We start from the raw sequence: 72,089 nt of genomic DNA, 5'->3' as shown, positions 1-72,089 counted from the left end.
TTAAGATCACAACAAAGTTGGCGGGGAACGCGTCTTTAACTTTTGTCGAGGAACGGTGGGGGAAGTTGGAGGGAACATTACTGCGGCTGCGACTCGTACGTGCTTAACATCTCTGCGCTTAGCCACGCACAGGCGTTGTAAACACATCGATATTCGGGGCGGCCAGCAGCTGTCGTGTCGGAGAAAACGACTGCAGCGTGGGAGACAGTTTTAAATACTCGCCCTCTGCGAGTTATCAGGACGGCGCGCCGTAGCGCTAGCAGGTGGTGGGAAGCAGCGGAAGAGAGTGACGGCGCGGTTGAGGTGCGGCCTCTGGTCACGCAGGCGGCAAGAGCGTCCAGATGGAAGAGTAGCACGCCGGCTCACGCCACACAGGGCAACAGTCTCGCTTCTGGCGCACTGACCCCACTTGATCGTAAAATTATCCCACTTAACCCAAGGAATGCAAGAATTTTCATAAGATGTACCCAGGATGATTCAACCCGCCAGGGTAGCTGAGAGACTTTCCATATACTCAGAGAACTTCCACAAATGTATAACCGCCAAGTTCTTTGAGGCTGTGACACCACATAACCTGCAAGCACCGATTGATGTGCGAAGGATTAATGCCCGTCTGCGGTATGTGAGGAACTGTTTCCTCGAAGCAAGGTATCTTAGTGACGAAATCAGAAGCAACACATGTATCTCAGCGCGCGACATCATACTTGAAAGGAAGGTAAATGAGGGCAGAAACAAATTTGAAACGAAATTCCCTAATTGTGACTGGAAAGCTGTATGGCGGAACAACAACTATGCCGGGCTATCTACTGACGATATTTCCGCATGGTACAAAACAGTTTACAATGTCATCAGCACCAACGAGAGACTATATAGGATCGATTTAAACCAGACACACCTTTGTGTAAAGTGGAATCTGGTGGATACACTCATCCACAGATTCACCTGTGGCGGCAATGTGAAGAACTGGAATTGGATCAGGCAACAAATCGCCTTTCTCACCAGATCATCGACGGCATATATAACCCCATCGCTCCACCTGACATACTTTCCGAAATTTAAAACCAACGCCATTAGCTGGTTACTGGGAAAATACGTTAGTTATGTCATCAACAAACTTGGGTCGGTCAACGAGATAGAATTCCGCGTTTAGATTAAGTGTGAATATGCAAAAATCAGCACGTATCGCAACCACAAGAAGCACTACGGCAACATGCTGAAGATCATTTTTGAAAGAATGGGTGTCGATTAAATATGTGGAACCACTACAACACATTGAGCGAGAACTAACAGAAGAAAATTAAAAGTCACTTGTGTTCCTATTATTATTAACTATTACCTTGCTTCCGGAACTTCTGTGTAACACTAAGAGTTTTTTCAAAACATCTTGTTCAGTATTACTCGTGTTCGACTTCAAAAGTATTTGTGTGATTCAAGAAGAATTGTTAAGTTTTATCAGTGTTCAGTTTCTCCTCAGAGAAGAGGTTTCTTTGTCTTTCTTACATCGGAGAATAGGAGTTTTGTGTTAAGATTTCTGCACACTTAGTGCTATGACCCAACAGGGAACAAGAAGAAAGTGGTGGGAGGGGTTTGGGCCTCAACGCACTGGCAGTGCCGTGAAGAGACCCCACTGCCAGTGCGGCGTGTACCACGCCCTGACCATCCCCCCCCCCCCCCAAAAAAAGGTTGGAAGAGTACTTGCCTGTAAAATAAAAAAACGCGCTGGTTCCTGTACTCGGGTAGGTGCGCGGGCCCTGGATCGAATATCGAATCCGCCTGGCGGATTAACGACATCGGTCGGTGTGCTGGCCAACCTGGCTGTGATTTTTAGGCGGTTTTCCACATCCAGTTTTGTGAATACTGGGCTGGTCCCCACGTCCCGCCTCAGTTACACGACTCGCAGACATTTGCAACACATTCACACTATTTCACGATTTACACTAGACGCAAGCAGCTGGGGTACACTACTTCTATCCCAGGGGGTATGGGGTGGGAGCAGGAAGGGCATCCGGCCACCCCTTTAAATTGACCATGCCATTTCTATACTTAACCCTGCCGACCCTGCGCACAACGTGGGATAAAAGCAGTAGCAAAAGAAAGTACCCAGGACGATTCAAATGCCCCTCTGACTATGCAACCCGCAATGCCTCCAAAAACCAGGGGCGATATTTTTGTATTCTATCATTTGGTACGCAAAAACTGTTAGTCCTAGATAAAAAATGTTCAGGACATCTCTATAGGAAATTAGTGTAGTTAAATTTTGTACTGGGTTATATGTTCGCTGGAGGCCAGAAAAAACGAATTTAAACGCCACTATTTTACGTTTTTCTTGAATAATTTGAAAACTATGGCCTCTAGCTAAATGGTATCTCACTACAAAAGTTATCTAGATTAAATTTCCTGCAAAAATGTCCTGTTCATTTTTTCTGTAGGACTAATAGTTTGTGCATAGCCTCAGAGAATACGATAATCTTGCACGTGGTATTTGAAGCGTTGCATGTTGCATAGCATCCAGTCGTAGAATTAGCTCAGTCATCCTGTATAGATTGTTAGGTTGTGGGAGTCCTCTTATTTCAGACACCACACACTTGCCATTTTACACTTTGTATGTGAACACTACGTGGAAGATGAGTAAGTCGCTATTGTGAGAGTTAATAGAGAGCACTGTTGCGAAGCACTGGGAAGCAACGCCCACAATCGGTGGACAGATTGCGAGCATGGTCACACCGTGTACTGCAGTAGATACGCTGGTGGTGTGCGGAAGCGAATGAGGTGTGAGAGCATATCTGCCATAGCAGGTGTAGACACGAGGACCAACCGACATTTTGGCGTGAAACAACTACCTTTTCTGTACCAACTATTAATTACTAGAATCAACTTGTAACATAATAAGTACTAGGGACAGTGTAAGAGTCATTAAAGCTTATGAACTGTTATAACACTATGAAGTAAATTAACTGTAATAAGAAACAAATGATGGTGAAAACGCTATGAACAAATTGCATTTTTTCCAATGCCGTACTAAGTTTTCTAGTGATTCTTGTTGGGCGCTGATAAGTCAGCAGACGTTAGGTTGTACTCCTGGCCTAAACTCTCACTCATGCTCTTCTATAAATTTTTAAAATATTTTACGAAATGAAGTGCATAAAACAGAGTGGCTGCTTATTATTCAACAGTGTCTATCAATAGAAGCACCGTGCTGCTATCCTTAAATATAATTTATAATACATTTGCTGCCTGCACTTTCAGTCATAGCCACACAGTCATAACTTCTGTAGCTGAAAACGTTTCTAGTGCGCTACTATATCTGCCGCATGTATGAGAGGACTGCACAAAACAAGTAGGAATAAATCCATGAGCCTATTCTCATAGATAAAACAATGAACGTTAATCTTTATTTGCAGTCCCCGGTAAAAACGCAAGCTCAGTTGATGTGCAGAGCTCCCATGTCATCTTGTATGGGCTAGTGATATTTCTGAAAAAGACTTATGGAGGTTAAGTGCATGGGGGAATCTTGAAGGACCTTAATACCCTTCTGGTTAAAATATCGAAAATCATATTAATGAAGTAGTCTAAGAAGTCTCTAGCATTGTGTAAAGTTATTGAACTTCCTTTGCACAAGAACAGCAGATCTGCATGTGACATATTCGCATGCATTTACACACTCCAAAAACGAAACACCAATGTGCCTCGTAAGAAAGCTCTGTGTCTGTCTGTCTGTCTGTCTGTCTCTCTCTCTCTCACTCTCTCTCACTCCTAAACCTGCCCATAACCACTTCATTCTCTACGGGTCTGCCTTCTTTATACAAGCAATGCACTATTGGTTCTCAGGCTCCATATAGTTAACTGTCTGGACGTACATGTACGCGAGTTGATCTGTAGTTTTCAGGTAATCTGTTTTATTGCCAGTGGGCCTCCTACAGCTACTGTAAGAACCTATTGGATCTCAGGTGGCCATGGTTTGCATTTTTGCTTTATTTATTAATATAATTTCTGAAACCAAGCCTCCTGGTGTGTCTAACGCGGATCATACAACTCAATCAACAAATTTTCTAAATAATGGTATATCTTTTGCTTTATTAGCTCCAGTAACTTAAGTATGGTGCTACAGAAGAGTGATGAAGATTTTATGACTGTATCAATACCGAATGAAGAATTACGTGGCGAGTCATTAAGTAAAAGTACTTACGGTGGTATTTGAACAAAAGACTGAGTTGATTAACATAACATAACTTGAGAAACCCAGATATAATTTAGTTTATAATGAGAGCAAGTGCTTTTGTGAGGTGTCACGGCTTGACTACAGGAAAGAGGCTAAATGGATGTGGGCGACTATGGTTCTACAGAGATAATGAGACTAGGATGGAATAAATTAGCGTAGAATTCTGCATAAAGCCAGTCGTTGGGCAAAAGTTTACAACAGTGCATCTACAACTTCTCAATGAGGAAGAATTTCCTAAAATTCCACTCCTAAAAAGCTGATATGGGATGAAAGTAGTTTCGGTGGATGAGAAGTGGTACACTCTAAGCTTCAACGTGCAGCAGAAATCACTGCTTCCAGAAACATGCAATCTCATGGGAGCACTCGTAGTAATTAGAATAGGTAAGGTATCTTGTCTCTCGTCACGTCCGTAGGAACAACTGGCACAAAATGGGAATGCACTGCCTGTTACTGTTTCCATACCAGCCAGGAAGTTACTGTCACCTGGTAATCTTCTACTCCCGGCAGTGGGGACATCGATGTTATTCGCTAGCTGCAAGTGTTTCTTTGCCTAATTCTATGATGTGATTAGGGAAAAGTAGGCAGTAAGAGATCTACAGATCTGTAATATCGAGTAACTGAAATGAACTTTAAATATCTTACAAATGACACAAATGTGAGGTAGTCTTATCACAATGTTTTGCAAGTCCATTCGCAGTTTTAAGTAAGTTGGAAAGGTGATACTTTGGTGTAGTACAAGTAATGAAAATGACCATACATCAAGACACAATGGAAACTAAACAAAAATGCAGCTTTCATCCAGTAACTAGAGTGAGAGAGAGAAAGAGAGAGAGAGAGAGAGAGAGAGAGAGAGAGAGAGAGAGAGAGCGCTAGCACTCGAGAATCACTTAACCGAGATGAATCAAAGGAAATGAAAAATGTTAGACATGACTTCCTGTAGATGACCACAATGACAGGTGCAGTATATCGAAGCTTACTGTATTGGAATGGGTGAATCATAATGCGGGATGCTTACGGTGACAATGTCTTTACTTCCTTCCTTGCGTACTTTCTAAGATACTCCCAAAAGTAATGGAAGGCAATGCGTTTGTATCAAAATTATGGCAACTTCTGCACAAGTACTATTCGTGATGGGAAGGGATCCAGGATCTGCAACTGACTGGGCCAGAAAGCATCGTATCTGTACTTTTGTTAACCTGGGCACCACGCAACAGAATGCACCCGTGGATGTAAAAAGATTCCATACCCGACACGAAAGGGAGGTGGAGGTCAAACTGCTGCTACTGGTTCAAACCTGTGTGGCAACACGGCCTCTTGGCAGACACGTTGTGTGACCCATCTTGAGCCTAATTCTCTGAGATCAGGAGGAATTAGTGCCCATCCACGTTGGCCGGACTCCAACATCTGTCTGAATGTATTGGCTCCGAACATTATGGATTTTCGCCACCTTACAGAGTTTCTAAATTAACTACACGGTGCGTGTGAAAATTACTTCGCCCCTGCCAGTCGATGGGGCCCCATGCAGCAAGGCATAAGTGGTGCCTCTTGGCCAGAGAAATTTAATCTTATTAAGAAAATGATTGGTTTTGTATGATGAAGTTTTAATTAAGTGGCAGTCAGATCTTATTAATAAAATGATTGGTTTAGTATGATGAAGTTTTAATCAAGTGGCAGTCATCTCAGTGCTTAGGATCACTGAACTCTGAATTTTGCAAGCAACTAGAATCTAAGACTGAAATTATAGAATTAATTGTATTCCTCTGTCTTTCTTTGTGATTGGGACAGGACTGTACATCGATTGTGTTTTAGAAATGTCCACTGTGCGCGTTCTAAAAGTCTCTGTGTTATGCACTCTGCAGGCGAAGCAGTCACCTGCTGAGAAAGGATTTCTTAACATTTAACCACTAAGGGGATGAATTCGGATTTAATTTGTGTGGTTGTTCAACATGACGCCCAGGAGAAACAATTCATCTCATAAATTTTGAACATTAAGGAAACATTTGGTACTTAACGTATGTGCTCAGTAATAAAGGATGTTGGGAAGTTCGTACTTGCTGCATGAAATTGTCATTAAGTTTTTTTGTGTGGTAGCCATGGTTCATATCCCACTTTACAAGTCGACGCCAAGCAAGGACTACATGCTCGAAAAAATATTGCGGAAACATATGTCGTGTAACGTAGTTACACACAAAGAAAGTATTTTTCGAAAATCAACCATAACAAGCAAACAGGTTATGAAATGCTCATTGAGAATTCCGTTTCAGAGCTAACGCTGCGAACAATTGACAAAACAGGTACTGTTATGTTTCCTTATCGAAAACTCACATTTTGAGGCCGTGTCTGTGCACAAAATACCAGCTGATTCTCCCACAAAAGGAAAGAGATAGCAGTCACTATTGATAATGCTAATTATCTACAAAAACATTTATCACGTTCTATTAGCCCCTGATACGAACATATTCTACATAATAACGCAGTAAATACACTCTTTTCTTCACTCTGTATTAACGATACACTGCAATCATTCCCATAGCCTAATCCAACCAGCAGCTTTTGAGGCACTGTTTTCAATGGAACTCTGATCTACAATGTGCAGGATCCCGAACAGCACTATCATTTTGGGCACAGAAAAAATATATATAAAGAACAATAAAATGTTATGCTATACGCTGACCCTTCCGAATGAAATCTCCGTTGAGAAGCACGGAAACTGCACACACGTGGTTTTTTTTTTTTTTTTTTTTTTTTGCGCTCGTTTATAACGTGATCAGTATAATCTTCTGAAGAAGGGCATTAGGTGCATGAAACCTGTAAAGACATGGAATTTCTTTTGTGCAACAGGTTTGTGAATTTTTCATAAAATAGACGTACAGTTGCTGATGATGGATAAAATACTAAACGGTTAGTTTGTTATATTTGTACATTAGATGCAATACTGAAAAAGTTGAAACATTCTCTTTACAATGAATCAAGCATTTAAAAATGTAGGTAGTTAGGTCCCACCTTTTAAAAAGTTAAATTGCACTGTGATTTCAGTTCATTATGCTTTGCAAACGCGATGTATCTCGTTATTTTCACTTAGATTTTGTTAAGTTGTACTAAACTGACAAAATCATGTGTTACACATTGCTCCTTCATTTGCTATACATGTGGAAAAAATTCTTATTGTCACTCCTCTTAGCTCCGAAAAACAGGTTGCAGTTGCATATTATACGGGTTCTTTCCTACTCCACTTGCGTACCGACAACTCCCCATACAGCTCTGTATGTGACCTACTCTCTCTTTTCTTATTCAAGAAAGCCATGTGTTAGAAACGTCTTTCATATCACGCATTCTCATACAGGTTGTAAATAATTTACGTGGCTCAATGTCTCTCTATTCGATGACACGCCTGTTGGCGATGTCACATCTTATATGGCATAGTATAGCTTATCTGCAAGTTGTACTTCGAGAGCGGAGTCCTGCCGATCAATCATGTTGCTACGTAGATTCAGTTCGAAAAGGGCCATGTTGCAAACTCTTACTGGCTGCAGCAGCTAACATCATTCTACGCTCAGATGTTACTGTTTTGTATGTTGCTGATACGGTCATTTCTAAGCTGAATATTCAATATTAATGGTAAGAACGGTGCTTTCTAGCGCTGCATTGGCCTAATTCAAAATTACATAATTTTTTCAGCTTTTCAAGCGTGTTTTCAGTCTAAGTGAGGTTAAGCCCTTCTTCGGCATGCATCTATATTCGACACAGTGAACATTAGTAGCTGCTTTTGTTCAAGCACTAGAAAATAACTAACTCTTTCCAGTTTACTTTCTCACCCACTAAATAGTGTTACAGAAACTTGAAGCCATGTGGGGTAAGTCTAATTTCCTTAACATATGGCATCATATTTCCATGTGGTCCCTTGGAGGATATATGTATCTGCTGTTTGTGAACTGTCATGGTTACACACTGCGTAATAATGGGAATTTATCTCAAGTTCCTCCTTAATTATTTTGCCCCTGAAGTCCTTTCTAAAACACACAACATTTATGTTCAATCTGTATGTGCTTGTTTACGCTTCATCCACATCAGCAGCTGATATGAGCTCTGCTTACTAGAAACAAGCTGCCTTCAACAGAATTAATCTGTTATATATATAAGCCAGAGTGAGTGTGAGTATGTGTGATGTCCGAGATGTCCTCCCACATCTATGGGTCGATTTAAGCCAGATTTGGCACAGAAACAGCAGGTCTCGTAAATATCAGCACTGTGGGGTTTATAACCTCCTAGCTCCAATAAGAGCAGAGGTATAAGAAAACCCATTTTTCCCCTTGCCCCTGATGTATAGTTTGCCACACATGAGAGGCATATCATATGTGAACAATATCGGCCTGCCTTACTGACCTACTTTGCAATGCATCCTGCATGTCAGGGGCAAGAAAAGGTTTTCATACCTCAACATGTAGCATGTTGTGCATCACAGATGGCGTGTGTTTAAGTAATATCAGCTTCGTTTATCGATCTGCTTTGGACGACAGCCTGTACATCAAGGACAAATAAATGATTTTCAGGCCCCTGATGTGTAACCTGTTCTGTATGAAGGTGTGCGATAGGAGTTGTGTCAGACTGCCTTACTGAACTTTATTACAGGAGCACCTCATGGCGATGAGCAGCATGGCTGGTGACAGGTTGAGATGGATAGGTGAGAGGATGAACAGAGAGCTGATAGAGGCAGACTAGCGAGAGGAGATGCATGAGGCAGGTGAAAGATGTAGAGGAGTAGTAGGCAGGAAAAAAAGGAGAGGGGTGGCAGAGATTGAAAGAGAAAGGGAGGGGAGGATATATTCCGAGGGAGAGGGGAAGAAGATACGTTCAGAGAGAGGGAGTGGAGGAAATGGACGAAGCGGAGAGAGGAGGAGTGTGTTGAGTATATGTGTCGAACGCATATGGGAGCGACGCCACAGAGAAAGGCAAATATTATTATAAAATGCTTTCAGCAGATTGAATATTTTCTTCATTGCACACAATTTTCATCTAAAATTAGATAGATTTGAGCCACAGAGAACTATGAGACACGTGTTGCAGTCCTGAATACATCGATAGCTGACTCTTTTGAGGTCCATGCTTCTTGCTGTTAGGTGTTAAGTAACACAGGGGGCAGTTTGCACCTGCGCTGCACACCGTTTCTCTAAAAAGGAAGACATAGGTGCACTTCGTGTTAGAATGACTGAACGCCTTGGTTGTAATCTTGCATTATTTCAAGTTAATTATGTTAAAGAAACCTTCAATATTTCATTGGGCTATGGAAATGTGTTTACCACTTTATATCTCGTTAACAGTAGCCAAATCCCGCTGTTTCTCATTCATGGATAATAATTTTTTTAGCGGAAGTAGAATAGTTTCAGGCCATTAAAACCGGAGTCATAACTGCTATGCACTCGGGTTGATTTCTAACAGGCAGTAAAGCATTTTATTATAACAATACAACTGTGAGGAATATTCTAGCAGCAGCATAATTACTGCAAATTTCTTTTTGAATAAAGGTTCTCTAAATTTACCCAACTGACATTCGTGAGATTTCTTCGAATCATTGTGAAGAACAAAGGATTATGTTAAAAGATTACTTCCACTGTTATTTCTGCGAAGGGACAGAAGAAATCTCGAGCTGTAAAAGGTTTTGAGTAACAACGCGCCGTAGGAGCGGGAAGTGGAGGATACGGTAAAGGGAAAGAAAGAGGAGCCCGAAGAGCGCTACAGACGTCGGCGCTGCATGTAACGTATACAACATAATGAAAAAATGCACATGTGGGGATTCAAGGAATGAGATACAGTTTCGAGAGCCTGAGGTCCAGACAGCGGCTGAGGGGGAAAGAAAGAAGAGAGAGGGTCGCAAGTCTAGGATGGTGGGAGGGGGATGGAGGAGGTTGGGGTTGTGGGGGAGGGGGCGGAGGTGGATGAAAAATGAAATACCGTGCGGTCCCGCAGCCAGGGATATGAGATCAAGCTGCACCTCGACCCGGCTTGGATCTGCAAGGGCGTAGGCTGCCACTAGGGCGAAAACACGCTTACATTCTCTCCGCGACGGCGCCGAAAGGTTTCAAACAATTCCCTCGCGTGCACAGACTTACTATGAAAGGATAGTTTGAAGTACTTCATTCAAGATAATGCAGCTACTATATTAAACTGAATCAGTAGTTCAGTTTGTTAGGGACGCTGTAAGCATCCTGTGTCAATGTAAATGGCGTAATGTATGTAAGATTAATATTCTCAGTCGGCAATGCACACGTAGTGTGTCTAAATGGTTGACGATCTTCGACTAAGTCACCCACTTTTAGCCATTAGGTGATCTATTTCTTCGCCTTTCTCGTTCCTACGCTGCATGCTATGCTAGAAATGCTGAAATGTTCAAGATCAAGGCAGCATTTCGAGGTATAAGTGCATATATCACTGCTAATCAAAGTAATACAGGTATCGTAGATCTTGATTTCCATATGACTATAGTATCAATCAGTCACAGTGGGTGTCCGTCAACTCACACAAATGACTGAGAGTAACACTTTGTACGGATATGAAGTGGAAAGATTACTCCCAGTCATAAGTAAAGCAGGTGGCAAACTTTTTTTTTAATTGGTAGAATACTAGGGAAATGCTATCACGCTACAAAGGAGACTGCTTACAAAGCGCTGATGTCACCTGACTTAGAATATTACTCAAGTGTGTGGGACCATTGCGAAATACAATTTAACAACAGAGAAAGGCAGGTCACAGGTTTATTTGATTCGTGGAAGAGTGTCACAGAAATGCTGAAGAAGCTGTCTCAGGAAAGTCTGTTTACAAAGTTTCAACAACCAGCTTTCAATGTTAGCTATAGAAGTACACTACAATCCCTACCTGTCGCTGCTGTTAGGCTCGTGAGGAAAAGCTTGGATTAATTACAGCATGGACAGAGTTGTTTAAACAGTCATTTTTCCATAAGAGAATGGAACGGGAAGATGCCCTAAGAACTACTACAAAGGGAATGACCGTCTGTTATGCACTTCATGTTGATGTAGATGAAACGTTAGTTGGCTGTACTGCTCAAATACCAATACTATATAAACTTTAGAATGTCTCTCAAAGACAAATCACATAAATATAGAGATTGTGAGTGTAAAAATACTTTCAGTTTACAGTACGGTGCTTATGGTGTAGTCACAGTGGCGCGATATATATATATATATATATATATATATATATATATATATATATATATAAGGAGATAAGGGAGTTTTTATTGTCTATAATATAACATACAGTCACCATTGATCTTTAATTTACAATTATTATTGCCAACTTAAGCCCATACAAAAAGGTACTCATCAGAATTCAACTTCTTCTTTTTTCTGGTAGACAAAACAAAAGGTATACTAGGAAAAAGAGTACGATATGGGACTTTTGCAAGTATTCCAGCTGTCTCAGCTATACTCCACGTTTGCCAGGCCAATGTTAGCATCTGGAAATGCTTCAAGGCCACCATAGTCTGCATGATTGCCCAAACAACAGCCAACGTAGGCCCTGTCGAGCATCCAAACACAGCTTGTACATCACACGTGAAGTTCAGACGCAGTCTACGAAAAACACTTGGTCCTCCAATCAATTGCTGCTTGGAAAATTGCCCAGCCAGGTCAATTTTAATGGCCTTTAACGACCTGTACACAGGTACACTGCGCCGCCAGCGACGACGGTAACCTAGTGGCGCTACGATAAACCGCAATCGCGATAGGCTACAATCGGACCTTCATCAAAGTCGAAAACGTGATGGTACGTATTTCTTCTCCTTACATGAGGCATCACAACAACGTTTCACCAGGCAACGCTTGTCAACTACTGTTGTATATGAGATCTGCTGTGATATGCAAATGATTAGGTATCAGAGCAGTCACACAAGGTTGGCGCTGGTGGCGACACCTACAACGTGCTGACATGAGGAAAGTTTCCAACCGATTTCTCATACACAAACAGCAGTTGACCGTTGGTGAAACGTTGTTGTGATGCCTCCTGTAAGGATGAGAAATGCGTACCATCACGTTTTCGAATTTGATGAAGGTCCGATTGTAGCCTATCGCGATTGCGGTTTATCGTATCGCGACATTGCTGCTCGCGTTTGTCGACATCCAATGACTGTTAGCAGATAGCAGAATATGGAATCGTTGGGTTCAGGAGGGTAATATGGGACGTCGTGCTAGATCCCAACGGCCTCGTATCATTAGCAGTCGAGACGACAGGCATCTTATCCGCATGGCTGTAACGGTCCGAGCAGCCACATCTCAATCCCTGAGTCAACAGATGGGAACGTTTGCAAGACAACAACCACCTGCACGAACAGTTCGACGACGCTTGCAGCAGCATGGAATATCTGCTCGGAGACCACGGCTTCGGTTAGTCTTGACGCTGTATCAGTGACAGGAGCGCCTGCGATGGTGTACTCAACGACGAACCTGGGTGTACGAATGGCAAAACGTCATTTTTCGGATGAATCCAGGTTCTGTTTACAGCATCATGATGGTCGCATCCGCGTTTGGCGACATCGCGGTGAACGCCCATTGCAAGCGTGTATTCGTCATCGCCATACCGGCGTATCACCCGACGTGATGGTATAGGGTGCCATTGATTACACGTCTCGGTCACCTCTTGTTCGCATTGACGGCACTTTGAACAGTGGACGCTACATGTCAGATGTGTTACGACCCGTGGCTCTACCCTTCATTCGATCGCTGCGAAACCCCACATTTCAGCAGGATAATACACGACCGCATGTTGCAGGTCCTGTACGGGCCTTTCTGGATACAGAAAATGTTCGACTGCTGCCCTGACCAGCACATTCTCCAGATCTCTCACCAATTGACAACGTCTGGTCAATGGTGGCCGAGCAACTGGCTCGTCACAATACACCAGTCACTACTCTTGATGAACTGTGGTATCGTGTTGAAGTTGCATGGGCAGCTGTACCTGTACACGCCATCCAAGCTCTGTTTGACTCAATGCCCAGGCGTATCAAGGCCGTTATTTCGGCCAGATGTGGTTTTTCTGGGTACTGATTTCTGAGGATCTATGCACTCAAATTAGGTGAAAATGCAATCATATATCAGTTCTAGTGTAATATATTTGTCCAACGAATACCCGTTTATCATCTGAATTTCTTCTTGGTGTAGCAGTTTTAATGGCCAGTAGTGTATATATACACTCCTGGAAATGGAAAAAAGAACACATTGACACCGGTGAGTCAGACCCACCATACTTGCTCCGGACACTGCGAGAGGGCTGTACAAGCAATGATCACACGCACGGCACAGCGGACACACCAGGAACCGCGGTGTTGGCCGTCGAATGGCGCTAGCTGCGCAGCATTTGTGCACCGCCGCCGTCAGTGTCAGCCAGTTTGCCGTGGCATACGGAGCTCCATCGCAGTCTTTAACACTGGTAGCATGCCGCGACAGCGTGGACGTGAACCGTATGTGCAGTTGACGGACTTTGAGCGAGGGCGTATAGTGGGCATGCGGGAGGCCGGGTGGTCGTACCGCCGAATTGCTCAACACGTGGGGCGTGAGGTCTCCACAGTACATCGATGTTGTCGCCAGTGGTCGGCGGAAGGTGCACGTGCCCGTCGACCTGGGACCGGACCGCAGCGACGCACGGATGCACGCCAAGACCGTAGGATCCTACGCAGTGCCGTAGGGGACCGCACCGCCACTTCCCAGCAAATTAGGGACACTGTTGCTCCTGGGGTATCGGCGAGGACCATTCGCAACCGTCTCCATGAAGCTGGGCTACGGTCCCGCACACCGTTAGGCCGTCTTCCGCTCACGCCCCAACATCGTGCAGCCCGCCTCCAGTGGTGTCGCGACAGGCGTGAATGGAGGGACGAATGGAGACGTGTCGTCTTCAGCGATGAGAGTCGCTTCTGCCTTGGTGCCAATGATGGTCGTATGCATGTTTGGCGCCGTGCAGGTGAGCGCCACAATCAGGACTGCATACGACCGAGGCACACACGGCCAACACCCGGCATCATGGTGTGGGGAGCGATCTCCTACACTGGCCGTACACCACTGGTGATCGTCGAGGGGACACTGAATAGTGCACGGTACATCCAAACCGTCATCGAACCCATCGTTCTACCATTCCTAGACCGGCAAGGGAACTTGCTGTTCCAACAGGACAATGCACGTCCGCATGTATCCCGTGCCACCCAACGTGCTCTAGAAGGTGTAAGTGAACTACCCTGGCCAGCAAGATCTCCGGATCTGTCCCCCATTGAGCATGTTTGGGACTGGATGAAGCGTCGTCTCACGCGGTTTGCACGTCCAGCACGAACGCTGGTCCAACTGAGGCGCCTGGTGGAAATGGCATGGCAAGCCGTTCCACAGGACTACATCCAGCATCTCTACGATCGTCTCCATGGGAGAATAGCAGCCTGCATTGCTGCGAAAGGTGGATATACACTGTACTAGTGCCGACATTGTGCACGCTCTGTTGCCTGTGTCTATGTGCCTGTGGTTCTGTCAGTGTGATCATGTGATGTATCTGACCCCAGGAATGTGTCAATAAAGTTTCCCCTTCCTGGGACAATGAATTCACGGTTTTCTTATTTCAATTTCCAGGAGTGTATCTGTGTGTGTGTAAAGACACACAAGTATGTCGTCTGTCCGTTTGGACAATTACTTATTAACAGTATAACGGCACTTTTATCACCACACTACTCCTCATGCTCCGACTTGCGAAGCTACTCCTGCGAGACTTCCCCATCTAGTTTCGCGCCGTAACATTCCGTAAAAGTGCGCGCAGATGAACAAAGCCTTCGCTACCGGTGTACTGGCGATAGCCACGTACCACTAAAAACAGCTAACATGGCAGGGATGTAAACAAGACGTCCACACTGCTGCACTGCCTAAGGCAGACAAACACTTCTAACGAGTGGTTGCCTTGACCGTTTCGCCCATTCAGGCACATTGTCTGTCTCGCTCAAATTTCCAACTTGCCAGAAGCTGCAATACAACGTCGCTCTGCCATTAAACCTTCTATTCGCAAATCCTGATTGTTGTATGCATTCGGACTATATTTTTGCATACACACTGAAAAAAAAATCGAGGAGCCGTTATTCTCTTTTTCAGGTATGTCTGACTGAACAGACTCCACTTATATACTTTTCCAAAGTGTCACCAGTGAGAAAGGGAATAGTAACCCTGATGCTATTGCAAGAAAACGAGATTCAAATGGCTAAAAAGTCTGTAAAAGAACAGTGTCAGGTCGCACCTGTACGCACCAGCGTTGTCAGGTTGCACACACGTGTGAACCGTAGTCCACTTTCATTCACACGAAAAGCGCTGACGCAACAACTACGTCAGCGCTTCGCTAGAGTTATTTGAAAGCGCGAAGTCAGCTGCTACCTGGCCCGCCATTGGCTAGGCATCAGAGCGGCATTGCCGGGGCGTGGAGGTTCTTCCCATCCTCCCGCATGGCATAACCGTCGCACATATTGCAGAATTTGTTGATATCAGCGAAGTATAACCAACACAACTGTCTAAGTTCTGCAGATGCTGGGCCTCACCTTCACAACCTGGACATCTGTCGACACTAACACACACAACTGTGTCACCTGAAATGTACCCCTGTGACAGCACAGATACGAAGTTCTGATGCTGGTTTCGGCACATTTTCCGGCCGTGCGCCCAGTGAACCATTACCTACTAAGACGCGATATGAAGGGCAACGATCATATCAAATCAGTATTGAAAAATTCGAATTAAATACTTTAGGAAACGGTCCAGGAAAAATAACTGCGTCTGTTACAGAAACTGCATACAAAACACTAGTGAGAACGGTTTTAGAACAGTTTTCCAATATTTGGAGTCGTACAAATGAGGCATGAGAAATTCAGTGACATGCAGCTAAGATCGTAACAGGTTAGTACAATCGATATGAAATTGTAACAGAAATATTCTTAGAAGTTAAGTCGCAATTCATGGAAGAATGACTACATAGCTTTGGTGAAACTCTGTTGGGTGAATTTCGAGCAACCTGTGCACAAAAATATGGAAACAGTGAGAGAAATTCTTAATTGAACATAAATGCAGATACCAGCCGAGCTTGCAGCTTGTGCTGTTTTATTCCACCACCAACGGCACCTGTGCAACGTCAGTCGCTGTGAGAACAGCGCTCTATGTAATTGTGAGTGCGTTATGTGGGAGCCGAATAAATTAGGAAGTTGGCAAAGTGTTGGTTCTCGAATAGTGGGTGCTTCCGTAACCAATGGAGCCGGAGTGTTTCGTGTTTCAAGAGACCATCAAGAAGATTCATACCGCGTGCAGGGTATGTGGGAAAAAAAGCCAACCGCTGGATCCCAACATGGAAGGAAGTGTGTGTCGAGTGATTGTGACCGGCGGTCATTGAAGAGGATTGCGAAGAGGACAACAACTAGAAAAGTCACTGCTGAAGTAAATGTCACATTCGTGAACCCTGCCAGGACTACAACAACACAAAGGGAACTCCGTAGGCAGGGAACGGCAGGGCGAGGTGGAATTACAGTCCCATTCATCAGTAATGCAAATGCACGTTATCAGGAAAACATGTTGCAGAAGCCATAAAATCTGTACTATCGAACAATGGAAGAAAGCCATTTGGTTGGGTGAGTCTTCTTTCACACTTTCACGCTGTCCTGATCCAGTAAAAAAGTTCATATGTGACTAATAAGTAGTACAGCTGACGCCAAATTGATTTCGAAATTTAACAATAAATTTCGTAATATTTAATATAACTGCGGATCGTCAGCAGTGTCTGTCCCTTCAGACACATATGCATGTTTGAAGATGTACCTTCATACATTCATGCATGTCTCGAGGAAACTGTACAATATATTACAAACATCGTAAAACACAGATATAGAAAACATACATTTATTTTATGTTACCATCCCAATTTGGTCAAAATTCTTCGTTTTGACCTCGACTTGGCAACAACATTTTGTTTCAACCAGATAAATGTTAGAAATCGGTTGTCGAAATAATTTCTCTGTTCTTTATGTCAGCTGATGTTGTTTTCACGACCCATCCTGCAAATTTTCTCCAAATACAGTGGGGACGGACTAAATACGGACTAAACGACCCACCACGAAGGAATAATCCGAATGGGGCGTATATCTGTAGATGTGACGTACATATACAAACAAATGATTACAATTTCAGAAAAGTTGGATGATTCACTCAACAAATAGAGCTTCACAAATTGAAATTGAAATAAATAAACCCTCGGTCACTATTATTTTTAGTCTTATTGACCAGGTTTCAACACTTCTAAGAGTGCCTTCATCAGAATTAAAACAATTAAAATGGCCTATAACGTGGTTACAAATTTATATAAAAAGACATTTTTTGTATAAAAAAAGTGTAAGTACTGACTAACAATAACAGACAGAGGCAGTACTTACATGTCGCATATACAATAGTTGCAACCTGTAGCTGTACAGGTACGAGCAGCCCATAGTGGCTCGCCTTCACGGATTCATTTTTATATATTATGTGACTAAAGCCCATCTGCCCTGTTAATTAAGTTCTTTAAATCTAGAGCCAAGGAATTCAGCTCTTTCTTTCGCTAAGCCCCGATCGCAAACAAAGACCGTTTAGTGCGGTCTGAGTAAACCATTTGGGCTCTAGACAATCTGTATTAAAATGGAATTCATCATCATGTCGTTCATGTAAATCAGATTATACATCAGAAAATACATCTGTTGGAATAGAATTTAAATCATCTGGGGGTTCAGGAACTGGCAAATCTACACCATGCCCTACTGATCGGATGGCGGACGGAAAGTTAGGGTAGCTTATTACCTTCTCGTTTTTCGAGTTATGACCAGTAATATCAACACTGCAAAAATAGCAACAATTGTAATGATTTCTTGGTTCCCTCCATATCATAGGAACAGGAAAACTAAAGGCTTTCTTTTCCTTTCTGAACCACATTTTCAGATCATCAACACACACATAACATACCTTACGCGACACCCAAGATTTATCTTGATCACCAAATTTATATACCAAATATAATAGATAAATCTTTTTCACAAAGTCTGTGACGTTCCTTTGGTGTTTTTAAATCACAAATTTACCACAAATATAACAAAAACTCTCACACAGTTTCTACAACCACGATTAGACATTGTACTGAGCACACGTACAGGAAATGGGAAAGTGAGGTTAGGTTGACAGTAAACAAAACACCATCTGCTAACACAAAAATAGAATCGAACGTTTTTCGCCAGCAAATGTTTTTCAGCAGTGTTACCAACGTCATCTATATTCATTACATGTCTTTTTCAAATTATTTTATGTATATAAAAGCTGTTTAATTCTTTAAAAACGCTTAATTTAGTAAATGTAACTGTAAAATGTGAAGAAATTGTGGGTGATACAGTTTTTTAAGTATCACATTTAGATTTCCCACTACAAAAACATAAGAATAAGGTATTTGCAGGAAAAATGTCCATCGTTGGCCTGTGTTATCTATGAAATATTGTCTCTGGATTACAAATAATGGCTTTTCTTTGGCTACGACCAAGGATTTGGGGAGGTTTCCCTTGCAAAAGAAAAAAAAAAGTTACAAAGCTCCTATACATATGTGTTACATCCGAAAGGATCCCATAAGTACGTTTACATCCGACAGGATCCCATACAATCGTGTTACATCCAACAGGATCAGCAAACAGCTTAGAAAGAGAGGGTACTACCCGCCTTCTATACCACCAATTACGTCTGGCACCAATCGATACTCACAATCGAATGTCTTTCTCATCCAGTGTGGTGAATGTCCTATATTCCTACATAGGCCAAACCGGCCACTCCATTAGCATACGTTGCAGAGAGTAGCAGTTTTCATCCGCCCTTGCTAACCATCTGAAACATCATAATCATTCCATTTCAGATATACGTATTCAACGTAAGGGCCATGTCTCAAATATTTTAGAAAAAATACAAACTACTCGCAATATTAACGATGATCTGTCGGGAATTTTTGTATGAGCAAATTTCCTTAAGTATGCAGCCCTATTGAATAACTTTATTTTTTCCTGAAGCAGATTCCAGCTTCACTTCCTTCTCCTTCTTCTGACTACTGTACTTGTACACTTCTTAAGTGGGTCAGTGTTTTCGCAACTACTTTGGCGGCCCTTAATTAGGCTTAGCAGCTATGTGACATATGCCTATTTCTTATAGGGAGGATTTCAAAGTCCACCAACTTTCTATTTTTCAGAGTTGTAAAATGTCATCTTTTACTGGAAGCTTGCACTTTTAAATTTTTTATCCTGTGACTTTGGTGCATTATTGCGCATTAGTATCTCTGTCCCCAATACCTTAACATTTGCCTGTCATTCATGATGTAAACTTTGTCTCATATCTTATCTTACATAACCTTATTTAGCCACCACCTTTTAGTCAGTCATTTTTGAATTGCTGCTACTTTTAATGTGTCCCTTCAGAGCTAGTGCTGCAAGCTATTCATTGGTATATGAATTGTAGACAGTGTGGATTTTAATGTTTAGCTACCTTCCATTTTGTTTAGTAGCGACATGTTTTTTAATACGAATGGCACATGTTATTTTAACTCATGACTGTGTAATGTTATTCTGTGTCACAATATGCATCCCACTTAAATTAACAATTTCTATACCTTTCATAAAAATGGGAGAAAAAATTCTGTTTTACGATTTTTGTGTAAGCCTTAAATCACTGGCTTACAGTTAAGTATTTTACCTCATTTCCGTACTGCCTCTGTTTATATGCTCCTTTTCCTTCACACTGTGCTTTTAACACTTTTCATGCAACTTTCATGTAAGGTTTTTTTCTTCTTGTGCATGTAAATCACTAATTCAAATTGTGAAGAGCCAACAGTAGTAGGGTAGGTGGGTTGCTGGTGCAGAGTACATTGTTGCCAGATGATTCACAGGATGGCGGCGATGGCATCATCCAAGATGGCGGCCAGTAGACTTGACAACAGCGCATGGCATCATCCAAGATGGCGGCCATGACATCACCTGATGATGCAAGTACCGTTATCCCAGATGGTGGCTTTTGGCAGGGAAGTGGCATGCCCCCTACCACGCCCCCCCCCCCCCCCCCCCCCCCCGTGGAGGAAAGTTTGAATTTTGGTGGGTTATTGAAATAGGTGCTTCTACTAGTCACCCGCCAGTCCCCTGCCCCCCCTTTGTGACTTTTTGCATGATGGCCCACTATCCAACTGCAAAATTTTGCAGGAATTTTGCTCTAAGAGCAAAAATTTTTATAAATTTGTTTGAATTTGCTGAAATTTGTTTAAATTTCTTGAAATTTATTATCTACCTACAGCATTAATGGCTTAATGTGGTGTTACCACCAAAAGAGGCCAAAAGAGGGTGAGATATCAGTACTTGTTGAGCTGTTAGTGTGGAAAGAGCATGTGTTCAACTAGCAAGGTGTTGGTGCCAGACAGGGGGGGGGGGGGGGGGAGTGCATCCACAGCTGGTTGCATGAAGAATGAAAGTGAGCATTAATGCTTGAACGTATGAAGAGGAAGAATATGGCCCTCCAAATAAATACTTTGCTTGGAGATGCATTAAATGTGCATTACAAAATTCATAGAAACATCTGACTCTGCTGGGACTGTCTGTCATTTCTATAACCTATACATAAGCTCCCACTGCACAAGAGGCAACTGCCTCCAATCTAGCAGACCAAAGAACTGAGCTATTTCGCGAGTTCACCATTAGAGAGTGATGTGATAGTGCAGTTCCGTCAATAGGGGCACAGCATCATGATGACATCATGGGTTTTTCTCAGCTGCATGTGTACCCCAGCCTCCTCATCATTGCATGGGTAGACGCGACACAAAAAAATCGATAGGATTGCAAAAAGTGATGGAAAATCCATATAAATTGAGCGAAAATACCCTGAAATGCAGGGAAATTGAGGAAGTAATTGCGAGTGCTCTGGATGGCACAGAACAGTTCCTGTATATGGGAACAAGCATGTGACAGCAAGAAGAATCCGAGAAAACGTCGACATGGAAGCAAAGGGGGCCAGGGAACTTGTCACTTTTTTCTCCAGCGAGGCATTCTACTGTTTGTCTATTGAGGTAACAGTAATACACGCGAGTTGACTACTGTATTTGACGCTTTTCAGGAAAACAGAGAACCATATGCTTCTAAACTCACATGGAACTGCGTTAAAGGATAACAGAGAGTGGAGGGGATGATCGATTGAGATGGATACGTAACGAGGTACGATTCAATAGCAGATTGATGATGCATTCTACAGAGGGAGGGAGATGCAGGCGGAGGTCATTTGACCATTATTTCCGTTGATCTGTCAGGGTGCATCAGTCGCGTGACGTAGAATGTGTTCTACTCGTATACAATCACGAATTCGGTATTTGACTTTGAGCACTGTCTACATGTGGTAGTTAACAGCAAACTTCTCGATCACCAGAGGACATCCATCTCACGTGTGATGAAATGTGACACATTCCTCTAAACGAACAAAGTTTATGCGATGTACTCCATACCCAGTCCCATCTCGGGTGTAAAATCGATACTTCAGTTCCATAACTAAGATTATTCTAAGTTAACGATAGGTGTTTGTGAGACACTGCAATCCCCTGGTATACATCTGATGGGCAGATGTCCTGTTTACAGAGTTAGTGGTGGCATGACGTGTAATTTCACATGTCGGACGCTGCTCCTATGCGTTTATCTGTTTCCTTGTAAAAGGTATTCTCCGTGACTAATGATCATTTTATATAGGACTGACGCGAGCATAGTATGATTTCTGAACCGTGATCAGATGTGCACAGTGGACACTATACAGCTTTGGAAAGCTAGATTGTGCACGTATCACTCAGAATCGATGTTTTAAGGAAATAGTTTTTTTTCATTTTACAGTTTGTTACCATGGTTTATCGTAGAGAAACATGCAGGAAGATTGTATGTCATGCGCAGGAAATCTGTTTCTTACTATGTAATGACAACAGCGCTGCATTTCACATGACTGGTAGGTCAGAAACTGAAGCGATCCAACATTATAACGTGCTTTAAGTGAAGAACCATGTAGCCTTAGGAGGGTGTGTGTTTATGTCCCCTCTTACCAGTACCCTCCTGGTACTGATCCCAGACACTTGAACAATTCCTTAACATTGTTAGCGTTTACGTAAAATGCTTTGAACTCCATCCACCTGGAACTTCATCATGCATAAAAACCACTCGTTTCTTGTTCTTCTTAACCATATGCTATTACATCACAGCACTTTCAAATCTACTACTATACACCGATAGCGGGTGCTACCCTCCTCGACATGGACATGTCTGGAGAAATCTTGCACACTTGGATGGGCGAGGAATTGGCGAGCTCCATTCATACACGAGACCTGGAATGCAGTGGTCTAATTCTGGTCAGCTGCAGGTTAAATCAGTGACGGTACTGTAGGGTGGATTGGTCAAAGACAGTGCTAGGGGGTCTTTTAGTCTGTAATTTTATCCTAGGACTGCGAGAATGCTCTGTGACTCCCATCCACATAGACATAGATCGTAAATTATGCACTATGCTTGAGGTGCTGGAAATGTGTAGAGTGCTGTCTGGTATACTTTGATGATATATGTGTTCGAGAATTAACAATGGATGAATGTACTGCACGGTCATCTATCCACACACGCAGTGACACTCGCAAAGTAGAGAAGGGACAGTTTAGCTATTATACAGAAATTGGGAAACATGCTCTTGCATCACTGTTCGGTGTTGAAATTACTGTAAAATTGCTAAAATTGTTCTCACTATCAACCGTAATGCTTATTATTACAGTACATTGAGGGTCTTCTCCACCCCATCCGTCCACTGGTATGCTGTTGGTTACCACATAATGATTGACTAACATCGCTTTTTGAGATGCAGAAAGAGTTTTGGTTGAGGGCAACACCTTCTGGGGATAGCTAGTATCGAAACAGTTATCGCGTACATGATTGCAATATGAGGAATCAGTTGAAATGGAACGCAGAGCCATCAGCTACTCTGCAACTGTGGCTAATGTGTTTAAATGTAGAGGTCGCCAATCACCTTGAGACAGCAGTTTGCAGACTGACCACAACACCGCCAAACTATTCCAGTTTCCTTATGTTGTAACTGTCTTTTATTTAAAATCATCCAGTGTGTGTGGTGTTCTATGGTGACAGCAGTAGCAACAAGATTTATACTATGTGTCATCTAGTTTTCTGTGAGAAGCAATGGATCAGAACGTGTTAATGTTAGTTTACAACCTAACATAGACCTTGAAGTCGTGGGGCAAAAAACAAAATGTTTGGCAGTGTACAAAGTGTGTTACAGCAGAAAAAGCATTGTTCCAAACAACGACACAGGGTCATAGGGAGCGTCTCTTGCGACTTAATGTATAGTTTGTGGGATACAGTCATCCTCCTACAGTACAGGTGATGCAACGTTACACTGGTCTGTGCAATGGCTCAATACATGTACATTTAATAGGATCGTTAATGTGCTCGATGTTGGCACGTGGATAGTACGTAATTTTCCTCTGCTAGATGGTACAGAATAACAGTGATAGAATGTTTGGGTGACAGATGTGAATGGATTCTGAGGGATGTGGATCTGCTTTGATGTGAGTCTTCCTAATTTTTCCAGCCAGAAACACCATCATAACTGTTCATACTGTTGTCGTGTTGCTCAAGTCGGCTTCATTTGAAGCTGACTTTGTACATCGTACATGGGTGGTGGAGCTACGAGAACATGTTCCCACTCCCACCAAGTGGTCAAAATATGCTCCTACAGCAATAACTTAGCTCACTCTGTTTATAAACAGGTTGCTGAATGTGGTGGATATTGCTCTCTCCGAATTCTGGGTAAAATTGCTAATATTGATCTCTCTATAAACTGTGGTGTGTATTACAGTACAGCGCTCCGTATCAATGGAGTCTTTCCAATCCGGACCGTCCACTGGATATGCTGTTGATTAACGCATAATGATTGACTGACACCACTCTGTTGAGATGGAGGGAACCTTGACAGAACACTGGATATCTCCTACTTGTTGCTGTGGAACATAGGATTAAATGTAGAGGTCATCACCTTAATAAAGTTGTTAGGAAGCGTTCCTTATTCTTACAGACTTGTTCTATTAGATTATGCTGCGATACCGTACACTTCTTTATTCTTATTTTTTTTCACCAACAACGTAACAGTACCTCTTTTTATTTGTGCTACCTCATATGTGTTGTGAACAGCACCTTTCAGCAATGGTCAACACCGGAACAGTAATCATGTACATGACTGCAAAATGAAGGAACAACGCTTTTCGAAACAGAGCACTGAGACATCCGCTACCCTTTCGATGGGAGCATGAGGTTAACTGTACAGATAATCGCCTTCGAATAGTTGTTGAAAGCGCTTTACAATACCACAGACTCTTCCAGTTTCCATATGTTACGATGTCTTCCACATTTTTGTCAATAAGAAACATCGTGTCTGTGTTTTATTTCTACCAACCTGTGGTGTGGTAGCTGTGCAGTTTATCCCATGCAATGTTCAGTTTTCTGAGAGGGCCAGAGGATCGAAGCATGTTGATGTTGGTTTAGCAGCAGCTGACGTAGGTCTGTAAGTCATGGTAGAAAAGGGGTACAATGTAGACTAGCCTCCCCGTGGTGCACCCTGATCAACGTGATTTTTTATCACGGCTAAATAGTCTACAAATCTGGCTGCTGGACCTGTGAGGATTTCCCAGCTTTACAGAATCAGCACAGACATGAACGCGAATACCCGAAACAACGGTTCCTCTCAGAACCCTTTGACCAAGGACATTGGAGATGTCCTTAAAATCCTACAACTCAACGTAGAAGGAATGAATAGAGCTAAATCTAATTAAAGTCCTGAACAACCATTCAGTGGATGCTGTCTTGCTCCGGGAAACACATTGCGCCGACGAAACGCAGTTGAAAAATAGATGCAAACTTCCAGGCTATTCCCTTGCTGCAGCAACTTACCACGCTAACTATGGCACTGCCACCTACTTTAAAAACAACACTGACCAGGTCCACGATATAAAAACACACACTGACCCAAGCGCCTACGTCATAAGAACAAAAATTGCTGATATTGAAGTCATCAACCTCTACAAACCCCCAACTCAGTCATAGAATGACTCTACTATTTCCAACATACATCCTACAGTGATAATGGGCGATTTCAACAGACACAGTACCCAGTGGGGATATAACAACACCAATGAGGATGGGGAGGGAGAAATGAAATGGGCGGACATAGAAGGTGTCTTCTTGATCCATGATCTAAAGGATAAAGGGACTTTCCACTCGGCTAGATGGAAAAGAGACTACAACCCCGATCTGTGCTTTGTTTCCACAGACGCCAAAAAGCTACCATTACGCTGCAATAAACAGATCTTGCCTGATTTTCCTCGTAGCCAGCACAGGCCCGTCCTGCTACATGTCGGTATACAGATTCCAATAGTGAGATCTACACCTAAACCTCGATGGAATTTTGGCAAAGCCAACTGGGAAGCCTTTACCGCCGAAATGGACCACAACATCCAATGGATCCCACCCGCATCGAAGAACTACAACCGCTTTGTGGGATTACTCCTAGCCATTGCCAAAAAACACATTCCCAGAGGCTACAGGAAAACTTATTCCCGGCTGGAGCCAAGAATGCGTAGACCTATATAATGCATATTCGCAAAACAACGATCCTGAAATTGCGGACGAGCTTCTCCAATGCCTGGACTCAGCAAGACGAGAAAAGTGGCACACTCTCATGAAAAATATGGACTTCAAGCACTCCAGCAAGAAAGCCGGGTGCCTTCTTAAAAACCTAGGTGAAAGCTCCATTAAAACCTGTATGTGTGGCAACATACACCCCAAAGAGGTAGCAAACAGAATAGTTAACCTTACGAGAAAAACACCACGCAGCAACAAGGATAAGACTATGAAAGTAAAGAAAGAACTGAGAACCAAGCTCCGACAATCCACACCCGACAACAATTTCTCAAAAACCTTTACCATCCTAGAGATCACAGAAGCACTGAAAGAAATGAAAATGGGTAAAGCGGCTGGTTTAGATGAGGTCTACCCCGAGTTCTTACGGCACCTAGGACCTCGAGCTCTACTGTGGCTAACTCAGTTTTACAATGACATCCAACGATCGGAAACACTATCACCACTATTTAAACAAACCTAGATCGTCGCCATTCTTAAGCCTGGCAAAGATAGAAAGCTCCCAGAGGACTATAGACCTATAGCTCTTCTAAGTGTATACTACAGGCTATTGGAGAGACTTATTCTCTACAGAATAAAACCCATTGCTGAGAATTTCATTCCTATTGAACAAGCCGGATTTGGACCCGGTCGGAGCTGCTGTGATCAAGTATAATCTCTTACCACACATATTGAGAGTGGATTGCAAAGGAAGAAAAAGACAGTCACCGTGTTCATAGATCTATCGTCAGCATATGACACAGTGTGGAGGGAGGCAATGATTCTTAAACTCCAACGCATTATTCCTTGCAAGAAAACGGCTACCCTAATCCACAATATGCTTTCAAATTGATTTTTTGAAGTACACCTAGATGGAGAGATAAGCAAGAAATATAGGTTAAATGATGGCCTGCCCCAAGGATCCGTGCTAGCTCCATTACTTTTTAATATATGTACTTCAGACCTACCAGAGACATCTTCTAAGAAGTTTATCTATGCAGACGATATTGCTCTCACATATCAACATCAAGACTTCCACAATTCCGAAAGAATCATTGAGGAAGACCTTATCAAAATGGATGAATATTTCGAAACATGGAGGCTCAGACCTAATACTTCTAAAACCCAAGTATCCTGTTTCCACCTCAACAACAAACAGGCAAACTATGCACCCCACGTAGAGTTCAGAGGCCAGCTGCTAAACTACAATCCCCTCCCAAAGTATCTGGGAATTACATTGGACCGATCTCTGACGTACAAGGAGCGCTTATACAAATGCGCAGCAAAAATAAAAACCAGAAATAATGTCCTACACAAACTCACTGGAAGTAGCTGGGGAGCAAGCGCCACAGTTCTCAGAACATCTGCTCTTGCACTAGTATATTCGGTGGCTGAATACTGCGCTCCGGTCTGGCTAAACAGCACTCATACAGCAACGGTGGACACGCAGCTAAACGACACCATGAGGCTCATCTCAGGCACTATTAAACCGACGCCCCACTAATGGCTCCCGGTACTGGCTAACATAGCCCCACCTCATCTAAGGCGAAGATCTGCACTGAAAAGGGAATGGCAAAAGTGCGCTAACAACCGTGACCTACCCTCACACGAAGACTGCAAGAATCCCAGCCACAGGCTCAAGTCCCGTAAGCCATCATGGAGATTGGGGCAACAGCTGATCGAGGACAATTATGATATCGACGAAGCCTGGCGTCGGGAATGGGATATGTCTAACCCTGATCACCTTAACTTAGTCTCGGACCCAACCGTACGGCCCGAGGGCTTCGGTCTTCCCAGAAAATCTTGGACAACTTTAAATCGTATCCGAACAGGCTATGGTAGGTGTAATTACTGGAAGCACAAATGGGGACAGACTGACTCACCCAACTGCGACTGTGGGAATCCACAAACTCTACATCATATCGCAGTGGACTGCCCTACGAGGAGATTCCCTGGCACAATGCAGGAGCTGCACCTCCTGGAGGGAGATGCTTCTGGCTGGCTGAGGGACTTGGACATACAACCATGAGTCTGGTCTACTCTTCTCCTTCTGAAAAACCTATTACTAGACACTATTACTATAATTTCTATGTATTTTTGTGTATTTTGTGTTTTACTTCCTTTTTCAGATCTAATAAGTGTTTGTTGCCTGTAACATTGACCATTCGTTGTTTTTATACGTTGTTTGTGTTACTACTTACTTACTGCTGTATTCTATTAGCCATACGAAATATATATGGTAGAAAAAACAAAGTGTATGGTGGTGTACAATGTATGGATGTGTTACAACCGAAAGAAACAATGTGTTAAACTGCTTATGAAGGAGCAATACAGGACCCCTCGTATGATTGATAGTCTGTTGGATATGGTCATCCTACAGTACAGGTGATGATACTATACACTGGTCTGTGGAAGTGACGTCGATCACAAACCAGGTACCCCAATGAACCAATACCTGTATATTTAATAGGATCGCCACATATGTTTGGGTGATAGACAGGAATGCACCTTGAGAGACATAAAGTGACTCATTTTGGGATATAACAGTGACACGAATATGATTCACCAGTGGCTGTAATCATTAAAACATGTATCTAAATTATCCAACGCAAGTAAGTGGTTGAATGGATAGACTTGACTCCAAATCACTGACAGCATTTCTACCAGAAAGCGTAACACCAGCAGCAGTTCGTGTGTGTACCTGTAGACTCAAGACCGCTCTTTATGCATTGTAATGGTAATGTAGTGGTGACAATCGTGTTATTTAATAGCATGGTCCACACTCGAAATGTATCTTGCGGACTGTAGAATCCATCTGTGGTCAGCTTCAGATGTCATTTCTCAGTAGTGTTCCTCGACAAGAACATCGTGTTCCCTCCACGGATTCCCATTTGACCTACCTGGTGAGTGTAATCCGACTACAGAAAAGGAAAAAAAAAATTACTCGCCATGCAAAGTGACTCTTATGAACGAGGACATTCTGCGGTGACGGGTAGTTTTCGCACAAAAACAATCAAAAAATTTTTTTCCTGATTTTACTGCTGATCATTTGTGATGGGTGGCGGTACACTTCACTGGACGTCACAAAATAATGAGATGCGTGTGGAGTCGAACATAAATCTATACAAATTTTGCTCATAAAACAAAATGAAAATGGACTTTGCCTCTTTTCGTGGAAAGAGGACATTTATTATTGTCACGATTGTTTTTTTCCTTATTTTAATAGCTGCTTTGTTATAGGAGTCGAGTTGATATTAAATAGTCCAGCGCAGGACGGCAGGCGACTTCTCTGCAAAACCGTGGCTCTCGCCGGGTCCCAGCTGGAGCATCCTACATGACGTTAAACGAAAGCGTTTTGCATCCCAGAACGAGAGGCCTCTTGACAGCGTTGAGGACTCCTGTAGTCTTTGGCAGCTTGTCGCCACAGCTGCGCGCCTTAACCATTAGGGTATCTGTGTTACTATACTTTAGACAACCAAGATACATTTGGGACAGCCTTTCTTTTATCGAACTATAGGGAACGGAATTCCACTCAGTCGATGAAGTGGCAGTTGTCATGTATAGGTGGAAGTAGATGCAATTGTCAGAATATATTTGGGAAAGGAGATGGGCTTTTAATTTGTGATGCTGGTGTAACGGAATATTTTCGTCAATATATAATGAGGTAAAAAGGTATTACAGTTTCCTTTAATAACAATCCCTGTTGATCACAGGTACAGTCCACAAAGCATCTGGCTCATGTTCGTTTATTAGACTTGTAATTCTGGTTTCTATGTGCAGTTATAGTATTTCTGGGTTTTCAATTATTTCAAATGTTTAAAGTATTTTGTCGTATTGAGAGAGAACCGAGTCAGATACATGTACGTTGAGTCACACTACCACACACAGAAGAGTTACACTTGTGCTTTGTTGTTTCGTAGCTTTTATAGTTGCCGGGGACTTAATTAATCAATTGTGTTAATCTAAATTCCTTGTCATTCTTTATTTTTATTTTCTGGAGGCAGATTGCGTGCCAATAATAGTCAGGGCCAACCGGTTACGAGACTTCGTAACCGGTCACTCAGCTAGTAAAATTATTGCATATATTCATTAATATTAGTCTTTTCTGTTTAATTAAGCCCCCTTGCTGAGTGCAAACCTGGAATCAATGAACCACCTTTAGTTATAACATAGACTTCGCTCCAGGCTCCAGCTTCCATCACCACTTCCTTCCCTAGTTACTGCTATCGGGGAAGAGGGGCTGCCATTCCTCCGAAAACTTTCAGACACCTCACTTAAAGTGTCACCAGCAGAGTTCAAGCCGTTATAAAGGTAAAGGGTGGACACACTCCAGATTGATGACCACTAATAGGTGGTGACCTTAGATCAGATAGAGTTCCGGCCGCGGTGGCCAAGCGGTTCTAGGCGCTTCAGTCCGGAACCGCGTGACTGCTACGGTCGCAGTTTCGAATCCTGTCTCGGGCATGGATGTGTGTGATGTCCTTAGGTTAGTTAGGTTTAAGTAGTTCTAAGTTCTAGGGGACTGATGACCTCAGACGTTGACTCCCATAGTGCTCAGAGGCATTTGAAGCGGTATTTTTAACGTCTTGTATGATGTTCTGTTGCGAACGTTCCTTCAGCAATATTGTTCTTAGCTGTGTGAGAAAACATGAATTGCTTATTCAGTCAGACTTTTATTGTTAAGGCAATTGTATATAAAACGTCCAATCAGCCAAACGTATTAAGTATGGATGGTGTGAACAGTCGCCATTCTGGCTGGAGAATATCCACTACATTAATGAGTCCTTTCTCCATATCCAAATCCAAACATAGACTTGATCGAACTGTATGGGACGGAATTCAACTCAGTCGATGATGTGACAGTTGTTACAGTTTGTTGTGGTGCTAAAAGAATTTTGTATTGCGTTTCTGCCGTTGCCGTTTCGCGGTCACATTCACTATCTGATCGAAAATATCCAGAGACCAATAGGAAATGCGTGCTGACGACTAAATGTGGTGAGAGGCGCCGCCACGAATATGAAAGGAGGTGGGGTTACTATTACGTTGCCAGTAGGGAAGTGGTAACAATAGAATGTGTAGCCCTTTATCCGACCGGTGTGGCCGAGCTGTTCTAGGCGCTTCAGTCTGGAACCGCGCGACCGCTATGGTCGCAGGTCCGAATCATGCCTCGGGCATAGATATGTGTGATGTCCTTAGCTTAGTTAGGTTTAAGTAGTTTTAAGTTCCAGGGGACTGATGACCTCCGATGTTAAGTCCCATAGTGCTCAGAGCCATTTTTTTTTCGGTCTTGGGAGGTCATTGATTCCAGTGATCAAGTCACTGGATGTCACCTGCATAGAATTACATCACGACTTTTCAACCATTCTAAGGATTCCGGGGGTACAAACCTGGACTTAATGAAAAACCTTGAGTTAGAACATAGACTTCGCTTCAGGGTGCAGCATCTACATCTACATCTACATGATTACTCTGCAATTCACATTTAAGTGCTTCGCAGAGGGTTCATCGTACCACAATCATAATATCTCTCTACCATTCCACTCCCGAACAGCGCGCGGGAAAAACGAACACCTAAACCTCTCTGTTCGAGCTCTGATTTCACTTATTTTATTTTGATGATCATTCATACCTATGTAGGTTGGGCTCAACAAAATATTTTCACATTCGGATGAGAATGTTGGTGACTGAAATATCGTAAATAGATCTCTCCGCGGCGAAAAACGTTTTTGCTGTAATGACTTCCATCCTAACTCGAGTATCATATCTGTCACACTCTCTCCCCTATTACGTGATAATACAAAACGAGCTGCCCTTTTTTGCACCCTTTCGATGTCCTCCGCCAATCCCACCTGGTAAGGATCCCACACCGCGCAGCAATATTCTAACAGAGGACAAACGAGTGTAGTGTAAGCTGTCTCTTTAGTGGACTTGTTGCATCTTCTAAGTGTCCTGCCAATGAAACGCAACCTTTGGCTCGCCTTCCCCACAATATTTTCTATGTGGTCTTTCCAACTGAAGTTGTTCGTAATTTTAACTCCCAGGTACTTAGTTGAATTGACAGCCTTGAGAATATGTACTATTTATCGAGTAATCGAATTCCAACGGATTTCTTTTGGAACTCATGTGGATCACCTCACACTTTTCGTTATTTAGCGTCAACTTCCACCTGCCACACCACACAGAAATCTTTTCTAAATCGCTTTGCAACTGATACTGGTCTTCGGATGACCCTACTAGACGGTAAATTACAGCATCATCTGCGAACAACCTAAGAGAACTGCTCAGATTGTCACCCAGGTCATTTATATAGATCAGGAACAGCAGAGGTCCCAGGACGCTTCCCTGGGGAACACCTGATATCACTTCAGTTTTACTCCATCATCACTTCCTTCACTAGTTACGGCTATCGAAGAAGAAGGGCTGCCATTCCTCCACAAACATTCAGACACCTCACATAAAGTGTCCCCAGCAGAGTTCAAGTCACTGTAAAGGTGAAGAGCGGACACACCCCACATTGATGACCAGTAATAGGTGTCCATATACCTTTGATCAGATAGAGTAGTACCAAGCAGATGTAACACATGATAGGAGCGATAGGTACAACCGATACATTGTACAGGAGGAACAATCAACAGCACTCCAACAGCGACAGAGTAGCGCTGCTGCAAGGCGGTAATAGAGAGCGTGACATTCGGCGGCCTGCGAGGTGGGGGCAGATGACTTGTGAGGACGAGAGGAAATATTGCTCACAGTGAGTGAGCATACGCATGGCGCGTGCCTGCGCGGGGCAAGTGTGTTGATCGATTGTTTGCCGGCGGTGGGAGGGGCCGCTGAAGGGCGCGCGCTCTCGGAGAACAGGGAAATTTGTGTGGGAGGCGCGGCGTGGCGCTGCGTAGCGCCGCGCGGTGCGGTCAGGTCGCTAGCGGGCGCGTGCAGCGCGTGTGAAATTGGAAAATCCCGCACACAATCCCGGCCGGCGCCCTCCTCTCCTCTGTCCCAGCTCCTCCAGGGAGGCTCCCGTGCCTCCGCGTTTCCTCCGCCTTTCCCTCTTTACATTCGCAAGTAAATGACCTGCATCAAAACACTCGTTACCACCAGAGAGGATTCCTCCAGAGCTCTCCGGCGCTGGCTGGTCCTTCACCGCTCTGCGGAGTGCCGGATGTTATGAGCTCCTTGGAGCGGCACCATCAGTCGCCGGGCTTCCGTGAGAGGAATTCCTCAGACGATAAACCGCTGAACCCGTTGCCAGTGACAGAACAGGATGTGGCTCTTTTCTTTAACACTCGAGATTAATTATTTTGTCTGGTATGCTCTCTTCTGAGAGCACTGAAAGTAATGAGTCGAAGCAAGGCCCCGAGAGTAGATAACATTCCATTAGAACTACGGACAGCCTTGGGAGAGCCAGTGCTGACAAAACTCTACCATCTGGTAGAGTATGAGACAGGCGAAATACCCTCAGACTTCAAGAAGAATATAATAATTCCAATCCTAAAGAAAGCAGGTGTTGACAGATGTGAAAGTTACCGAACTATCAGTTTAATAAGTCACAGCTGCAAAATACTAACGCGAATTCTTTACAGACGAATGGAAAACCTGGTAGAAGCCGACCTCGGGGAAGATCAGTTTGGATTCCGTAGAAATATTGGAACACGTGAGGCAATACTGACCCTACGACTTATCTTAGAATCTAGATTAAGGAAAGGCAAACCTACGTTTCTAGCGTTTGTAGACTTAGAGAAAGCTTTTGACAATGTTCACTGGAATACTCTCTTTCAAATTCTGAAGGTGGCAGGGGTAAACTACAGGGAGCGAAAGGCTATTTACAATTTGTACAGAAACCAGATGGCAGTTATAAGAGTCGAGGGGCATGAAAGAGAAGCAGTAGTTAAGAAGGGAGTGAGACATGGTTGTAGTCTATCCCCGATGTTACTAAATCTGTATATTGAGCCAGCAGTGAAGGAAACAACAGAAAAATTCGGAGTAGGTATTAAAATCCATGGAGAAGAAATAAAAGCTTTGAGGTTCGCCGATGACATTGTAATTCTGTCAGAGACAGCAAAGGGCTTGGAAGAGCAGTTGAACGGAATGGACGGTGTCATGAAAGGAGGATATAAGATGAACATCAACAAAAGCAAAACGAGGATAATGGAATGTAGTCGAATTAAGTCGGGTGATGCTGCGGGAATTAGATTAGGAAATGAGACACTTGAAGTAGTAAAGGAGTTTTGCTATTTGGGGAGTAAAATAGCTGATGATGGTCGAAGTACAGAGGATATAAGATGTAGACGTAGACTGGCAATGGCAAGGAAAGCGTTTCTGTAGAAGAGAAATTTGTTAACATCGAGTATAGATTTAAGTGTCAGGAAGTCGTTTCTGAAAGTATTTGTATGGAGCGTAGCCATGTATGGAAGTGAAACATGGACGATAAATAGTTTGGACAAGAAGAGAATAGAAGCTTTCGAAATGTGGTGCTACAGAAGAATGTTGAAGATTAGATGGGTAGATCATATAACTAATGAGGACGTATTGAATAGGATTGGGAAGAAGAGAAGTTTGTGGCACAACTTGACTAGAAGAAGGGATCGGTTGGTAGGACATGTTCTGAGGCATCAAGGGATCATCAATTTAGTATTGGAGGGCAGCGTGGAGGGTAAAAATCGTAGAGGGAGACCAAGAGATGAATACACTAAGCAGATTCAGAAGGATGTAGGTTGCAGCAGGTATTGAGAGATGAAGAAGCTTGCACAGGATAGAGTAGCATGGAGAGCTGCATCAAGCCAGTCTCAGGACTGAAGACCACAACAACAACAACATGCTCTCTTCTGAAAGCATTTCAGGAAAAGTATTCCATTTAGTCCATTAACAGCCAAAACATCCAACTCCAAAACTACAACGAAACTTACTGGCGCTAAGGCAAAAGAAAACTGGAGACAACAAGTATGCCTATATCGCAGCTGCCTCGAATAAATTTAGCAGTTGTCATTTTCACGTTTATCTATTCTGAGAAAACCTCGTCATGTATACATAAATTTAGCAGTTGTCATTTTCACGTTTATCTATTCTGAGAAAGCCTCGTCATGTATACATAACTATAGGAACATACGTGCACTTGAACCTGAAGCCTCCGTCATCCTCTAAAATGGTTACCACCGAGAGTTCACTACATTGTGAACTTGACTGTTCCTCGATACTTGAAAAAATCGTCTTCAACTAATGTTAACAACAAATACAGGAAGTTGTGGCGTATCTGCTATTTAGGGGCACTATATATGTGGTGTCACCGCCAGACACCGCACTTGCTAACTGGTAGCCTTTAAATCGGCCGCGGTCCGTTAGTATACGTCGGACTCGCGTGTCGCCACTATCAGTGATTGCAGAGAGAGAGCCGCCACACGGCAGGTCTAGCCTAGAGAAACTCCCTAGCACTCGCCCCAGTTGTACAGCCGACTTTCCTAGCGATGGTTCACTGTCTACATACGCTCTCATTTGCAGAGACGCCAGTTTGGTATAGCCTTCAACTACGTCATTTGCTACGACCTATCAAGGCGCCATATTCAGTTACTATAATTACTTCATGAATGTATTCTGAACCGATAATATTGTGAATCATGTACCGTCAAGAGCGACGTTCATTATTAATGGATCAAAGTTAAGTATCAAACTAATTAGGTCAGCTTTCTGAATTCTCATTCCTTGTCATATTCCAGACCTCACGTCAGTATAGTTCTTCCCTCCTCACGCCAGCCTGCGTGAGCTAAAACACGTGCATTTTGGCCTCCACTCGTAACACGGTGCTGGATCTTCTGCTAACACAAAAATATATCTTCGGGTTCACCAAGTGGCCCATCAGAACCTGAGTGCATCGAGTTCGCGCTATGAACACAGGGAGATGGCAGACATGAGGGGCCTGAATCAAAGCCCCTAGTATTCGTATCATTAAGTAGCTATTCAGCCACAAAATAAATAAAAGTATCTGACTTCACAGTTCACAATACAGAGAAAATCGCCACTTCTCCTGTTGCTGTGAAATTCACAAATTCTATAGAATAGCCCGCGTAGATAAAGAAAAATTTGACAAAGCATTGAAAAATCTAAGTTGAAACAAGGCCCCGTGAGTAGACAACATTCCGTCGAACATACTGATAGCCGTGGGAGAGCCAGCATTGGCAAAACTCTTCTATCTGTTGCGCAATACAAATGAAACAGGCGAATTACCCTCGTACTTCAAGACGAATGTAGCAATTTCAAATGCAAAGAGAGCAGGGCTGAAATGTGTGAATATTAACCAACTATCAGTTTAATGAATCATTACTGCAAAATACTAACCCGAACATTTTACAGAAGAATCGGAAAACTCGTTGAAGCCCACCTCGTGGCAGATCAGTTGGGACTCCAGAGAAATGTACGAAGATGCGAAACCATATCGACCCTACGATGTATCGTAGAAGATAAGTTAAGGAACGGCAAACTTAATTTATAGCATTTGTAGACTTAGAGAAATCTTGCGGACTGGAACATTCTCTTTGAAATTCTGAAGGTAACAAGGGTAAAACATATCGAGCAATAAGCTGTTTACTCTGCAGAGCCAAAGAAACAGGTAGACTTGCCTAATATCGTGTAGGGCTCCCACGAGCACGCATTGGAGTCGCAACAAGACGTGGCTTGAACTCGACTAATGTCTGAAGTAGTGCTAGAGGGAAATGACACCATGAATCATGCAGGGCTGTGCATAATTCCGTAATAATACGAGGGGGTGGAGATCTCTTCTGAACAGCACGTTGCAAGGCATTCCAGATAAGCTCAATAACGTTCACGTCAGAGGAGTTTGGTGGCCAGCGACAGTGTTTAAACTCAGGAGAGTGTTCCTGGAGCCACTATGTAGCAATTCTGGACGTGTGGGGTGTCACATTGTCCTGCTAGAATTGCCCAAGTCCGTTTGAAGGGACAATGGAAGTGATGGATGCAGGTGATCAGACAGCGTGGTTACGTATGTTTCACCCGTCAGAGTTGCATGTAAACGTAACAGGGGTCCCATATCACACCGACTGAACACGCACAACGTCATACAGAGCCTCCATCTGCTTTAACAGTCCCCTGCTGACATGCAGGGGCCACGTGTTCATGAGGTTGTCTCCACAACCGTACACGTCCATAAGCTCGACACAATTAAAAACAAGACTCCTCCGTACAGACAACATGTTTCCAGTCATCAACAGTCCAATTTCGGTGCTGACGGGCACAGGCGTGGCGTAAAGCTCTGTGTCGTGCAGTCATCAAGGATACACGAGTGGTCCTTCACCTCCGTGAGCCCACACTGATGATGTTTGTTGAATGGTTCGCACGCTGACACTTGTTTTGGCTCAACATTCAAATCTCCAGCGATCTGGGAAAGGGTTGCACTTTCGTCTCACTGAACGATTCTTTTCAGTCGTCATTGGTCCTGTTCTAGCAGGCTCTTTTTCTGACAGCAGCGATGTCGGATTTTTTATGTTTTACCGGATTCCTGATATTCACGGTACACTCGTGAAATGGTCGTGCGGTAAAATCCTCAAAAAATGGTTCAAATGGCTCTGAGCACTATGGGACTTAACATCTATGGTCATCAGTCCCCTAGAACTTAGAACTACTTAAACCTAACTAACCTAAGGACATCACACAACACCCAGTCATCACGAGGCAGAGAAAATCCCTGACCCCGCCGGGAATCGAACCCGGGAACCCGGGCGCGGGAAGCGAGAACGCTACCGCACGACCACGAGCTGCGGACCTAAAATCCTCACTTCACCGCTACCTCTGAGATGCTATGTCCCATCGCTCATGCACCGAGTGTAACACCACGTTCAAACTCATATAAATCTTGACAGCCTGCCGTTCTATCAGCAGTAACCGATCTGACAACTGCGCCAGACACTTGTTGTCTTATAAGGTGCTGCAGACAGCAGCGCCGTATTCTGACTTGAAACAGAACTTGTCCCGTTCCATATTCTTTCTCAATAAATTCCGGAACAGGAGAATTATAGCGAGAGGGTTTTTATTCTGCAGAAGTAAATCCGTGGGTAACAAGCAGATTTCTTATTTCGTGTGTGCCATGTTTCCTTGCATCCTTTCCCTTATGCGACCTGTACTGTATGAATGAGGTATGTAAAGCAGGAGAAGGCTTTGGTCAGAGGTCGTAGCATTGCATGAGTAGAGTGGTTCTGTGGTAGGTTAGTACCAACCCCCTAAACAAGAACAAGTTTGGCAAAGATAGTGTTCAAGTCAGGTCAGAGAGGTCACGAAGGCACGAGTATTGACCCTGGTAGGCTGGCGAACCATTGCCTCCACCACCTTTTGAATGAACAACGGTTAGGCGAAGTGTCCACAGGTCCACTTGTTCCTGGATAGCCGTTGTGGACAGACTTGGCGACGCAGCTCTCTATTTTGGTAATGTTAACCCCAAGGTATCATAATGTCTTAAAACTGCTAATAATAAAGTGCAGATGTCTAAATCAGGTGTGAGACTACCACCAAATTCCCATAAGGGAGTTTATTTTCATAATTTACCCAAATTTCAGTAAGGACTTTGCGTTTGTGCCTTCGTCAGGCCACGCACCTTGGGCCTTAACCTCACGGTCGTTTAATTGCTCTGTGTTTAACGGAAGTTCATTCATTTAATGTATTTTAATGTGGTCTTTCTCTTACAGTAATATTTTGGAGGATTTTCTTTATTTTTCATATGTTTTCTTTGTGTACTTGGTTTCCCACCAAGTGGTCGGTTGGAACAACCGCCACATTGGAAAGTGCAGTTTCGATCTGAAAATGTATAGTAGACGATTGAATAATGATATGTTTTTTTTTTATATTTCTGTTGGCTACAGCTACTGGGCCACGTGTGTGGAATAATACTGATGTGATAGTTAGTTAATGTTTCTTGTGGCCCCCATACCTATCTGATTCCCCTAGAATGAATTGCGTTACGTAAAATACATGGTTTAAGCTCTTGTAACTAGAAAACTTCAGATTTAAATGCCATTGATGGGATAACGACTTGCAAAATTTTCCCGGCATACGATAGTAAATGTTCGCCCCTCCCCGCAGCTCAGTAATGTTATGTTGTTTCTGAAGGCAAGATTAAACCAAAGTTGGCAGTCATAGTTAAGTGCACCACTGGCTACCCTTTCTTCAGCGTACGTTTGAACTAAAATTGAAATATTTAGGCAAACACTCTTCCGCCCTGACCGAGTTCGCTTTTAGTGTCTTTGCTGGACTTGTTCCGTGTGACCATGGTAATTAAATGTAATAAGCATGGGTTTAGGTATATTTCTGTGTCTGCAGAAAATTACAATGAAGCCAGGTCTGAGCTCCCCTCTGCCTTTCCATAATTACGTGTTGAAATTGAATCATTTTAAGTAGAGAGACCAGTTGTGATGACGTATATTCCAACAGACACACGGCTAGTTATTGAAGTGTCATCAGTATTGAATAATATCAGTTAACCTATACCTTCTACTGATTATTTCCTCCCTTCATCATAAAGAATAGGTGAAAGTCTGTACCACAGTTGAATGCTGAGTCATGAAAGTAAATAATGGCTCTATGCTGCCTATTAAGCACTGCATTGGTGCCTTTTGAATCGATTCTAAAAAATATTGCGTTATCCGTTGCATTCAAATTTTTACCGGTTGGTTAAAACCTTCCGCTAGAAATTATTAATACCCGGCAATAACTCGCAGGGGCCTGTAATTTCGTGGACCACACGAATTTGTTAAACGATTACTACAGATAGTAGTTTGCAGGAGCTGTAGAACATGGTAAGTGACAGTAATTCTCCTACCAGAACGAGTTTTAACGTTAGCTATGCCATGTTCAGTATGAAGGTTACGTTGCAGCCTGTTTACATATCTCTGTATTCGAATGCGCATGCCTATACCAGTTTCCTTGGCACTTCAGTGTGCAACTTGTACAGGAACCAGACGGCAGGTCTAAGACTTGTAGGGCATGAAAAGGAAGCAGTGACTGGGAAAGGAGTGAGACGGAATTGTAGCCTACCCCCAATGTTATTTACTCAGTACATTGATCAAGCAGTAAAGCAAACCAGAGAAAAATGTGGAGAAGGATTTAAAATTCAGGGAGGAGAAATAAAAACTTAAAGGTTCGCCGATGACATTGAAATTCTGTCAGAGACAGCTAAAAGACTTGGAGGAGCAGTTCAACGGAATGGACAATGTCTTGAAAGGTTAATACAAGACGAACATCAACAAAAGCAAAAAAGGACACTGGAATGTTGGCAAATTAAATTAGCTGTTGCCGATGGGATTAGATTAGGAAACGAGTCATTTAAAGTGGTAGATGAGTTTTACTGTTAGGGCAATAAAATAAATGATGATGGCCGAAGCAGAGAGAATACAAAATATACAAAAACAATAGCAAGATAAGCGCTTCTGAAGAAGAGATATTTGTTAACATCGAATGAATATTTAAGTGCTAGGATGTCATTTCTGAAAGTATCTCTATAGAGTGTAACCATGTGGGGAAGTGAAACAAGGACGATAAACAGTTTAGACAAGAACAGAATAGAAGCTTTTAATATGTGGTGCTACAGAAGAATGCTGAAGGTTAGATTAGTACTTCATAAAACTAATAGGAGGTACTGAACAGAACTGGAGAGAAAAGTAATTCAGGCACAACTTGACTAGAAGAGGGGATTGGTTGACAGGTCACATTCTGAGACATGAAGGGATCACCAATTTAGTACTGAAGAGAAGTATTTGGGAGGGGGGAAAATAACAAAAGGAGACCAACAGATGAATAAAGTAAGCAGATTCAGAGGGATGTAAATTGCAGTAGTTATTCGGAGCTGTAGAGGCTTGCATAGGCTTAGCATGAGGAGTAAGGGGGGAGGGGGCGGACACGGAGAAGCTGTATCAATCCTGTTTGCAGGGTGAAGACCACAACATCGCACTTCCAAGGAATGAACAAAGTGGAACATTAGTAAAATATTTCTCCCTCTCTACAATAACTGTTACGGATTCTGACTTCCAGATGACACCCAGATCATCTTGTCAATTCATCACAACATCATCGAAGATTCAGCTGCAAATCATAATCACCAAGAAGTAAAACGTACACAATACACAGCGTGTTTCCGTATGAGGGTGCAAAAATTTAACAGGACATTGACGATGCTCCATGGAAGAATCTGAGGTAGGGAAACTAGAGTCAGAGAAGGCAGCTTAAGGCGGTAATAGGAATAAAATCACTGTACTGTGTACTTTTTTATTTGCGTTAATTACAGTTGACTGCAGATATCATCACTGAAACAATGAACGTAAAATCAGTACTGTGTTTTACAAAACGTGCTGAAACTGACGGCCATCAGCCTCAGTGCAAGCATGACGTCGGAGAACAAGATTCTGACGCATACTGACAAGTATCCCTACAGTTCTGGCAACTAATTCCATCTCCGTATCCACTTGGGTCTTATACACATGTGACTTTAGGTGCCCCAGTAGGATATAATCAAGGGAGTTCAGGCCAGGTGACCTCGTAGGCTGTGGAACAATATCTCCCCTTCCAGTCTAGCGACCATAAAATACTTCCTAGTAATCGGGCTCGTCCTCCTTGTGTCCTTGTAGGCAACAGAGAATGTGCATGTAAATAAGAAGCACAGTACGTGTAAACTTGTACGCATGTTACTTGTAAATAAACTGGGAAACAGTAATGCTAGACAAAGCGGTAGACAAGTATACTTCCATATCTACTTAAGCTGGTCTCTCCGACACCAGGTTCCCTACCTCAAATTCTTTGTTGGAGCATTCTCTATGTCCTGCTACATTATCGCCCTCTTAGCGAAACACGATGTATTATCAGGTATTTAATATGGGCTTCCATGTCATTAAATCGCCAGCTTCCCTTGATTCAAGTTTACTATATTCAAATGCAAGAGCAGACGAATCTGGCCTGGCCCTTAATTACAATACAGAAACTATGACAGACCCGTTAATTAACATTTTTTTTACATGTCCAACTTCTTCAGATGGCACCATCGGCACTTCTTAAGCACTATCGCCACGTCGTCTGCTGCTCCATCCACAGGTGGTGCCAGTAGCAGCGGCGCCAACTTAATTATTTATTCGATAATATTTTTAACTCCATTAATTCTTAGAATATCCTCCAGGCCAGACTGTTGCTCACCTCAACAGGGTTTTTATTCAGCATTACCAGGAAACTAGATCGCGTGGACTGTTCAAATGGTTCAAATGGCCCTGAGCACTATGGGACTTAACATCTGAGGTCATCAGTCCCATAGAACTTAGAATTACTTAAACCTAACTAACCTAACTGCCCGAGGCAGGATTCGAGCCTGCGACCGTAGCAGTCGCGAGGTTCCGGACTGAAGCGCCTAGAACCGCTCGGCCACCGCTGCCAGTTACGTGGATGGCTAGTAAAATAGATGACGACGATCGTGATAAGCTAATCGTTACAAAACAAATCGGTGTTAAATTGTCGGCTCAACAACCTATCAACAGTGTAAAGACATTCATCATCCGAATTTTTTAACACGAATCTCTAAAATAAGTAAACAGCTAATAACTTTTAAAAGCCGGTCGTGGCCATGCACATTCAGAAAACTGGAGAAGAACTCATAATTTTGTAGATGCAGGATAAGAGTGAGAAACTGAATTGACTAGAACAATTTGAGGTTGCGATACATAGAGTGAAAAATCTAAAACGAACAATTTACACGTGACACAAACAACTTCTACAAGACCGTTGTGTTTTATCATGTGTCTTTGGTTAGCGTCTGTATTTCCAGTTGTACCGTTGATGAGGTTCAATCTTACCAGCTTCCTGGCAAGATCCTGCATTACGAGTATTTTTGTTCAATGGGATCTCTGTGATTTCTTGTCCACGAATACGAAGTGCTGACATACGTTACTTACTGTTACGCTGAAGGTACTGTTACGCTGGGAATATTTAGGACCCCATACGGCATTTCATTTTAGTTTATTTTATCAGCGGATGGATGATATGGAAACTCATTTTAAGAAGAGAGAGCTGGAAGGGGAGTAACCACAGTAATTTAGTAAGTTTATTTATATATTTATCGTGATTGTTTTCTGAGATTCTTGTATACTAATCCTGACGGCGAAGGCTTCACCTTCGCTCTTTTGGACCTCCTAATAAAAAACAACTTTTTTCTTCTTTAGAAGGAAGAGAAATCTGGTATTATCTTTTCACATTGAGTGTCACCTGTAAAATTCATTTGTTTGCCCTGACACTTACTACACATATCAAAAATGAAACAACAATTATCTGCCGAAAAACAAAAGAAAATGCTCCTGACATCTATTAACACCTGGTATATAAAATCCCTCTAAAAATCGTCTGCGGTGAGTAGCTAGCAGATCTACTCCAATACGAGTACCAATGAATCCACACAAACTGCCTGAACACCAGTGGTAACCAAGGTCCAACAGAGGACACGTCTGGCCAACTAGTATATACCGTCCCACATTCGCTGAAGGTTTGCTTCTACTTTAAATCTTTCGTATGGTTCCCTGTGTGGTTGTCATTGTTGCCCATGACTCCCTCTCGATAGGTTCAATTATTTTACAGTGCTAATTTCTGAAGTACTGTGTGTAGCTGACAGTAGGTACCCACCGAACATGACTATCCATGGGTAGCTTCATAGCACGGGACAGACTAAGACTGAAAGAATGCTGTGTTCGCAGACAGCATAGTCGTTACACAATTGTTACAAAAAGCAGCAAATCGTGACGTTAATGAATTGTTGGTACTGCTCCACGTAGATAATCCTTAACATAAAGTACAGGTGAGAAAATATCCATAAATAACGAAACACACATAATTTCTCTGTTTTTGTCTCTCATTCTCTCTCTCTTTCTCAGACACAAATACACACATATACATACAAATTTAGAATTTTTGGTACAGCTCCACGTAGATAATCCTTAACACAAAATGCATGTGAGAAAATATCCGTAAATAAGGAATGACACATTATTTCTCTGTCTCTCTCTCTCTCTCTCTCTCTCTCTCTTTCTCTCTCCCTTTCTCAGACACCAACACACACATAAACACACAAGTTTCGAATTTTTGTTTGTGATCATGAACAAGATTTTTCGAGAAATACGTTAAAAATAGCTCAGATCTCCCGATCAGACCAACTTTTTCCTGAGGTTGCCATAACTTGTAAGGTAAACTCTTCGAGTGCCAGTTGGCTCCAGTTCTCTTATTCACTCCCAATGGAAACCCCTCCATTGCAATACAATCTTGTCTAGTATTTGATTTAAACGAACAGAGACTCATAAATGGATCGGAGTTCAAAATTTCCCAGGCGACCATTGGATTAGCGAATGAAACCTACGAAATAAGAAAACAGCTGATAAGGTCCGGCACTGTTTCATTACACATCCGTCAGCCGTTCACAGGAATCTGTGCAGCCAACAGGTACCTGCCAGTATCTGTCTGGTGCGATTTGTGACTGAACAATTACCCGATCCTAGCCGTGGTGAAAGCAGACAGAATTCGATCGTTATTATAGTTTGGTTAAGAATATATAATTCGTTATGACGTCTGAAGCACGAATAACGTTTGTCAATCTAGACCCCTTATGAAGTTTTATTGAAGTAACAGGTAGAGAATACACAAAGAAGAACTGTCATCTAAAACCTTTACTGACAGACAACGGTACTGTGGAAAAGCACAGTTTTCCAAAATATCACTGATGAAACGTGTATAAAAAAAAACCACAAATAGTGACAGTAAACATACGATCAGTACCTGTAAAACTTCAATGTAGGGCCTGCCACTGCTGAGAACCAACAACATTGTCGTAACACTACACCATATCGGCCAGCGACAGCGCCTTCAAAGGCGGAGATCACGTACATTTACTTCAATTTTGAAAATATTTATTATTTACATCTTCGATATGAAATGTTCGAGCCGTGCCATTACCGTCGATAGTCGTGTCACGCCTTAAATGACATCTTTGCTCAACACAATAATGACAGAGATTCTCACATTCACAAACGGCGGAAAGTGGTAATTTTGACACCACAGAATATATTTTCAAATTTGACTTAAACAAGTGCTTTGTTTTAGTATTTTTTAATCCATATATTTTTCTACTAATCACAATAATTATTTAACACGACAATTAATAGTTACTTATTTCAACTAGAAGACATCTCACAAATTTATTGTTGCTAATGCTAACACAAATCTCCTAAACTGTAGATTTTCATTTATGATCTATTTGAACAACCTTCTGCACACATTTGATATATGTGGTCCACATTACTCTCTCATGTGTTCCACATACGGGTTTGTATTATTTTTCACTTAAGTCATTGTAATCTGCTGGACGCACTTAGCACAGCTGATTCCTGTTCTACGCGCAAATTTTTCGCACACGGGTTTGTGGCACTTGACACAGTTTTCGCTGATCTTGTTGCCTTTTCAGAGGCTGGTTTGGCACTGCTTCCACTTTCAAAGTGATTTCAGTCCCGTATTCTTCTCTTCCTTTGCCTGATGTCCTTGTTCTTTCGCTCCCTTGAGTTCATTCGACAGGTGAAATGTGGACTTCTTTCTCTCCATTTTCTTGTTCTCAATGAGGCGTTTACTAAAGCCACAATGTTTCTCGTAGCATTCAGTGATGCTAAAAGTTCTAGTAGAACCAAAGACAGTCATTTCGTCATTTCTTGACTATGAATAATCTATAACGAATAAAGTATGCATCCAGCTTCCAGACAGGCCTAGTGCCTACTATTGTACTGAAAATACTATTCTTTATGCTTTTATAATTAGAAAATTACAGGCATAAATTGTTAGGGAAGTGTCGTGCTTAAGTTTTTTTTTTTTTTAACTGTGTAACTATAGCAGCTAATCGCACTACGAGTACACTATTCTCTTACATCAAGATATACTTTCTGCGTGGCACAGTGGAATGATTTTTTTTCTTATTTATAGTAATTACATATAATGCGAAAGAGTTACAATTACGAGGCTTATACAAACTGCCTTTCAGTATCGTCCATTATCTTCTCTGTGGTAATATCAGTTGTTCATGACACACTGCAATGTTACTAACTGATTAAAAATAGAACACGTAATCATAGGATGTTATAGTTACTATTTCAGCTGAATTTACCAATGTTTAGCTCACTGTGTGACGGAGATCACAAATAAAATAATAAATGTTCTGCTGATCCACACATCCGACATGTACCCGGTCTCTATACTTGGTACACAGCACCTAATCTCCTCCAAACACATGTCTGTCTCTTCTGCTGACGCAATATGTCCAGTATGTTCCAGTTTTCGTCGCGGCTTTGCAGTTGCTTTTCTAAGGGCACACTGCGCACGTTTATTTCATTTTATTTTATTATCTTTTTGAACACCCGAATAAATTAAGATTTTTTCATCTCCTTTTCAGACTTTATTTTTTCTGCATTTAATCTCTTCTCCTCGGTGGCCGTCTTTTTCTTTCCCAATTGTTGAAAACGCTTCTGGTGCCTGCCTCGTTGTCATTTTGTTAGACATAACCTTTCTCGCAGCCATATTTATGCACTCTGCATCCCATTTTCCTCTTACTTCTTTCTGAATTTTCGCCATTTGAATATGAACAGAAGCAAGAATAAGAAAATACAGGGTGATAACTTTTGAACTATATGACATAAAATCGTCATAACTTCTGAACAGTTTGTGGTAGGACGTTCAAACTGCACGGTTTCCGTGGGGCGTGATTGGAATTACTAAGCGCATGGGCACGCTGCTTATTGTTGTCGTCCACTTGCATTTGGATGGGTTCGTCAAGAAGCAAAATTGGTGGATTTGAAAGACTGAGAACCCCCATTTCGCGGTCGAGAAGCCTCTTCACCCTCAACGGATGACTGTGTGGTGTGCAGTGTCCTATCTCGGAAGAATCTGTGCGATATTCCTTCATGGAACGGTGGCTACCGAAAGGTACGTGAGGATTTGGCAAGATGATTTCATCCTCGTTCCCCTATGTGACCCTGATATCGACAGATGTGGTTGACGCAAGACGGTACTCGACCCCGTCGAAGCAGGAGAGTGTGTGATATTCTGGAAGAACCACATTCTGGCTCTGGGGTACCCAGAGGCCAATGACAAGGGCCTTGATTGATTCCATATTCTCTGAATCTGAATATATGCGACTCCTTTTTGTGAGGCTATATTAAAGACAAGGTGTACAGCAATAACCCTAAAACCATTGCTGTGCTGAAAACAGCCATTCGGGAGGTAATCGACGACATCGATATTCCGACACTTCAGGGGGTCATGCATAATTTCATTATTCGTTTGCGAAACACCATCGCCAATGATGGCAGGCGTATCGAAAATGTTATTACCTAAATCAGAATATTTGAAGTTTCTACGTTGAATAAAACGTGTGCACGCCATAGTTTGCAACTAACTTACGTTTTGTTTCTCATATAGTTTAATAATTGTCACCCCGTATAATTTACAACTAGAAATTACGTCTGGCCGATACTGAAAGACAATCGTGTGGCTGGTACCGCCTAACAATACGCAATAGAACCTAGTCATGCTGTACGTTCTTTCATAGAAATTATCCTGAAATACTTGTTAAATATAATTTCTTACATAACACAGACAACCGAAAGATACCAACGGAAGTATTCACTTATCATGATAACGGGTACCAGAGGTGCTAAAAATATCTTCCAAGCGGTAAGAGCTACAGCAACAACATCAATCACTCAGAGCAGACCAAACATTAAAGAGAAGAGGAAGATATCCAACTGCACTGCACATGGATACACACGTTTGCTTCTCCGCAGGCGGAAAAGGCCATCATAGTAGTGGCCGGTACTGTAAGCCGGCGGATAATTCACGACTCTCCCTACACGGTATGTATTAAGTAACAACTTGAATAACATTATAGAAACTTGGACGCAAAGAACATATCGTTAGAATTCCTGTTTTGGATGACATAACAGTGATATCAGTTATGTGACATCATTCCTTCGGTGAAATTATGTGGAACACCGTTGGGACAAGAGGACGATTAATTTTTTTATTTAACGATAACTTAATGTAGGCTGTAATGACAGCGGATAGTGATAATCTACCAACAAGACAACAGCTTGTGAAACAGGGACCCGGAATGAATATCAGCGCTAGAGATAAACCTTTGGTCTGGTCTACTGAGCAGCCCTAGTATGGTTTCTAGATAGTTTTTCATGCTCTTTCCGGAAAATACTACGCTCTGCGCCAGTCTCGACACTGCAAACGGTACACAAACGGTTAAAATAGAATAACACACAGAGCATAGCTTACGCGATTCACATGACTTTTCTCCCTTAAGTTAACTGAGGATTGTGGCGACAGGGGGAGTTTCGCATTACAAAGTTAAAATAAGATAAACATTTCAAGTCATGAAAGTAGCAGTTCACGTGCGACGGGATGATGTTAATTGCCACTGATATGCAACATACTAACTATCTCGATAATTGAAACTTTCTGGCAGAATAAAACTGTTTGCCAGACCGAGACTCGAACTCGAGACCTTTGCCTTTGGCAGGCAAGTGCTCCAGCTTCTGAGGTACCCAAGCAGGACTCACGACCCGTCTTCACACCTTCACTTCTTCCAGTACCTAGTCTCCTACTTTCCAAACTACCCAGAAGATCTCCAGCGAACCTTGCAGCACTAACACTCCACGAAGTTTCATATCAGCGCACACTCCGCTGCAGAGTGAAAATCTCATTCTGGAAACATCCCCCAAGCTGTGGCTAAACCATGTCTCCGCAATATCCTTTCTCCCAGGAATGGTAGTTCTGCAAGGTTCGCAGGAGAGCTTCTGTGGTTTGGAAAGCCAGCGGCGAGGTACTGGCGGAAGTAAAGCTGTGAGGACGGGGCGTGAGTCGTGCTTGGGTAGCTCAAATGGTAGAGCACTTTACCGCTAAAGGCAAAGGTCCCGAGTTCGAGTCTCAGTCAGGCACACAGTTTTAATCTGCCAGGAAATTTCATATCAGTTCACACTCCGATGCAGAGTGAAAATTTCATTCTGGAAAGGCGTTTTTCGTTGGGACGGAATCTTCTCACGAAATTCCGATCACCAACTTCTCCTCGAATGCGACAATATTTTGTTGACACCGACCTACATAGGGAGAAACGATCACCACGATAAAATAAGGGAAATCAGAGCTCGTACGGAAATATATAGGTCTTCGTTCTTCCCGCGCGCTGTACGAGTTTAGAATAATGGAGCATTGTGAAGGTGCTTCGATGAACCCTCTGCCAGGCACTTGAATGTGTTTTGCAGAGTGCCCATGTAGATATAGACGTCCAACCATTTAGCGCCTCGTGGCAGTTTAATAATCCTTCTACCTCTCTCTGTAGGTGCTCACGACAGTAGCACATGGACATTCGAGGAGCTTCGCCATTTTTTAGACATTCGTTCACAGGCTCCGCATAATAGTAATCTGCCCTTTGTCTGAGTCTCTTAGATCTCAATGGATTCCTCCATTTGCTGCAGCTTCTTTTTTTTTTTTCGAGAGTGATCCCCCATCGGTGTCTACTCCGCACAATCCATACTTTTGTTACCGTGTCACGTGACCGCAACGTCACTAGGTGGCATCCATTGTTGCGGTGTGCAGTGGTCATAATGTTTTGTCTTATCTGTGTATCTTTGCATGCTCAAGCATACATAAGAAGAAGTTCCCAGAACATCGTAGCTCTTCGTCAACTCTGTTCACTCTACACTGTCGTATATGCAATGTATTGCAAAAATTTATGTGTTTTGAATGTCAAAATTTTAAATACAAATATGCCCCATAAAACTCATATATAATTTCAGTGCTGCAGTGGTAGCCTCTCATATACTTTTAAGCAGTCTGTGAGCTCTATGAGCGTCGTGAACAACTTAATTAAGATTTTCCTTTGCCTACGCCAGTAATAAACTCCTGAAGGTTTCTTAGAATATATTCTACACTCCCATCACTTTCCTCAGTAATGATCAAATTGAGACCGATTGTGCTGTTAGAAACTTCGGTATGACTAAATTGCCCCCTACTCCAACGAGTACATGGTAGTGGAATGGAATTACAGCGATAAATATACCCTCACCCACTCCGATTTTACGAGAAATACTTGCCCCTTCCTGCTTCTCCATTCTAGAAGTGACAGTCGGCAAGCCTAAAGTCTTTCAAGCAAGAAATATGGCAGTGAAAATTATAATGCGTATGTGGAAGGGACACCTGGTAGACCCCATTACTGGAGTAATTCGTGAAAGAGAGGCGGCAGCACGCTAAAAGCGAAAGACTGTAGCGACGAACCCAGTGCTAGCATTATGCGACTCTCCCCTTTTTCCTCGGCGCGAGACCGAGGGTAGGCTGGAAAAGCGATTCGCCACTTCCGGCGTTTATCGACCGTGGCCGAATGCTCAAAGAGGACTAACTTTTCCCGCAATCGAGGCGTGAGGGCTTTTGGGATTGCGACGGGATACGCCACCAGTGTAATGAATCCGCGTCGCGGTGGAATACTTGTGAGAACTGGTAAGGGGGCGTGATTTGAAGGGGGCCGAACACGGGGGTCGAAGATGAGGTCTGGGGGGAGGCGGGGGGTTGAGGGTATGGTGCGTCTGACTGATCTGTGTGAAAGGCCAAATGGTTACACTAGCGGAATCAGCGGGCGTCTTCCACCTGCCATATTCTGTGGCCTTTAACACACATTGCGATGAGTAAGGTGGCTGCAGTCGTTAATTTTATCACATCACTACCAGCTGCGTTGCGCCGTTTGTGGAGTAACAGTTAGCACCGCTAGCTGGCTAGTTCTGCGTCATTAGTTCAAACCTTATCCGCAGCAAATATCTGTTATTTGGCAGTCACCTTTTCTGGATGATGCTCGAAACTTCTTATGTTTGTAACGTTTGCATGTTCCACAGTGTTTCGTGCTTGTATAAACAACACCATTCTCTGTCTTGGAGTTGTGTTCTGCTCTGTCAGTAAGTAGTCTGTAATAAACGCGTTTTAGGTGCAATGTTTTGTTATTCAGTGACGACCCTGCTTCAGGATTAGGACTTGATTGTGGTTGCAATGTGACATAGCTTGGTGGACATGACACTTGCTTGGTAACAAATGGTTCAAATGGCTCTAAGCACTGTGGGACTTAACATCTGAGTTCATCAGTCCCCTAGACTTAGAAACTACTTAAATATAACTAACCTAAGTACATCACACACATCCATGCCCGAGGTAGGATTCGAACCTGCGACCGTAGCAGCAGCGCGGTTCCGGACTGAATCGCCTAGAACTGCTGGGCCACAACGGCCGGCGCTTCATGACATCTTCATGACCGTGACTCCAATGCGGCAAAGTAAAAGCTATCGGCTCGACGTACATGATCCTAAATAAAAGCAATACAGGGTTCCAAATGGCCTTATTGTCAGCAGATCAATTGATTCCAAGTCATCACTAAGTCAGCAGCTTCGGGCATCAGTCTGTGTTTTCCGGGAAGGTTGGTCAGCACCTGAGGAAATGGCTGAAAGATTTCGATCGAATCGCCAAATACAACAGATAGGCTGGGCTGATGTATTGAGCAATAGAGAATTTTAACTTCGACGCCATAGCCAAGAAGTGGTTCGAGAACAACGAAGAGAACCTCGATAGCTGGAGCAAATTCCTGGTCGAACTGAAGAAACAATTTTGTGACAATCTAGGACAAATCCACTTAGCAGAAGGACAGAAGGGCCCACTTTAATAGTGAAATGACACAGCCGTTCAGACATAATGTTTTGTCTCTGTGCAGCATTGTGAAACTGAATATTACAGAAAGCTATAAACACTCGCAATTGAATAAAGGAGATATACAAGACATGTACCAAGTTCTTCTGGTAAAGGATGTCAGAACAACAGAATAATTCATCAAGTGGTGCCTGCACATCGCGAAGATACGGGAGGAAATAGTCGTCGTAAGAGGAATAACAGACTTCCGAATGTGGTCTCTGTCGCAGCTATGGAAGCCCGCCTATCCCTGTATCGGGATAATAGGTCGGTGACACGTAACGTGTATCCACAGGACATGTGGCCTGTATTTGAAGAAGTGTCATGATGATCTCTCCATTGGCAAAAGATTCCGGGATAGTCCCCCATTCGGATCTCCGGGAAGGGACTGCCAAGGGGGAGGTTACCATGAGAAAAAGATTGAATAATCAACGAAAGGATAACGTTCTACGAGTTGGGGCGTGGAATGTCAGAAGCTTGAACGTGGTAGGGAAGCTAGAAAATCTGAAAAGGGAAATGCAAAGGCTCAATCTAGATATAGTAGGGGTCAGTGAAGTGAAGTGGAAGGAAGACAAGGATTTCTGGTCAGATGAGTATCGGGTAATATCAACAGCAGCAGAAAATGGTATAACAGGTGTCGGATTCGTTATGAATAGGAAAGTAGGGCAGAGGGTGTGTTACTGTGAACAGTTCAGTGACCGGGTTGTTCTAATCAGAATCGACAGCAGACCAACACCGACAACGATAGTTCAGGTATACATGCCGACGTCGCAAGCTGAAGATGAACAGATAGAGAAAGTGTATGAGGATATTGAAAGGATAATGCAGTATGTAAAGGGGGACGAAAATGTAATAGTCATGGGCGACTGGAATGCAGTTGTAGGGGAAGGAGTAGAAGAAAAGGTTACAGGAGAATATGGGCTTGGGACAAGGAAAGAAAGAGGAGAAAGACTAACTGAGTACTGTAACAAGTTTCAGCTAGTAATAGCGAATACCCTGTTCAAGAATCACAAGAGGAGGAGGTATACTTGGAAAAGGCCGGGAGATACGGGAAGATTTCAATTAGATTACATCATGGTCAGACAGAGATTCCGAAATCAGATACTGGATTGTAAGGCGTACCCAGGAGCAGATATAGACTCAGATCACAATATAGTAGTGATGAAGAGTAGGCTAAAGTTCAAGACATTAGTCAGGAAGAATCAATACGCAAAGAAGTGGGATACGGAAGTACTAAGGAATGACGAGATACGTTTGAAGTTCTCTAACGCTATAGATACAGCAATAAGGAATAGCGCAGTAGGCAGTACAGTTGAAGAGGAATGGACGTATCTAAAAAGGGCCATCACAAAAGTTGGGATGGAAAACATAGGTACAAAGAAGGTAGCTGCGAAGAAACCATGGGTAACAGAAGAAATACTTCAGTTGATTGATGATAGGAGGAAGTACAAACATGTTCCGGAAAAATCAGGAATACAGAAGTACAAGTCGCTGAGGAATGAAATAAATAGGAAGTGCAGGGAAGCTAAGACGAAATGGCTGCAGGAAAAATGTGAAGACATCGAAAAAGATATGATTGTCGGAAGGACAGACTCAGCATACAGGAAAGTCAAAACAACCTTTGGTGACAATAAAAGCAACGGTGGTAAGATTAAGAGTGCAACGGGAATTCCACTGCTAAATGCAGAGGAGAGAGCAGATAGGTGGAAAGAATACACTGAAAGCCTCTATGAGGGTAAAGATTTGTCTGATGTGATGGAAGAAGAAACAGGAGTCAATTTAGAAGAGATAGGGGATCCAGTATTAGAATCGGAATTTAAAAGAGCTTTGGAGGACTTACGGTCAAATAAGGCAGAAGGGATAGATAACATTCCATCAAAATTTCTAAAATCATTGGGGGAAGTGGCAACAAAACTTGTATTCACGTTGGTGTGTAGAATATATGAGTCTGGCGATATACCATCTGACTTTCGGAAAAGCATCATCCACACAATTCCAAAGACGGCAAGAGCTGACAAGTGCGAGAATTATCGCACAATCAGCTTAACAGCTCATGCATCGAAGCTGCTTACAAGAATAGTATACAGAAGAATGGAAAAGAAAATTGAGAATGCGCTAGGTGACGATCAGTTTGACTTTAGGAAAAGTAAGGGGACGAGAGAGGCAATTCTGACGTTACGGCTAATAATGGAAGCAAGGCTAAAGAAAAATCAAGACACTTTCATAGGATTTGTCGACCTGGAAAAAGCGTTCGACAATATAAAATGGTGCAAGCTGTTCGAGATTCTGAATGAAGTAGGGGTAAGCTATAGGGAGAGACGGGTCATATACAACATGTACAACAACCAAGAGGGAATAATAAGAGTGGACGATCAAGAACGAATTGCTCGTATTAAGAGGGGTGTAAGACAAGGCTGTAGCCTTTCGCCCCTACTCTTGAATCTGTACATCAAGGAAGCAATGATGGAAATAAAAGAAAGGTTCAGGAGTGGAATTAAAATACAAGGTGAAAGAATATCAATGATACGATTCGCTGATGACGTTGCTATCCTGAGTGAAAGTGAAGAAGAATTAAATGATCTGCTGAACGGAATGAACAGTCTAATGAGTACACACTATTGTTTGAGAGTAAATCGGAGAAAGACGAAGGTAATGAGAAGTAGTAGAAATGAGAACAGCGAGAAACTTAACATCAGGATTGATGGTCACAAATTCAATGAAGTTAAGGAATTCTGCTACCTAGACAGTAAAATAACCAATGACGGACGGAGCAAGGAGGACATCAAAAGCAGACTCGCTATGGCAAAAAAGACATTTCTGGCCAAGAGAAGTCTACTAATATCAAACACCGGCCTTAATTTGAGGAAGAAATTTCTGAGGATGTACGTCTGGAGTACAGCATTGCCGGCCGCGGTGGCCGTGCGGTTCTAGGCGCTGCAGTCCGGAACCGCGGGGCTGCTACGGTCACAGGTTCGAATCCTGCCTCGGGCATGCATGTGTGTGATGTCCTTAGGTTAGTTAGGTTGAAGTAGTTCTAAGTTCTAGGGGACTGATGACCTAAGATGTTGAGTCCTATAGTGCTCAGAGCCAAGTAAAGCGTTGTATGGTAGTTAAACACGGACCTTGGGAAAACCGGAACAGAAGAGAATCGAAGCATTTGAGATGTGGTGCTATAGACGAATGTTGAAAATTAGGTGGACTGATAAGGTAAGGTTTGAGGAGGTTCTACGCAGAATCGAAGAGGAAAGGAATATGTGGAAAACACTGATAAGGAGAAGGGACAGGATGATAGGACATCTGCTAAGACATGAGGGAATGACTTCCATGGTACTAGAGGGAGCTGTAGAGGGCAAAAACTGTAGAGGAAGACAGAGATTGGAATACGTCAAGCAAATAATTGAGGACGTAGGTTGCAAGTGCTACTCTGAGATGACGGGGTTAGCACAGGAAAGGAATTCGTGGCGGGCCGCATCAAACCAGTCAGTAGACTGATGACAAAAAAAAAAAAGGTCAGTGATCGCTGTGGGGTGGCGGGATACACATTCGTACTAGTCAAGCCCGTTCAACTCCCACCTGGGACAACCTCGAGTCGTATTCTACAGGAAGACAGGAGACTGCCAACGGTGGCTGCAGAAAGCCATTCGGCAAAGACGTCAATTCTTTATTACTTCTATAGGCTCGAAAATGACGTATTATGGGACCCTCATTCCGGGCATAGCCTGGCGTCTGCCCAGAATGTTCCGTGTCGGTGCACCAGACGCGGTGGCGGCTCTAAGTTGTGCGCTGCTGGGACGCAACGTGCTTACCTAGCACTGGTGACACTCCGAACGCTGAGGCGGCTGCAGTGGTCACAACACACGTCTCGGTTGGCGACAAACCTGGTGGCCTAGTGCCCCAGCGTCGCGATAGATAGCGGTGTCGCCCAAGGAGACGAACCCTGGAACGTTGGCTGTGGCACAGTGTCTGTCGGGCTCGGACTCAAGTGGCAAGTGGCTGGGAGGACTTTTGCTCGAGCCCGGCATTGAATTGGTTGGATCCCAGCGAGAAGACTTGTTGCGGTGGCAAGACACATGGCTACCACATGCCTGGGAATTAGTCAGCAGTCGAGAATTTGATTCCTGATGACGGTGTTGGTATCGGTATGTTACTGTCTTCATGGAGACATCTGACACAGGCTGTATGTCATAAGAGAGCCCACCTGTCACATGTTAACTGGCTGGCTCTTGAGGGTATAAATACTGCAGTCTGGCTGATGAATATGCGAGGGGATTAGTACTGCCACTTTTCTGTCATGCGGAAGATTCTCAAATGGTGATCAGTGTCGGTTTGGGGGTATAAATACTGCAGTCTGGCTGATGAATATGCGAGGGGATTAGTACTGCCACATTTCTCCGTCACGCGGCAGATTCTCAAATGGTGCTCAGAGTCGGTGACTCCACTCATTTCCTGACGGACGTATGACGAAGCATGCAAGCGGTACTTCTGCTGCTGGGGTGCTGCGTCGACGTGGGGTTACTGACTGCAGAGGTCAGTGCCAGGATATCTACTCATGTCGTACCGAGTTCACAAGAGCTAGCAGCCATGAAGTTCGACCTCATACGAAGGATGTAATAGAGAATGTCGAAGGACAGGTTTATCGATGTGTAGTACCCGTAGCCGATAGTTGAACGCGGCGTGAAGAATGGATTCTGTCATCTCGAAATTAAGCTGTAGCCGCCAAACGACAACACAGCATCTGCCCAACGTGGTACAACCAATTCCTCCGCCAAGCATAACGTCCTGTAGAAGAAGAGACATTTGGGGCTGGAGGATAATTCGGCAGTCTGTTTATACTTTGAACACCTGGACACACACACTACAGTAGAGGAAGAAGATGAGTGTTCAACGATTGCGACGCCACATGTCGCCAGACGTCCCTGCAGTCATGTTCCCATCACTCAGCTACAGACGATTATAACCTGTGGGATGACGCCCATTGCTGTACCCTGGACGAGATCTCTCAACAACCTGCTTTATCGTCATGCAGAGGTACCAGCCGCTCGCCTAGGCTTCGAACTGAGGAAAACGAAGCGATTTGATTGTCTATGGAGCTGAGTGCGTCACAGATGAAGGACAGTTGCTAAGATAATAGGAAATCTCACTACGTCACGATCGATGGTCGTCCTGTCCCGCACCTAAACATTTTTTTAAAATGTCGAATTTTTATCTTTGCTAGATAAAGAAGAATATGTTTCATGGTACGAAAGCAATTGTGTTGAATATACGCATATGCAGAACAAGCCCAACAAGACAGGAAAGTGTACTGCAAGATCAACTATCAATGTCAAAACACAGATCTTCCAGTTTGTCGTTTTAAAGAGTGTAATCATGAAGCTGTTCTCGCATGCATTACAAGTAGCCGTAGACTGCAGGATCTCTCGAAGCTATTCCAAACAACAAAGGCTGATCTGGGCGGTGGTATACCGCTTTCATCAACCAGACGAGATCCATCTCGTCAGTCGAGGTGCTCAGTTAAAGAGCGGAAAGTTACAAGGCGTCTGGCTTGCCCCCTTCTATTTATACTAAATTTACCTGTCGCTTTTCACGACTGGTGATAGGCAGGACACTTTACCTTCATCTATTTAAAGTCTCTTTACATTGATTTATTAAGGGGAATGTATTTCAAAAATATTCCAGTGGTCGTCAAGGGGTTAATGATCCCAGCCCGTAAATATGTGAAATGCACAGCCCGCACACTGCTCTGAATGCTGCAGATGTGTTGTGGGCGTTCAGAGCTCTGTGGTGGCTTGCGCGTGTCAAGTCGCCAGCGACGAAGGCTCACGGAAACTGTCAGCCCTTTTCACTAAGTCAGGGTTAACGGTCTGTGGTACAATTCGCCTCTTGAGATGGCTTAGTACAACAGTTTCAAGTGCTTGCTGCAACACCACAATTTATGGCGGAAAAGAATACGTCTTGGAATGTTGGGGCAAACCACGGTGAGAAATGGGACCTCGCTGACGGCACGTCACGTTGGTTGGGGCTTGGGAAATTTAGAAGTGTTAAAGAACACTCTGATTCGCCCATCGCTGGCTAACGTCACACGAGGATTCTAGGACAAAGTAGCGAGGAAGATGTGCTCTGAATGGCACGTGACTGACAACATTCCGGATTGGGGCTTGTTAAACCTGGCATTGACCAACTATTGGCAGAAAAGAGTAACATTTTTCTTGATTGGCGTCTGTGGCTAGTTTGGCCAAAACTGCTGAGTTGGGAGTGGGTTCAAAATGTTTAAATGTGTGTGAGTTCCTAAGGGACCAAACTGTGAGGTCATCGGTCCCAACACTTACACACTACTTAAACTAAGAACAGCACGCACACCCATGCCCGAGGGAAGACTCGAACCTCCGGCGGGAGGGCCCGCGCAGTCCGTGGCATGGCGCCTCAAACCGCACGGCCACTCCGCAGGGCCGGGAGTTGATGGAAGAAAAAGGGACACTCATGGTTTGATCGTGGATGGAAACAGATCGCTGGTTCGAGATGTCGTGGTGCTTGAGGTATCCGAGTTCTGACAAGCGAGACTCTGATTCTCCACTATAACGACGGTCATCTGGTTTACCAGCGCAGGTTTGTGGGAATACACAGCAGCACGGCTCACTAGGTGGAGGTTAAGTTTTAGATATGAAGCGTACCGTTGTCACAGCGCCGTTAAACCCTTTTCATGCCTTACAATCGTTCGATGTGGTATTTAGTCGACCACTGAAATTTCAAAATTAATCGGTGAGTTGTAGTGGAGTAATGATTCAATGTTCAGCTAGGATACGGTAGCCATCCCCCGTTTGCCTACCTTGTTCGTTGTCGTCAGCAATTAACTTTGTTCTACGTGGAATTTTGATGCAAATGCTTTGTAATTGTTTAATATAATAAATAAGCAGTCTAAGTTTCATTTGCATTTTTCATTTGAAAGAGCACGTAGTTCTCTTCAGTTCACTGATTTATTCTACTGATTGAACGGATGTTTATACAGTAGGATTATTGCAATTTCCAACCTTATGATTCTATGTTAGGGCATGTCAAAAAGCGATTACGTCGCGTGATTTAAAGTTAAAATGGGGTCCGAAGGGGAGTGCGACGGTGTCTGGGTAGGTCCATTATTCTGCTAGGTTTCACAGTCTCACACAGGGTACGATATTGCTTGTGTCACGCTTTTTTCGACTGCAAAACAATGGTCAGCTTCACAAAAGAAGTGTACATACCAGCTATGATTACAAGAAGTGCATTAGGTCAAGGTGAACTTCGGATCACTGTTACAAGCAGTCAAAACTCATTCCTAACGGTATGTGCAGTAACAACCGAACCAGTCCAGGATGGGAAGCTAAATGCCATTGTCGAACAGACGCGCTCCACTGCCACAGTAGATGACGCACTAGACAATGCTATTACGGCACAGCCAACAAATCTTACCTAAACGAGGAACATTGTCGCTGGGTGTTAGGTGTTCTGTGTAAATTTCTAGTGTTCTCCAATCTGGAGTGGAAGAAAGGTAGGCCAAACGACCGAAAGTAAATACCTTATCATCACTGTCGGTCATCCACCAATTAGACAGCGTTCGTACAGGAAGTAGCCGACACAGTTCGTGAGGAAGTGGAGAAAGCGCTGCAAGATGACATCAATGAATCTTCAGAGACTCCTTAATCCTCTCCTGTCATATTTGTGAGGAAAAAGAACGGTACATGGTGCACCGGTGAACAAAATCGCGAAGAAAAATGTCTAACCATTACCGCACATTGATGGTACCCGAGACTGTTTGAAACGAGGAAACTATCTCTCAGCCGGCCGCTGTGGCAGAGCGGTTCTAGACGCTTCAGTCCGGCACCACGCGGCTGCTACGGTCGCAGGTTCGAATCGTGCTTCGGACGTGGATGTGAGTGATGTACTTAGGTTAGTTAGGTTTAAGTAGTTCTAAGTTCTAGGAGACTGATGGCCTCAGATGTTATGTCCCATAGTGCTCAGAACCATTTGAAACAACTATTTCTAAACTACGGAAAAGTCCACTGGCTACTGGTAAACTGAGGATGAAGGCGCTCACCAGGAAGACACTGCCGTCATAGCACCCTATGCACTGTACGACTTCAAAATTATACCGTTTGGACAGTGTAACATTCTTGTCACCTTCGAGCATATGATAGACGGCCTATTTTGAAACTTTAAGGGGATGATGTGTCTTTGCTATATAGATGACATTATTGTCTTTTTCGTAGGCATCTGAAAAGCATCTAACGAACATCTAATTTTTCTGATAGCTGCGTTAAAGTGTCTTCAGACCGCAGGCATGCTCATGAATCCGAAAAAGAGCCTCTTCATCAGCCAATAAATAAAAATCTAGGGGCCTCTGTTGAATAGGGATGGAGTCCGCCGAGATCAAAATGGCTCTAAGCACTATGGGACTCAACATCTGAGGTCATCAGTCCCCTAGAATTAGAACTACTTAAACCTAACCAACCTAAGGACATCACACACATCCATGCCCGAGGCAGGATTCGAACCTGCGACCGTAGCAGCAGCGCGGTTCCCGACTTATGCTCCTAGAACAGCTCCGCCCAGTTCAAGAGCATATAAGGACAGTCCAACTCTTCGGCACATTCGTGATGTGAGAAGTTTTCTCGGAATGTGAAGATACTACAGGTGATTCATAATGCAGTGGACATCAAATGTTCCTGAAATTGTGCCCAAAAGAAAGACCTTTTTCCCTAAGGAGGCTCTTGAATTTCAGAGTCCAAGAATTCTATGGCGAAAATACCGTGACAGAACTTCCCAACCATGCTAGCGGTTGTGGTATAGGTGCAATTCTAGCACAAATTCAGGAAGGCGATGAAAACATGATGACTTAAACTTCCAGGCTACCTTCCTCCTCCATCCCCCACTCCCCTACCACCAACCCTCAGGTAAGTAAGTGTAAGTATCGTGTGACTAGGGCCTCCCGTCGGGTAGACCGTTCACCGGGTGCAAGTCTTTCGATCTGACGCCACTTCGGCGACTTGTGCATCGATGAGGATGAAATGATGATGATTAGGACAACACAACACCCAGTCGCTGAGCGGAGAAAATCTCCGACCCAGCCGGGAATCGAACCCGGGCCCTTAGGAATGACATTCTGTCGCGCTGGCCACTCAGCTACCTGGGGTATGTTTGTCATACTGTGTGTCAGTTACAGCGGTTGGATAAAAATGCGAGAAACGCTAGCTTGAACATAAATGCCGAGGCTAGCCAAGCCTGCCGGTTGCACTGATGTATTTGACCACGAACGGTACCCGTGCAACCACTTCAATAATTTGCAAATATCAGTCGAATCGGAATAGTATTCTGTGTCGTTTTGAGTGCATTATGGTGGAGCTAAGTGAACCCTAACGTAGACAAATAGTTGATGCATATACGATGTGTGTTTCCGCAACCAAGATAGCCGATGTTTTTGGCGTTTCAAGAGGCATAGTATCCAAGATACCGCATGCAAGCAAAGCGGAAAAGTATCAAACGCTAATTCACAATGCCGACTAATGTGTGTGTTGAGTAATCGTGACGGACGTTTATCGGAGAGGACTGGGACGAAAAACAAAAGTTCGATACCTTCATAAGTCACCACAGAAGTGAACGTGGCAATCGTCAATTTTGTCAGCGCCGAAGCATGGAATAACATGAGAAGTGGGAATTACAAAGTCACACATCAGTTATGCAAATGCCCGGACAGGAAATGTGGTCTCTAAGCCATAAAACCCGGACTATGGAAGAATGAAAGGAAGTCGTTTGTTCGGTTGAGTCTTGTTTCAAACTATTTCAAATTTCTGGACGAGTTTGCCTCGCAAGAGTGGAACATGGCGGAGGTTCGGTGACGATTTGGGGATTCATGTCGTGATATTCCACGAGCGCCGTTGGTACCTTGCAAGACTGCATTACTGCCAAGGATTATGTGACTAATTCGGCTGATCAGGCCCATCCGAAGGTACAATGATTTTTTCCCAATAGTTATGCTGTGTTCGAAGAGGACAGCAGCCTCGTGTAACGCAGCTCGTAACGTCCAGGACTGGTTTCTAGAGCGCGAGGATGAATAATCGCATCTCCCATGGTTACCACCGTTACCAATTCTTAACATTATAGAGCCTTTTTCGTCAAACTTAAACGAAAGAAAGCGATCGTTAGATATCTCCGTCATCGTTACCTGATAATGCCGCTGTTTTACAGGAATAATGCTATAAAATTCCTTTGAATACCATACAGGACGTGTATCTACCAATTCCGAGACGAATGGAAGCAATTTTTGGTGCCAACATGTTTCCTACACGTATTAGGCATGGTAATGTATTGTGTTTTCGACCTTTCTTTATATATTTCAGAGCGGCACCTGTATTTATGCGTGTCCTCGTGTATCATGTGCCTTGTTTCTGTGTGTTGTCGACACTGCGTATGTCCATTGTATGTATCTGTGTGTTTAGGGGTTGTGAGTTGTAGACTGCTTCGACTTTTTGGACGCGTTCAGTAGAAAAATATCTCATATTTAAAAACTGACGAGCTGAAAATAACAAAAATGTATTTCTCCAACAGTGAACACTTAATTTGATTAACAAGAAAAACAAGCTCCCTTACGAGTGTGGGACTGACGAATCCGTTGTCTTGGATGGACAACTGCCGCAAGTTTGATGCGCTCAAAAACTTTCTGATACGTGGAACAACTATTAAAGAATGACAATACCAAAGAGGATGCTGGATGTGATGTTTATTTGAGTATCAACATATCAGGAGAACCAAAGTATGTGATTTCAACATTATAAGATGAAACTTATTTAACTGACTACAGAAATTTAAAGCAGCGCCCGAACTATAATCTTATTCTAAGCAAATTCCATCAGATATTATCATGTTAACCTCCGTCGATGAAACATACATCGATGGTAATGCTGAGAAAAGTATGAATGCTATACAAAAAAAAGGAGTGATCAGAAGCTAGTAACACGTTGCAAAGGTGAATAAGGACATCTTCCTTTGATTACGAATCACGGGACCAAATTCCAAGCGCAGTGTGGCGTTTAATGAAAGTTTCTTTGCTATTGAATTAAGATGATTTACCATTTGTTTTTGAGACACCTAAATACAGGAATGGCAATTTTAGATACGAGGGGCACTCAATAAGTAATGCAACACATTTTTTCCTGTGCCAATTCCAGTTGAAAATACGCGAATGTCTTGTGTGACAGCGTGGTGTATTCCTGCTTCAGCCTCTTTAGTTTAATGAAGTTCCAGCAGGTAGCAGCGCTTTACGCAGCCTTCGAAACGGCGTCTCTAACGAAAATGCGTTCCAAGCAGAGAGTTATCATTGAGTTTCTTTCCGTGGAAGCCAAAGCATCGCAGATATTCATATGCTCATGTGGAGTAACTAAGGACACTTGGCGGTGAACAAAAGCACGGCGGGTCTTTGAACGAAATATCTGTCATGATCGCAAAAAGGGTCGAACAGTTCACCCGCGTGCCCGGCGGCCGCACGCAGTTGTGACTCCTGCAATGTTGGAACGTGAGGACACTCTTACTCGAGGTGATCGACGGATCATTATCAACACCTTGCTGCGCAACTCGACGTCTCTGATGGTAGCGCTGACACACTCGCCCACCATCTGGGGTATTCAAAGATGTGTGCCCAATGAGTTCTTCGTCGCCAAACAGGAGAGCATAAAGAGCATCTGACAATTTTTTGTCGAGCACCGTCAGAGGCGATGAAACGTGGGGTCATCGCCTCGAACGGGAAACACACCAACCCTCCTCCAAAGGAAAAGTTCAAAGCAGCACCCTCAGCCAGTATTGTCATGGCGCCGTTCGTCTTGTACTGTGAAGGTGATATTCTGTTTGATGTCCTCTGTCACGATGCAACGATCAACTCAGAAGTGTGTTGTTGCTACCATCAGATAAATGAAAAAACGACTTCAGTAGGTTTCTCATCCTCCATTAGAGCCCAAGGCCATACACAAGTCCGTGCACCAGACAGGAGATCACAACGCTTCACTGGACTGTTCTTCTTTATCCATCCTACATTCCGGATGTCACTCCTGATTTCTATCTGTATGGCCCAGTTAAGGAAGCACTCCGCGGGAAGCAGTTAGTGGGTGGTTGGGGTGTGGTTGATGCAGCAAGATACTGACTATGACGGCGACCAGTAGTGTGGTATCAAGCGGGCATACAGGCGCTACGATTAACGAGGTGTAAGACAATCACACTGAACGGAGATTACGTTGAAAAATAGTACATTGTAGGCAAAAGGATGGGAAATAATATGGCGTATTGGAATCTTGAATAAAACCAACATACACTACTGGCCATTAAAATTGCTACACCAAGAAGAAATACAGATGATAAACGGGTATTCATTGGACAAATATACTAGAAGTGACATGTGATTACATTTTCACGAAATTTGGGTGCATAGATCCTGAGAAATCAGTACCCAGAACAACCACCTCTGGCCGTAATAACGGCCTTGATACGCTGGGCATTGAGTCAAACAGAGCTTGGATGGCTTGTACAGGTACAGGTGCCCATGCAGCTTCAACACGATACCACAGCTCATCAAGAGCAGTGACTGGCGTGTTGTGATGAGCCGGTTGCTCGGCCACCATTGACCAGACGTTTCCAATTGGTGAGAGATCGTGACAATATGCTGACCAGGGCAGAAGTCAAACATTTTCTGTATCCAGAAAGGGCCATACAGGACCTGCAACATGCGGTCGTGCATTATCCTGCTGAAATTTAGAGTTTCGCCGGGATCGATTGAAAGATAGAGCCACGGGTCGTAGCGCATCTCAAATGTAACGTCCACTGTTCAAAGTGCCGTCAATGCGAACAAGAGGTGACCGAGACGTGTAACCAATGGCACCCCAATCCATCACGCCGGGTGATACGTCAGTATGGCGATGACGAACACACGCTTCCCATGTGCGTTCACCGCGATGTTGCCAAACACGGATGCGACCATCATGATGCTGTAAACAGAACCTGAATTCATCCGAAAAAATGACGCACCGAGGTTCGTCGTTGAGTACATCATCGCCGGCGCTCCTGTCTGAGATGAAGCGTCAAGGGTAACCGCAGCCATGGTCTCCGAGCTGATAGTCCACGCTGCTGCAAACGTCGTCGAACTGTTCGTGCAGATGGTTGTTGTCTTGCAAACGTCCCCATCTTCTGACTCAGGGATCGAGACGTGGCTGCACGATCCGTTACAGCCATGAGGATAAGATGCCTGTTATCTCGACTGCTAGTGATACGAGGCAGTTGGGATCTTGCACGGCGTTCCGTATTAACCTCCTGAACCCACAGATTCCATATTCTTCTAACAGTCATTGGATCTCGACCAACGCGAGCAGCAATGTCGCGATACGATAAACCACAATCGCGATAGGCTACAATCCGATCTTTATCAAAGTCGGAAACGTGATGATACGCATTTCTCCCCTTATACGAGGCATCACAACAATGTTTCACCAGGAAACGTCGGTCAACTGCTGTTTGTGTATGACAAATCCATTGGAAACTTTTCTCGTGTCAGCACGTTGTAGATGTCGCCACCGGCGCCAACCTATTGTGAATGCTCTTAAAAGCTAATCATTAGCATATCACAGCATCTTCTTCCTGTCGGTTAAATTTCGCGTCTGTAGCACGTCATCTTCATGGTGTAAGAATTTTGATGGCCAGTAGTTTACCTTCAGAAAAAGATGTGTTTTTCTGCTTATTGAACGCCCGTCGTATTTTCAACACACTTCTTGTGGATTTGCATTACGGGTGTAAGTCGAAGAAATTTGTGACGGAAAATTTTAAAATGTGTTACACAGACACAGACAGCTTTGTATGTTATATAACTATGATGTATGTTATATAACTATGATGTTATTAAAAGTCGTGTTCATAGGTGGTTTGGTACCTTGGTCTATTCCAATAACAACATCTATAGCATCCCAAGCATCAACAGAAAGGAATTCGATTGAACTGAAGATCAGATATCAGGGGACATTATTACAGAATTCACAGAACTGCGAGCTAAAACGTATGTTATCGAAACTTAGACGCAATGTGCAGTGCATAGAGCAAACGGTCTGGAAGACGTAAGCAAACAAGCTTACTGTTGATATATCATGAATATTATGAAAGAGTACGAAAAACTTCCATAATATGTAATGAGCTACACGTATCAGCTTTTTTTTATTGTGACCAACCCCCCCCCCACCCCCCCCACCATGAACGATGGACCTTGCCGTTGGGGGATAGGTTTGCGTGCCTCAGCGGTACATATGGCCGTACTGTAGGTGCAACCACAACGGAGGGGTATCTGTTGAGAGGCCAGACAAACGTGTGGTTCCTAAAAAGGGGCAGCAGCCTTTTCAGTAGTTGCAGGGGCAAAAGTCTGGATCATAGACTGATCTGGCCTTGTAACATTAACCAAAACGGCTTTGCTTTGCTGGTACTGCGAACGGCTGAATGCAAGGGGAAACTACAGCCGTAATTTTTCCCGAGGGCATGCAGCTTTACTGTATCGTTAATTGATGATGGCGTCCTCTTGGGTAAAATGATCTGGAGGTAAAATAGTCCCCCATTCGGATCTCCGGGCGGGGACTACTCAGGAGGACGTTGTTATCAGGAGATAGAAAACTGGCGTTCTGCGGATCGGATCGTGGAATGTCAGATCCCTTAACCGGGCAGGTAGGTTAGGAAATTTAAAAAGGGAAATGGAGAGATTAAAGTTAGATATAGTGGGAATTAGTGAAGTTCGGTGGCATAAGGAACAAAACTTTTGGTCAGGTGAATACAGGGTTATAAGTACAAAATCAAATAGGGGTAATGCAGGAGTAGGTTTAGTAATGAATAGAAAGTAGGAGTGCGGGTAAGCTACTACAAACAGTAAAGTGAACGCATTATTGTGGTCAAGATAGACACAAAGCCCATGCCTACTACAGTAGTACAAGTTTATGTGCCAACTAGCTCTGCAGATGATGAAGAAATTGAAGAAATGTATGATGAGATAAGAGAAATTATTCAGGTATTGAAGGGAGACGAAAATTTAATAGTCATGGGTGACTAGAATTCGAGAGTAGGAAAAGGGAGAGAAGGAAACATAGTAGGTGAATGTGGATTGGGGGTAAGAAATGAAAGAGGAAGCCGTCTGGTAGAATTTTGCACAGAGCATAACTTAATCATAGCTAACACTTGATTCAAGAATCATAAAAGAAGGTTGTACACATGGAAGAATCCTGGAAATGCTATAGGGTATCAGATAGATTATATAATGGTAAGACAGAGATTCAGGAACCAGGTTTTAAATTGTAAGACATTTCCAGGGGCAAATGTGGACTCTGACCACAATCTATTGGTTATGAACTGTAGAATAAAATTGAAGAAACTACAAAAAGGTGGGAATTTAAGGAGATGGGACCAGGATAAACTGACTAAACCAGAGGTTGTAGAGAGTTTCAGGGAGAGCATAAGGAAACAATTGACAGGAATGGGGGAAAGAAATACAGTAGAAGAAGAGTGGGTAGCTCTGAGGGATGAAGTAGTGAGGGTAGCAGAGGATCCAGTAGGTAAAAAGACGAGGGCTAATAGAAATCCTAGGGTAACAGAAGAAATATTGAATTTAGTTAATGAAAGGAGAAAATATAAAAATGCAGTAAGTGAAGCAGGCAAAAAGGAAAACAAATGTCTCAGAAATGAGATCGACAGGAAGTGCAAAATGGCTAAGCAGTGATGGGTAGAGGACAAATGTAAGGATGTAGAGGCTTATCTCACTGGGGGTAAGATAGATACTGCCTACAGGAAAATTAAAGAGACCTTTGGAGAAAAGAGACCCACTTGTATGAATATCAAGAGCTCAGATGGAAACCCAGTTCTAGGCAAAGAAGGGAGGGCAAAAAGGTGGAAGGAGTATATAGGGGGTTTATGCAAGGGCGATGTACTTGAGGACAATATTATGGAAACGGAAGAGAATGTAGATGAAGATGAAATAGGAGATAAGATACTGCGTGAAGAGTTTGACAGAGCAATGAAAGACCTGAGACGAAACAAGGCCCCCGGAGTAGACAACATTCCATTTGAACTACTGACGGCCTTGGGAGAGCCAGTCATGACAAAACTCTACCATCTGGTGAGCAAGATGTATGAGACAGGCGAAATACCCTCAGATTTCAAGAAGAATATAACTATTCCAATCCCAAAGAAAGCAGGTGTAGACCGAACTATCAGTTTAATAAGTCACAGCTGCAAAATACTAACGCGAATTCTTTACAGACGAATGGAAAAAAACTGGTAGAAGCGGACTTCGGGGAAGATCAGTTTGGATTCCGTAGAAATTTTGGAACACGTGAGGCAATACTGACCTTACGACTTATCTTAGAAGAAACATTAAGAAAAGGCAAACCTACGTTTCTAGCATTTGTAGACTAGAGAAAGCTTTTGACGATGTTAACTGGACTACTCTCTTTCAAATTCTAAAGGTGGCAGGGGTAAAATACAGGGTGCGAAAGGCTATTTACAATTTGTAGAAAAACCAGATGGCAGTTATAAGAGTCGAGGGGCATGAAAGGGAAACAGTGGTTGGGAATGGAGTGAGACAGTGTTGTAGCCTCTCGCCCATGTTATTCAATCTGTATATTGAGCAAGCGGTAATGGAAACAAAAGAAACATTTGGAGTAGTTATTAAAATCCGTGGAGAAGAAATGAAAACTTTGGGGTTCGCCGATGACACTGTAATTCTGTCAGAGACAGCAAAGGACTTGGAAGAGCAGTTGAACGGAATGGACAGTGTCTTGAAAGGAGGATGTAAGATGAACATCAACAAAAGCAAAACGAGTATAACGGAATGTAGTCGAATGAAATCAGGTGATGGTGAGGGAATTAGATTAGGAAATGAGACACTTAAAGTGGTAAAGGAGTTTTGCTATTTAGGGAGTAAAATAACTGATGATGGTCGAAGTAGAGAGGAAATAAAATGTAGACTGGCAATGGCAAAGAAAGCATTTCTGAAGAAGAGAGTTTTGTTAACATCGAGTATAGATTTATGGATCAGGAAGTCGTTTCTGAAAGTATTTGTATGGAGTGTAGCCATGTATGGAAGTGAAACATGGACGATAAATAGTTTGGACAAGAAGGGAATAGAAGCTTTCGAAATGTGGTGCTACAGAAGAATGCTGAAGATTAGATCGGTAGATCACATAACTAATGAGGAGGTATTTTATAGAATTGGGGAGAGGAGGAGTTTGTGGCACAACTTGACAAAATCAAGGGACCGGTTGGTAGGACATGTTTTGAGGCATCAAGAGATGAATACACTAATCAGTTTCAGAAGGATGTAGGTTACAGTAAGTACTTGGAGATGAAGAAGCTTGCACAGGACAGAGTAGCATGGAGAGCTGCATCAAACCAGTCTCAGGACCGAAGACCACAATAACAACAACAACAACAACAACGCCTATCAAGCCAGTATGAATCTGCTTTGCAAACATACGTGTGTACACTCGCCTGGATTGTATCACATGGTAGCTTCTGTCATGTGGGTTCTTTGTAAGACAATCTCAGGACTTGTTTGCATGCAGATAAGAGATGTATGTACCTGTTCCATTGTCCATGGCGTACAATTAGATAACTACCCTCACGACTGGATTGGAATAATATCGTTGAAACGTCCCCTTAGAAAAATTTATGGATGACTGTGCTTATAAATCTCTTACATTATTTGCTTTTCAAACAGCTGAGCAAAACCGAACGTACTCAGACATTACTCTCTTTACTTATTCTGATCAACACCAAACTGACACACAATATTTTTTAGCGTAACGCAATCTGACTTTTCATAATCCCTACAAAAGAATGGCCCTGACGAACAATAACCTATACCTTTCATCGTGCACCGCCAATAATTAGCATAATCAGGCCTTTGATTGACTAATTTCCGAAAAAAGGAAGTGACTCTTGGAGGAGTTGAAAATGTGATTGGACAGTAAAATAGTGAAATTGGGAGATTTAAATTTGCGTAACACAAATGGCTTACGTGCTTCATGACTGGCCTGTCACTGAGGAAGCTAAATAGGTGTGTTACTTTGATGCTCTCTCTCTTGGCAGGCTTATTTTAGGAAGGAGGGGCTGGGGGATAGGAGGGTTGGCGAGATAGTGGGAAATGGAGGGAAGGGTAATGACATGACAAGGGCAGGGGAAGTATTGGGGAGGGACAGGGAGGAGTGTATAGGTGAAGTTCAAAAGTCAAATTTGGTCAAGAATTCCTGTTGCTCTTCCCCCATGATGTAATGAGTACTATGTTGTCTTACTATTAGCCAACGAAACAATAAGCCATTTCGGCCGGCCGTGGTGGCCGAGCGGTTCTAGGCGCTTCAGTCCGGAACCGCGCGACAGCTAGGGCCGCAGGTTCGAATCCTGCCTCGGGCATGGACGTGTGTGATGTGCTAAGGTTAGTTAGGTTTAAGTAGCTCTAAGTTCTAGGGAACTGATGACCTCAGATGTTAAGTCCCATAGTGCTCAGAGCCATTTGAGTCATTTAGAAATCACTCTGTATGATCACAGTTCGCTTCGTAATCATCGTCAGTGTCATACAGTCTGTAATCTAGGAAAACGGATTGTACTTGTTCACCTGAATCTACTGTTTGCATGATGTCAATTATAAATGAAGGAGTGCGTGTTTCGAAAGTGCGATTTTTCCTACTGAAAGCAAGCACTAATAGTTAAAGTGTAGTGCTAATGATAGTATGAGCGCTGAGGGTCTGTGGTACTATTCTTACTTGCAGCAGACTGCTGAAGGTGGACTGCGGCCGTACCACCCCTATTTCAGTATTCTGGTGGCGGCGATGTAGACAACCTGGGCCAAGCCGTCACCACGTGCTTGCACGGCTGAACGCTCCCCAAGGAACCCGCGGTCCGCTACGGCGGAATTATACCAGCGCCGACGTGGCAATGGCGCTCGGATTTATACCGCTGCCCAACTCTCTCTCTGTCTTTTTCTCTCTCTCACACTCACTCACTCACTTACTCACACACACACACACACACAAATACTCCGGTCGTTCTCGGAACTGCTTTATATAATAAAATGACGCTCATGCGGAAATAACTTCTGCGCCGCGGATATATCCTTGAAGGCTATAAGTCATGGGATAAGGCGCCTCCAGTCTCGCTATGAAGAAAGCAGTGCGTCGCACTCCCAGGCAGTACGCCTGCCACTCACCGAGAAATTCTGCACAGCGGGCTGATGGAGCTCGCAGACTGCTGGATAAGTTCTCCGCCGAGACACTTCTAGAGGAGACTGGCAGAAATCTTAAATAAAACGAAAATAAAAATAAGGCGCTCTTAGCCGGACACGTGTTGAGTTTTTTGAATTATGCAACCTCCAACTCCGAAGCGGAATTAAGTTTCCTGATTTGAAAAAGGTGAGAAGGAAAGCTAACATTATAATCGCAAGAAATAAATGCAGTATGTTCGTAAGATTTATCATTTGGGCACTTCAGTCACAGAAAACAACAGATATTCTACGGAAATCATCGAGCACGGTGGCGCAGTGGCACGAAATGGACTTGTATTCGCGAAGGGAGAAGTTTACATCTCCACTAGGTTACCAATATTTAGGTACCTTTGATCTCAATAATTCGCTAATCGAAAGTGCCGTGAAAGAGCACAGTCGGTGTCTCTCCTTATCTTTCGACAATCCGCGCTTGTTCTCGTCTGCAATTACTCCTTCGCCGACATCTGGTTAATGACCGTCCATCCCTCATTCCTTCAGAAAAAGACTTGTACCAGAGAAACCTGCTTTCAGTGAGTGATGACAGCTGTTGATGAACAAATCATTTAGTACACAAGAAAAACAGGATGGGTACCGATTACGTGCGAAAAGGTTTATTGTCTGCTCAACTGCGCGCGAGCAGTTTCAGTACTACCTCAGCAAAACATGACGACTGTACTCGATGAAGAATGTGATAAACAGGCCAACTTCACGCGAGTTTTTTATTTGCTACCTGGAAATGTTTTCACTGAACTGTTGGTACCACTGTTATCATAAGTAACTTTTTCCGAGTGCTTTATTACAGTGACAAAATTTTTGTTCACTATACCTTCGACTATTGCGACAATTTTTATCAGTTATTTACAATTCATGTTTTAAACAGAGCTCAGCACATTCCTGTGTAATTTGTTTGCTGTCTAACAAAAAATATATGTGTGGTGTCACCGCCAGACACCACACTTGCTAGGTGGTAGCCTTTAAATCGGCCGCGGTCCATTAGTATACGTCGGACCCGCGTGTCGCCATTGTCAGTGATTGCAGGCCGAGCGCCGCCACACGGCAGGTCTAGA

This window comes from Schistocerca americana, chromosome 6 (assembly GCF_021461395.2).
Source record: "Schistocerca americana isolate TAMUIC-IGC-003095 chromosome 6, iqSchAmer2.1, whole genome shotgun sequence".
Lineage (NCBI taxonomy): Eukaryota > Metazoa > Arthropoda > Insecta > Orthoptera > Acrididae > Schistocerca > Schistocerca americana.
Note: the sequence above shows the minus strand (reverse complement) of the source record.